This window comes from Argiope bruennichi, chromosome X1, assembly GCF_947563725.1.
Source record: "Argiope bruennichi chromosome X1, qqArgBrue1.1, whole genome shotgun sequence".
Taxonomy (NCBI): domain Eukaryota; kingdom Metazoa; phylum Arthropoda; class Arachnida; order Araneae; family Araneidae; genus Argiope; species Argiope bruennichi.
Genome location: NC_079162.1, coordinates 118,826,213 through 118,879,583, shown reverse-complemented (window position 1 = coordinate 118,879,583; position 53,371 = coordinate 118,826,213). Strand labels below are relative to the sequence as shown.

At 29.7% G+C, this 53,371-nt stretch overlaps 1 protein-coding gene across 1 annotated transcript; it reads left to right on the top strand.

Moving 5' to 3' along the window:
- Positions 1 to 579: 579 nt before the first annotated feature.
- On the top strand, positions 580 to 33,191 carry LOC129958601 (uncharacterized). The gene is made up of 2 exons (XM_056071189.1): positions 580 to 850; positions 31,977 to 33,191. The coding sequence occupies exons 1-2, from the start codon at positions 679 to 681 to the stop codon at positions 32,168 to 32,170; spliced, it is 366 nt and encodes a 121-aa protein (XP_055927164.1). The 5' UTR covers positions 580 to 678; the 3' UTR covers positions 32,171 to 33,191.
- Positions 33,192 to 53,371: the final 20,180 nt, after the last annotated feature.

The following is a 53,371-nucleotide window of genomic DNA, read 5'->3' as shown; positions in this document are numbered from 1 at the left end:
AATAAGATTGTGTAGTTTAAATTTTAAAACAAAATTTTAGCAAAACTACTAAATGCTTATATTTTGCAAATATTATATTGAGTTTATTTTTTCTTTCTGACAAGCATGCTGCTTTATAATTTAAAAACTTCCGATCCTATATTTAAAGAATATTTAAATTATGCTTAAAAAGTTTTATCTTTTTTTTGCTATTTTATTTATAATTATTTATAAATTTAAATTTTGATTTTTTTTTACTGGCGATGTACTGAAACTAATTTTTTGAAAATATTCCGAAATTATATATTTTGTTATTTCAGCTTTATATGGAGATTAAAATTTTAAAAAATATATTGATTTTGAAAGTTGGAAAGGTGAAGGGAGGGTGCCGAAACTTTAATTGCCTAAGGGTCCCTATATCTTTAATCCAACCGTGCTTTAAAGTACAATTTCACTTCATTTACATTTAAATCAATGAAGCCATAGTAAAGCACATGCTTCCTGTCAACTGCTTCGTTCTTGGGGAAGTTTTTAATCACACTCGATAGAGGGCAGTGCCGCAGCGCAGCAGTTGGGGCAAGGACATAGAGTTGTCCAAAGCGTTTTCTGCTAACATCTGTCTTTTAGTGTCAGACGGTAAGCCACACTGTTTGTGTGAGGCATTTGACGGTTTCATAACATTGGCTTTATAAAGTAGCCATGGTGAATCAAATGGAAGAATCTCCTGAAATGTCTGATTTACAGAGTACTGAAAGTATAGGGGAAGCTGCTATTATTTTGATTTCCATTGGATCTGTCTTAGTTATTCTGTGTGCTGCTTCCATCATCTATGGTCTTCGTCGGAGAAGACATATTTTAGCTTCGCTGGGAGGTAAGAAGAACCCTACATAATCTCTCACTTTTACTTAAACTGAAAATGAATTTCTTTTTCTTGTTTTTGTTATAAATGTGGTAAACGTATTATTGTTTTCTATAGGAACTGATTTTCTATAGGAACAGAAATGTAGCATACTGAACGATATGTGTGACAGTGTTGAACTGTTGTTTTAAATTTTTAAGTCCGGAAATATTTATAATACAAATAAAGTATTTAAATAGTTTGGGCGGATTTTTTTAGAGTAAATTTATCCGTTTTAACCTTATTTCTTGATTCATGTGTCTTTAATTGTTTTATTTGATAGATGTTTAATTATATAATTTATTTGTACCCTGTAAAGCATTTGATAAGTAGGTTTCAAGCCCTTTGATTCCATTTATATTTTGATCGTGGGCTTCGTTTTAAATTTCTGGCTGTTTGATCAACCAGTTATTCATTTCTAATCAAAACTAAGTACTTCAGCTTAGTGTTGTTGATTTGGAAGATTCCTGTTCCTTTCTTTTGATTTAAATTTTAAACATATTTTAAAAAAGCAAAGTAATAAATAAAACTTGGAGAAAGCTCAGTTTTCTGTAAGCTGAAAACTGATTGAATTGTGTATTTTCCATTGTAATAATTTTTCTATTCTCTGTTTTTATTTAAATCAATTTATTTTTATTCTAGTTAAAAAAACATACAAATCATACATTTATAATGGGAATTTCATATATGCTGTTTTAAAGAAATGATAGTTAAATATATAACTTTTAGCAAAAATCATAGCATAATATACAGCGGTTTACCTATTTTCCATGTTGTACCTGTCTCTTAAGAAACAATGTTTACTTTTAATATCTTTTTGATGTTTAATCTAAAATTCTACAGATTTTTAATATTTGTAATTATTACTTTTCATGTATAAACAGAATTAAGGTTTCACTTTTGTGCTATCAAAGATTTTTTTAAGGTTATTCCAATAATAAATAGCCATTATTCTAATTGATCTTTTTATCACTTCAACTTATTTTTCTTGTAAATTTTAGTTACATTTTTCTTATCCATGAAAAAGTTGTTTTTAAAGTTATTTGATTGCATATTGGAAGCTTTAATAGTAGAAAGTATTTTTTATAAAATCGAATAGAATTTTTAAGATTGAATTTTAGTCAATATTCTCTAATAAACTGCATGGTGATGCACTTTTTTAGCATGCTGTAGAATGTATATGAATGTGCTATAGCATGTTATAGAATGTATATGATTTTTTGTGACAAATTGCATATAAGCTTTTATCTGAAAATCATTAAACTTTAGTTTCTTTTAAGCTATCAAAATCTGCTTAAGAGTAATTTTAGGCAAAGTTTTTAGTACTGCTATAAATTTGTGTATATGACTTTTGATTAGCAGTACACTTTTAAATTATAAATTCCTTTTCAAAAATGTTCTATTTATCAAGAAACGATATATTTATAAATATAATTAATACTGTGCATACATGCTTTTTATAAGAAAAAAATTTGTGAAATCATAATGAATTAAAATTGAAAATAGCAAATAAAAGGAAATGTGTGAATTTCCTTTGAATTAATTTTTGAGATAGTCTAGGATTAAGATCATTATATGCATTTAAATCAGTAGTTTTGAAATAATAGCTGTTACATCAGATTACCATTTTCATTTTAAGTGCAAGAATTATCATTTTAATGTTATATTTAGTTAAAAATAAAGTCATAGTAATCCTATTAAATCTGTTTTATGCAAGTTTTGTTTTCAAAAAACATCATACATTTTCTAAAGGATTTTTCAGTTTTAAGTAGTATTTTCATGGATGATTAAATCTTTCCAAGCATCAAGTAACTTTTAAATTATTAAGTTAGTTCATTTCTTCCATCTATAAAATGAAGCAATTTGATTATCTGCTTTTTAATTCTTAGTTCATCTATAAGTTCATTTGTATGAAGATTTCTAATAGTTGAAGGTATAAAGATTAAGGAAAATTTAAAGAGATACTTAATTTTGAATGACTATTGATTATATAGTATTTATAATTATATAGTAGTTAATAAATCTTTTCTCATTTTTTCTACATTCATCTGGCAAATATACATATCCTTTTTTTAGTAAATAAAACTTGAGTCATCAATTTTGTTTCTGAAATGTTTCTTGCTAACATTTCTCTAAAAAGTGCAATTATTTATAGTATTTGTATTAACACTTTTAGTCATTCCATTTAATTGCACTATGTTGTAATATATTTTTCTACAGTTGTAGGCTTTTAAATCAAATAAAAAATGAAACAAAAAAAAATCTTTGATTTTAAACTTTTTATATAATTGTTTTATATAAACCTTTGGTACTTGTAAAGTACCTCTCAAACATAATTCTAGATGGTGTCTCATTTTGACATTACTTGATTTGATAGTCATAAAAAATCACAGAATTACAAGAAGCTACTTATTATTTTTTTGGAAAAATGCTTATTATTTTTTGGGATAATTCATCCCGGGTCATTTTATTTTTAAGACATAAAGTATTATAATGAGCACTTATATTTACATGAAAATTGTGCATATAATTCCAAGTTTTAATTCTTTTTCAGATTTAAAAAGGCATTTTTATTTTTTATTTTGACATCTTATTGTGAAAAATGTTTATGAACAAATTCAATTTGACTGGAACTTTCAAATAATAAAATTTAAAATTGGTATAGAATGCTAAACTATTGCTTCATATGAAACAACTCCTTCACTATTTAACACACATATTGAAATAAAATATCAGGAATATATTGGATGCAATTCCGTAATAAACCTATGATACACAATTTAAGTATAAGTTAAAAATTTTGCTGAAAATTATGTATGTGTAATATTTTCAATTTATTCTTGTGCTTAAAATAACTATTTTCTAATCAGGTGAATTCAAATTTTAACTTCTGAATAGCACATTTCATTTCTTATTATCTTCTGTCTGGGTGTGTACAAAATAAATGTATCGTCTAAATTAAAGGAAAACTCCATTCAGATGCTATGTAAATTCTGAATGCATTTCCTTACTTTCTTTTTCTTGCATTCTGCCGTGCTATTGAGAATATATCTTTGCTTAGGCATGAATTTAACATAGGAATTTTAATGTCTCTTTCTAAAAAAATCATAAAAACTGTAAAAAGCGCATTTAAAGAACTTATTGCCTGCTTCTTTTCTAGAAAATGTAGTTATATTCATTTCACTATGATTATGATCCCTCCGTAATCAATACATTTTCAATTAAAATTAAGTTTCCAATGCTTATTCTTTCTTAAAATGATCCAAAACCCTATTTAATTAATTCACAAGATGAAAATTTATTGTTCATTGGTATATCTTGTGAATTGAATTGTTATATAGATATACTAAATCTTACTTTCCTTTTGTTCTGCAGGGGTGTTTGTGCTCCGGGGAAACCCCGGAATTCCGGGGATTTTGAACTTCGATACCCGGAAATTCCGGGGATCGTCGTTCAAAAGGAAGTAGGAATAATAATGAATTATTTATTTTGATCTGGGTAATTTTGTTTGCTTTGAAAGCAGAAAACGCAAGGTCAGTGTGTGTGGTGAAAACTCTTCCTTTCTTTCTCCAAAGGCAGTGATAAATGCGTGAAAAGGGGGGGAAAACTTCTTTTTTGTTCTTTCCTTATTGCGAGTTATGACTCATTCCCCCGGTTCTCGGACATTCTCTTCTGGATTCTTTTCGGCAAGTAGGCGCGGCAGAAAAAAAAAGGGCGAGACTTCGTTCGACCAGATGTGCGATCACGTGACCTGGGTTCAAAGGTCTTAATTTTGCAAAACTAATGGTTATTAATTTTGCAAAAAAAGTATTTCATTGAACTTTTATAATTAGGTCATTCAATACTTCATAATTGTAATTTTTCATTTCTCCCCCCCCCCTTCTCGAAACTCCAAAATGTCGGTTGTAAGTCGTTGTAAAAGTTTCAGGGGATTTTTTGGAGTCCCACAAACACCCCTGGTTCTGATAAGGTTATTAATTCATAAACTTCATCTTTATTAGCACTTTCATTTTTAACGGTTAAGCCTTGAAAAAATACATAAACATTGTCAAGAATTTAAAAAAATTTTAGAAAAAGGGAAAACATTCTTCTTTTATCGCCATTTGCATCAACATCAACCTTGTTGCTCGAATGAAAAAACTAAATGTGCTGAATTACTGTGAATATTAATATGATTTCCCCCTGGAAATCCCCCTTTGCTTTCCGCCCAAGGAAGACATGATTTCGCCGCAGTTGTCAATGAATCCATAAAAGTTGTTTGTTTACATTTTGTTATTTTTGCAACTGTGTCAGTGATCGTTTTCAGCTAGCGTAACGAATATCCTCGTTATATGCAATACAGTTTGTCGCGATTGTAAACGAATCGAAGCGTGAAGTCAAGATACTTTCGATTGTTGGAAGAAAGAATTTTGCTCCCATTCGTGATATCTGGGTCAGCATTGCCTTGTGGCCATTGTGCGAGTGTGTACAAGAATAATTGCTCTGCCTTGGAGATTTCTCCATTCTATCTTCCGTAATAATTCCAGGAAGTTAACTTGTTGGCTTTATTATCTGGACGGACGATGGACTCGAATAAGGCGCATAGCAGTCGCCGTAGGGTGAAAGATGCCTATTTTTTGCCAGTCGCTGTTTCTTTTGACAAAAGGTTAGCCCAAGGATACCATCTGTGGGGAATTGTAAAAGAAATAAAGCGGGACAGTGCTTTAGAGTGGACTGACCCTGTTATTGAAAGCGATTTGGCTAAAAGTGTTTTTCTTTTCTTTTGTTAAAAAAAAGTTTATTATTATTTTTTTTATATTGGGATTTAAGTTTTCGCTTTTCTTTGTTAATCCTTCTTTTCTTAATTATTGAAATAATTTATATGATCGAGATTTTGTTTGTTTTGTTTCTACATTAAAATTTAATCCAAAATATATATACTGTCATCATATGCCGCGCCATAATAAGATCGTTTTTATTTAATCTGTAATGGAACTTATGAGGATGAGTTCTCGCTTAAAGTTCATAAACAAAATAATTTAAACAAAAAGAAAGTAGAAAGAGTTATAATTTTATCGTCGAACTTTTAAGAAAGCTAAAATTTATATTCCTAAACTCTCTGAAATATCGCTTTTATAGTTTTAAATTGTGGATAATATTTCTAATCTTAAAAAACCAGACTGTATTTATCAAAGGCAGTACTTGTATTGACATTTTAAGCAGTGTTTCTTAAAATACGCTTGGCAGAAAAAGTCTGTGTACAAACACTTAGTAAATATTCAAGAAGAAGAAAAAGCATATTGTAATGATAATGTTAATTTCATATTTATTCATTTATTCTTCACACATTTCATTATATTTTAATATCAATTTCAGAAATGTAACGCACATTTTTTTTTTAATTAATCAAACTTAAAATTTACAAGAACAGCTACCAGAAAAAGTTTCCGTTCACATAAACTGTAAATTAAACTTTAGTAGCCTGTTGAATAATTCTTACATCTTTACACGGCCATTCAGCTTAGGTGGATGTCTAGTACGTAATTTTAATATTTTGATTTTCATGAATTTTAATTGAGCTTTGTCGGAAGAACTCATTCCTTTATCCTATCTTGCCAATTTCCCGAAGAGTTTTTTGCTTTCATTCCTTAGTTTTAAGATAATCTTTCTTTCCTCCTTTCCTCGGGAATACCTTTTTTTTTTTATCTCAAATACATTTTAACTCAATTTGTCTTCCAACCCCCCCCCCAAAAAAAAACAGCATGTTAACTTACCTGCATTAGTGTTTGCAAAAAAAAAAAAAAAAAAATGCTAATATCCTTTTATAACATTTGTACGCAAATCGTTTCTGGTAGCAATTCTTGTAATTTTTAAGCATAATTAATTTAAAAAAAGCACTGAAATTGTTATGAAAACAGTGAATTAAACTCTTCACTGTATTAAAATATAGTGAATTGTGTGAAGAATATAATAAATAAAAATAAAATTGTTACCATTATAATATGCTTTTTTTTTTTTTTTTTTTTACTCTTGAATATTTGTTGTGTATTTGTAAGCCGACTTTTCTTGCAAGTGTATGTGTAGAGATCTAAATTTCGAAAAAATGTGGGTATCCCACAAAAAAAAAAAAGTTTTATGTCTGGTTTTTGGATTTTAGTAAGTAAATATATTTATGAAATGTATTAAATTTATTGTGTTTCTTTAAAATTTATCAGGGAAAATTCTTTTAAAATTTTGATAGTCATTTACCGTTCTCTTGGAATAATTAATTCCCGAGTTGAAAGAGCTGAAACTTTCTTAAACTTTTGACATTGGTCTTCATATACAGATATTCGAAGAGTAATAGCAGAGAATAAATAGCTTTTAATACTTTTGACACATAATAGTTTTTGCGGTCTTTTTATGTATTACGTGCAATGCAAGGGATAAGGACAGCTTTTGTTAAAATTTAGCGGTGATTTTAATTATATATATATATATATATATATATATATATATATATATATATATATATGATATTTTAAAATCTAATTTAAACAGTTAATCTCTTAATTTTTAGCTCAGTTTAGCCCATATTAACTTCATTCTAAAATATTCTCTTATTTCCTGATCCCATTCCACTTTTTCTATCTAATTAATTCAACGTTCCCATACTCCGAGTGAAGGGATAAAATAGTGCTGATATAAACAAATTCCACTAAAAGTTCCTTGTGTTTCCCTTGCTTATGATTGACAATTAGAAATCTCTATTAAAATCACACAGTATATATTCACAGGGATAAAATTTTCATGAGCTTTCCCTCATTTCGCTCTGTTTCTTTCTGTGTTGTGTGTGTGCTCGTCGCTTCTGCTTGTGCATAATGCGTGCCTCCCCGGGATGAAATAAAACGACGTCAACAAATGGAAAGTCTCTTCACTGTCTTCGAAACTACCTTCTGCTTTAAAAATCATGCTTACATACATAATATTATAATTGAGATGATGTTAGCATGATTTCTTCCTTAATCAGTTCCTCCGCTGTTACGAATTTGCAGCATACGTGATTCGAATAATTGTGGGGTTTTTTTATAAGCTAAAGTTAAATTGTTTGTAGACATTATAATTTGATGCGAAGGCTCTTAGTTGAATTAATACGACAAACCATTTTCAAAATTTTAATATCGTCTAATTAGATAACAGAAAAATATAGTTAAGCCAATAAAAATATGCTAAGCGTTTAACTTTACACTGTGGTACATCATTATACAATTCAGTTTGCAGTATCAATAAATTGATTTTCAAGTCTTTATTTCAATGATATATCGTCATTTTCTGTGAGAATTAGTCAGTAATCTTTTTTATTAATGATGAGTATAAAGAGTTAATTCTAAAAATTAAAGTAAGATTTTTAAATTCTATATTAATTTTGCCGAACTTTAAATGCAGCAAATAATTCATTTTATCCGAATTTGTATTGATATAAATTGCACATGCTTATGTTATTTTAATCGCAAGTCTTTCCTAGAAATGGATTTTCTTATCCTAAAAGATCCCTAAAGTTAATAATCTATACAAGAAATTTCATCAAACTGTTATAAATTGAAAAGGTTAATCGCATTCCTTTTCGCCGAATCTAAATGCAACTTTGAAATATTTTATAAATCGAAACAAGAAATCTGTTTATCGGAGTATTGCTAGTATTATCATTTTTTTTATCGATTATTCATTCTTGGATATCCAATCATTTTTAATCGGGTTCTTATCACTGTTAAATTATTTTCATTTTCTAAGAAATGTTACATGTAGCTGTTCTAAAAACGCATTATTTTTTCATAGCAGTGCAACATACTATTTCATTTTAAATCGTTTTAAAAAAATTGTTCTTCTTTTCTACACCGATTTTAGCATCTTTAAAACAGCAACGGAAGAACACAGCTTGAAAGGTGCTAGGTTTGGTTAACGAGCTGATTTAATAGCATAACTTTCGCTCACAAGCCAATTTGATGTGAGCGAAAATTTATTCGTATATAATTAGTATATACGGCATATTTTCAGGTAATTAACCTCCTTAAACTACCGCATCTCTATGCACGGTTGAAGTATCGAAAATCACATTTCAAACAACATGGCTTTGTGAAATACATTTTCACTCGAACACATTTTGAAAATTGGAAAAAATTCCTTAAAAATTCTGAGTAACTGGGGCATTTTAAGGTAGCTAAGAATTTCTAGTGAAATAAATATTAAAAAATAAAAACTTTTTTTTTTTTTGTAAGAATAATATTTAGCTTATGCCAGTACAATTCAAGAAACAATAAAAGTTTAATACTTTACTCTAAAAAAGCATAAAGAAAGCTACTGATTTAGACAATCAGTTGTAGTTATGCAAGGTATTCCGATGAATGCCGACAACTTTTAACCTTTTTCACTCGGCTGGTGACTCTCACTCACCATTCAAGAGACGGTGCATCAATTTAATGTTTTATTTGTTTATTTTTCAATTTTGATTTTTAAAAACGTCTGCAGAATGTTAAAAAGATGTAGATTAATTTTTCAAAGAAATTCGACTTAAAACAATTATGTATATTTATTTTTCAGAGCAATAAACAAATCTTTGTATTAGGTAAATAATTATGTATCGAATTACTTTACTGAATACAAAGGGTTAAATGGACGTCTGGCATACTAAAGCTAATCGCTTTAGTAAAGCAAATGTTGTGTGCGAAGGCGTCGGTTTATCGATAGTTATTAGATCAATCCAGGATTATTTCTGTCAAAGGCTTAACGAAGGTAAAGTAGAGTTGTACAGCTATCTTGATTTGACAAACATTGATTTAATATATAGCTAGCTAAGAGAAACAATACTTTAGTAGTTACTAACGAAATATCTATTTTCATATAACTTTGGATGCAAATAGTTCATGCTGGAACGCTCGACTCTTTAAAAACAATCTCAGTACAAAAGCAACTCTTCTCGCCCTGTTGTATTCTGTCGCATACATTTACTGTATTTCTGCCATCCTAGGATATATGTACAACTCTATCCTAGTTTCGTTCATTTCAGACCAAGTGGTGAACCTCCAGTATGTACATAGCATGTTTCGCCTATATGTTTCTACCCAAAAGTTATTTGTTTTGATATGTTAGCCGGACCCCTCTCAAACCACTATGTACTTTCTAAATGAGTTCATTTTATTTAGAGAAATATAAAGCTTAAGAGAGAAGAATATTTAATTCCCTTGTACAAGTAAGCTTCTGGCTTAAAAACAATCAATCTAAAATAACAGGATTTTTTTACAAAATTTTATAAAAAACAAAATGTCCCTGAAGAAAAAGAGATAGAATAAAGGTATCTTGTCAGATGAGAAAATATCCTTATATAACCGTTCTTAATAGTAATGACGGACAAAACATTATTTAATGCATATTAATGGTCCACATTTTTGGTGAAAATTACTTTAATTAAGGTAAAGTGAGATTCAAAAAAAGTGAATGTTTGTTTTATATAAAAAAAGTTTTATTTCAAATATATTATTTGACTTATAAAGTAAATAAACAGAATTAAGCACATAATCAACAATTTAAGAACACTTATTTAAAATGCAACAAAAAAAAATTCAACTTAAGTAGAAGTGCAGCCAGTTTACGTTAAATAAAAGTAAACAGGCAAACACTAAAAAAAAAAAAGTTGCAATTAATATTTCGTTTGCTTTTCTTTAAATTTTATTGCTGCCTTTAATAATATTCTAATGTACCTACCATTATTTTTAAAAAATTTCTAGTTCATATGTGTTCGAGTTTTCTTTTTATTATTATTGGTTTAAGGTAATTTTTAACTGTATCTAAAGGAACCGAAAGAAAGAACTGATATATTTTCAAACGATGGCAAATGATCAAAGCACGGGGGCAGTCAATCAAGGTGGTGTAAAAACTAAGTTTGTATAAATTATTATATTAAAAATTTTATGCATGAAAATATTCACATTTCGAGCAACGTCGGCTATATCAATTTATGTTTCATAAAGTTCTTACTTGCCTGTTGTGTATACCTTTGGCTACAAAATAAAACCATCTGATTGTATTAAAGCAGTGCATAAACAGATTAAGACAACGAAGAGTAATTTACCATTTGGTTCACCGACTTTGAGCTCAGAATTACAAGTTATGAACATTTTACATTTTTTTTTTTTCAAACCTATTTATTATCGAAATCTGTTTAAATTACAAGCTTCGAAACTTATTTTTCTTAATGCTGTCGCTTACTCTAAAAATTTTTTTTCAAAAACTAGGCTGTTGCAAATCTACGGAGCAATGTGAAACTTTAAAATTTTATGCCATGTCTTTTTTTTTCATTTATTTTTTATTATTATTTTTTTCCCCTTCCCTATAGACAAGCTTTCCCTAAAGAATAAAATTTAGCATTTCATTTGTCTTGTAATACTGAGATTCGTATTCGTGACTTGTGACAAAACCGGGTCTGCGTATTTGCAGTTGTTTCAGTTCGTGTTTTATTGTGTCTGGCATGGTGGTATGATAGCACTAGACTATCGAACTCGGCTCACACATTCTAAACGTGTTCTATTGTATTTCGATCTAGTGACCGATTTGATAAATGTCATTTGTGTTAGACACAACAAAGCAATCATGTTCGCACTAGTTCCGTTTCAGTTATATGGATCGCTATCAGTCTTACGAATTTAATAAGTGGTCAATTGAAACTCAAATTGTATATCAGCGTAATTTAATGCAAGTCATTCTTTTTCCTTTCAAATTATAGATCATTTTCAAGTTATTATTATTATTTTATTTATTTATTTATTTTAATTTTACTGAATTAGACTGGGAATATTTAATTTCTGCACGTGAATAGACATTTTTAAAAAAAAGTCATCAAAAGCGAAGGTGATGGCATAGATAAAAATAATAACAAAATCATATGTCCGTTTTTATGATCGGATAATCTTGATATAGCATTCATATCCTTTGCTAGACGGTTTGTGTGGGATTGGCGTATTGAAATCATTCATATCTAACATTTTCGAACCGAAGGTGTGTTGAATTTTTGAAGAATGACTGCAGTCCTTCACCTGATAACAAATCGTTAATCTGCTTCAGATCTCGATTTAATTAAATAAATAAAACAATTACCGAAGCAAAGCGACTTGAATATTCTTCCAAGAATTAAAGTTGTGTCCAGAAGAAACTGTATAACAGTTTATTATTCTCACTAGTAATTTTCATCTCAAATTATTAGAAAGTGCGATTTAGAATTCTATGTAATATATTTTTGTATTTTTTTCGTATATTATTAAATTGTTATGCAACCGGATAAAGCTTAAATTGTGGAAGAAATAAGCTTTATACTGTTCAAACCGAGTCAAAATATCTTCAAACCGAAATGCTTTTCTTAACAATTAAATAGTTTTAATTTTCAAAAAACTATTGATATCCATATAAATATCCAGTCTAACGAAATAATAATTAAATTTGCGAACAGTGGCACTTACTCGGTCAGTAGGAAAAGGGAAAAAATTCGAAAAGCGGCCTCTGCAAAACATCAAGGTCCTGATATCTCTTTAATCATAGCCGCTCTGACAGACATGTCTTTTTTTGTTTGTTTGTTTGTTTGTTTTTCTTTGCCTTAGGTCTTATTGTTGAATTAAGAGTAAAAGAAGTAGAATGATAATTTGAAGTCTGGTATAAGCACAAATTAAAAACTCGTTCGTCAAATATTATTTCATTCTTTCATACTTCTTGTTTTGTTTCAGTTTAAATATTTAGTCGTATATTCACTTCCCTTTTTTAATATTTTTGAATAAACAAACGCATAGTTTAAGAAACCGCTTCCTTTTTACATATTTTAAAAAGACCTGTTTAATATTTGCTTCCTTCATAAGTTATCAATTCTTATTTCTATTATTTACGTAATATAGGGAACTAACTACATAACATTTGATAACTTTTTTCACTTGATTTTTTGATTTATGCTAAATAAAAAAAAGCAATAGCATTATTAATGGTATTTTTTCAGTAACTTCTTTTTTCTTCAAAATATTGATATTAAGAGATTTAAATAACAAATGCAAACACGTGAAAGCTTAGTAGATTTCACTTCCTGAAAGATAGCCTTTGAAATTAACCATGCGTAAAATGTTCACGGTTCATTTATAGAAAGTAATTATTTATCTGATCCTGAATGAAATTCTTGACATATTTTCTCCGCATAATTATTAAAAATTATGCAATGAATTAATCCAAAATATTTTTCCTGTTTAAAATTTACATTATAAGCTAAGCTATAAATAATTAATTACAGCAACGAATATTCTTATTTTTGTTCCGACATATATAACCATAATTTTGTTACTTAAATAAAGTTGAAATTTTTGCTTATATTGCGATAATGTATCCATTTCAGTTTCGATTCTTAATATTTCCATTATCCAATTTCGCATAACATTTCGGATTACATTCTTAACTATTATCTTTGACTCAAATCTATTAAGGTTTAATTAAATAATTCTTTGGAATGCAAATATTAATGTTTTTAGCATAGCTTTATCAATTAAATTATCGCCGTTGCTTTAGATATCACTATACTCTCATGGTTTTGTACTTTTGACTGTGTAAACTCCCAATTATGTACAGTAGTGGCCAAAATTGTGGACACTATTAGGGAAAATTTATTTTTGAGATTTGATAACTCATAAAAGCAATTTGATGAAAAGAAATACCATAGACACTATATCACTTTCAATATAATTGAATTAGGAATTTAATGAAATAATTTTATGATAGATATTTGTATTGTAACAGGAGTTTTTAAGGAGCAATAGGAAATGTAAAAATAATGAAATATTCAAAAATTCTCATTTATGGTATTTTATACGTAGTTGGGTAACTTTTATCATTAAGGCCTTGCATTTCCTTCCCGTGAAATTCACCAGTTCTTTTGTGAAGTTCCAATGCAGTTCTTCAACTTTTATAATGCGATACCATGATTAAAATATTGCTTAATTTAATTGGATATTATTCTTGGATTGCTTTTGTGCGACAAGTTTCTTTAGTCCGATTCATAAATTTTCGAATGAGTGAAGGTTTGAACTATTCCCAGGCTATTCCAGTAATGAAATGCGATTGTTTTGAAGCCAGTTTTAACATACATTTGCAACATGGCAAAAAGCTGAATCCTGATGAAGTATAAATTTTCATTATGTGGGGAAAATTGGAATGTGGAAGGCGACAGTTTAAGAAGGAATATTCCATTTATGTATTTTGGTCCATGAATATTCTCATTAATCACACATTCTGACCATGGATTTTGCCGACATACAACCTCATATCTTAACACTAATTGGGTGTGTAATAATAGGTGTAATACAATCAGAATGGAAATATTCTCTTATTCTACTTATGTATTTTAGTAGAAGAATACCAAATAGTGAGATTTTATTCTCATCATTTCAAATCACAATATCTCATTGTTCTGTTATCCAGTTAATTTGGGTTTTTCCCCAATTTATCTTTTCACAATTCGTTTCGGATTTTAAAATGGTTTTTTTTTTTTTTTTTAATGTAGAATTCTTGCATTCAAACCAGATTCTTCGCATCTGAGTCAAACGGCCCTCACACGCAACCTCGCCTTGCCTAGCCCATTTCACTTTGTATACTCCCAAATGACTTTCTTCTTTTATCTAGGCTTAGTATTTTTTTAAAAAAATTATTCTATCATTATTTGGTGTGTTGTGCACCTTTTCTTGCCTTTTATCAATTTCGTTTTTTTTAATGACCGTATTTCCTTATACTTCAAAAATTTAGAAATACCGCCTTTAATTAATTTGATTTACACCAATTTTATTTTCTAATTTTATCATAACTAAAGCATGCAATTGTAAGACTTTATATCGCTTATTTGGAAGACTAGCCTACTCTTCGTGCTTTTTTACGTTTTGAAATTTTACAAAATGGAAGAATACAAAAAAAGAGTGATCAACTTGATAGCAAGCACCAAAAAACACCCTCCTCTCAGCTCCAAAACATGTCATCAATTGCTAACTTCTACTGATATCAAGATGCCAATTTATTGACTCTAAATATTCACCCTCATCGATTATGTTTTCGACTTATGTGGAAGTTGATAGTAAAAAGTTTTAAAAAAATTATGCAACGGGGTCCGTATAAAGATTTAACAGCTCTAATTAATAAAATGATTCTCTTTCATTCATCTATATACACATAAAGTTTCATGCTTCTGTCTTCAAAATATGCAGAGATATGCTTAATTTAAAATTTAGAGGGACTTTCATAAATTTAGATGGAACATATATTATCTTCAGATTTCGATATAAACATTATTACATTGAATATTATTAAATGTTTTAGATATCGCAGAAAAATAGTGGAATATCAAAAAAAAAAAATTCTTTTCTTGAAATTTAGTGTGTGATATTAAGCTTTTCAAAAGAATGACATATTTTGGTAACGGGAAACTTTTTGAAATGTTGATGATTTATATTGTACGTAATTGTAATGCTAGGCCTAGTTGCAGAATAATATTTATGTAATTTCTCGAATTTCCAACATCGTTCTAGAAAATGTATTTATAGAATGGTTTAGCAATTGCAAATTACGAATTCTTACTTTCCCTGGAAGGACAAGGACTTTTATATAAAATATACGAGTGATACAGAAACTGACATTTTAGCTTATTACTTTTTAAGTTCTTTTTTCCACTTCCCTCTTCATACACAAACCAGAGGCGGCAAATAGCAGGGGGGCAATTGCCCCCCTGTCGGCAGCGTCCTGCCCCCCCGTCGGCGAGAAATTCAGAGTTTCGTCAGTAAAAGTGTTTACCACTTCAGGATGGTTGTAGAGACATGCGTATTATCGAATATGATTATTTAAACAGCCTTGAAGTTAATATATTGTAAACAGTCGAAATATCCAAGTAACGGTTAAGGTATTTTGACTATATTTGGCAAAATAATCGATAGGGTGATATGTCGTTAATATGATGCATTTTCCAAATTATGTGGCTTCATTATAAATTACTGAAGTAAGTAAATTGTGCAATTGCAAACTAAGTTTATTTACTGTAAAATATCTGTTTTCTTTTACAATCTAATTTATCAAGCTAAAATTATTACACTAAAGAGGTATTATCGATTACATTACAACTGGCGAAAAAAAATTATTTGTTGTATGGTAGTTTTTTAGCTACACTAAAAGAGTTTAACCAAGTATGCACTAAATTTGTTAAATAAATTACTTCTTAAATTATTCAATATCTGCATTCAATAGTATGGCTATGTAATCGGGGAACGTATCTTTTTATTTATTTATTTTTTGTCTTTCAATTACTATTCGCAGCAAAAACTATATGATTTCAGATGTTTCTAAATTTTTAATAGACTTTATATAAAGATGTCTTGATAAAATGATGATTAAAATTGTTATTCATAGAATATTCATATATAACACATTAACCCCTTGACATACGAATTTAATTAACTTCCTAATTAGATGGCAGATCTTACTTGGGATAATTATTGTTATTTTAATCCCTAGAATAATATAAGGGCATTTGAGGTAATGATGCGTTTTCAAGTGATTTTTGCATTTAAAATTACTTAATACTTTTCCTTAATTGCAGATTTAAGGTTAAAAATTTAGTAATTCCGTTGCGAATCAGACTCGTCATTGTATGCGAAGGGGTTAAGAAAAACCAATGCATGCAATAGAGGGGATAAAACTCACTTTGGGGGAGGAAAATATTAGCTTGCAATAACTTTGAATTAAAAAAGTAAACCATAAGAACGCATGCCTAAAAATGATGATAGGGGAATTCATATTCAAGATCTAATTGTTTCTTAATAAAATTCACTGGTATTTTAAGCCTAAATATATATTGAAAAATAAATACATGGGGGATCTAATGTTTAAGTAGAACATTTTCGAAGAGAATATTTTTCATATCTTACATAAAATAGTAAGTTTGTACATATATTTAGAAAATGTTTTCCCCAGTATTCTTAAGAAAAGACATCATTGTATCTTTTTCGCATTCTATATTGAAATTTTTTGTTGTATTAAATGTAATTTGTTGTATTTTTGTTGTGCACTAAAATCCTCGGGTTCGAAACATATTTGAATTCCTGCTCATTGCTACAAATATTTTAGGTAGGGGGAACTACGCTGAAAAATCGAGTTTTGGTGAAAACATGGAATATTTTTTATTTATTATTTTAGATTTCTGAAAAAAGTTTCTTTTATAAAACTTTTTCTTTGAACATTTATTTTATATAGCTCCTGATATAAAATAAGAGCACTTGTTTATTTAGCATGACACTTCATTCTGGCGCAATCTGTGTTTCTATCTATATACTACAATCTAGAAAGGAATGTAATATATTTTTTCTAATTTTAGATCTGAGAGAAATTAAATCTCAACAGTCTCATAAACTAATGGCTCAAATATTGACAATATTTTTTTTATGGTCATTAAAAGAAACTGGGAACATTTTTTTTTTACAAATTCCTTTTTAAAGTTTTAACAATGAAAAAAAGGATCAGCATCTGAATAAAAAAAAAAGTTAAATTATACTTTATTTTCTTTAATTAAATGTAAAATTAATTATTATGAGTTATTTTGAAGCCAAATGAGAGATACTGTGCTTGCCCCCCCCCCCTGTCGGCTTTGTCTTACCTCCCCGTCGGCAAATCTCTGCCGCCGCCTCTGACAGAAACTCACTACATCTCATCCCGATGGATGTCGTTTTGTTGAATTTCAATCAAACATAATATTTTTAGAGTTTGACTGACTAATGCAACTGATAAGCTTTACGTCATTTGCAATTCGAGAACTTTCGATAACTGGCTGCGTTTGTATTATTTTGAACTGTGACACTTTGAATAATTATTTCATAAACAATAACATACATCAAAGTGTTTGTATATTTTTAAAAAGCGTATAAATCTTGAATGAATAATAGATCCCAAAATATATTTTGGGACATGTTATGTAGGGATAAATATTTACGGACGAAGGTGACTTCACAAAGTATTACTTATAACAATTTATTTTCAAATATTGATAAAAAAAGAAATTAAAGATATGTAAAAGCATTAAAACTTTTTATTTTAGTAAATAAATAATTTATGTGAATAAATATATCTAGAAAATATTGAACCGTGAGTATTGACGATTTTATTTTAACAAAATTCCTAATACGAAATTAATACTAAATAATAATGAAATAATTTAAAGACTCAAAATTTTGATAATAAAGGAATTCAAACTCATATAACAAATTCTATTTTATTTTATTTTATTTTATTTAAGCATGATAATATCAAACTTAAAAGAATAAATAAATAAATAAAAAATAAAAAAATTATGAATTATTATCTTATATGTTAACGGCAATCTATGAAGCTGAGGCATTCAACAGATACCTAGACATTTTCTGGTTAAGTATGAAATATGACAATGATTGTACACTTTCCCCTAGGCACTCTGAATTTATATGCATATCGTATACTGCACAAGATGGCAACATACACTTCATATTTATAGATTTAAAACGTTAGTTTCGTAATCCATTGAATAAAGGCTTTATCACAATGATGCTCTAGTTGAGAGAAATATGGCTTTATTATAAAATGCTTTTTTTAATCTCCTTTCAAGAATTTTAGTGATAATGTTTCTTCAAAATCCTGGTTATAGCGAAATTGTTTTATTCTTTAAAAATGCTGGAGCTGCGAAATCATATCGAATGAGGGTGGGGGGGGGATCTTTTGAAGTCTCTTCTATTGAAAATCCGATATTTACAATAAACGACTATGGCATCTGCTCTCTTCCCCCCAAGCGCGAGATTTCCCAAACAGCTGCCAGGATATGCTTTTTTCGTAACAGCTGCTTTAGGAGATACTCCTTGCAGTGTTAACTTGATTGAATTTAGCAGGAGCATTATTTTTACTGGATTGTAATGACATGTTTTTTTACTATTCCTAACAGTACATATGTTCGTGTGTATAATATTGCCATGTAGTGTAAAAAGCAAATATAATGTTTGTATTACATTTTAAAGCTTTAAATAGCCGATCATTTCCTTTTTTAAAATGTCTGGTTACTATTTTTTTATTGATTGTAGTTTTCCATCTTACTGCATTTATTTTTGTTATTTCAAAATATTTAAAATAAGTTTTGTAAGAACTTCTCCTTATTTGTACTACAGATTTGCTTTCCTATTTTCCTAAATTTGCTTTACTAATATTCCCCCAAGTCAACCTTCAATCATAACTCTGTGAAATTCGAGATATAACTTAATTTTCAAGGCCGTAATTATTGTCGGTGTAGTGCCCCAGAACCTCAACTTTAGAGAGCTCCTGAGTGCGGAGGAAAAATATCTTGATTTTTTATGTTAAAGATTTTATTGTTAATGACTGAAAGAGATAAACTTCGCTTTATTTATATTTCCTTTTTTCAAGACGAGCAAAAAAAAAAAAAAAAAAATGCATTCGAATTCATTTATGAATGGCTAATCAAATAAAACGACATTAAATAACTTCAAATATCATATTTCTTTTTAACTTCATAGAATTAAACAGGAATTAAATAGAAGCACACATCAATGAGATATTTATTGAAAAGTTATTCATTCGATTAAAAAGTATAAAGTTATTTCAGTTATTAAAAAAGTGATCAACCATAACTAGAAAAAAAGGATAAGTTTTTAAGAAATATAGTGTGGGTCATTATCATCTGTTGCCCCGAGGCCCCCAAGTTCCTAGTTACGGCCCTATTAATCATATATGAATAATACGATTCTTTGTACTTATAATAATCTTAGTCCCTTTTGGGAACTTTCTAATAATCTTTGATTTTTTTGGAATAATGATTCTTTCACATATTATTTGACATTCTGTGTTCTCGGGAAATGGAATATTACTGTAATAAAAATGAAAATTCAAATCTAATCTGTAATCTGTGCATCTTTTCTTTGTATACGTAACTGCAAATTTATAATAACCATATTGATTTATTTTTTTAAAGCTAGAATACAAAGATTCGTTTGACGAAAAACTGGCACCCTTTTTCTCATGAGTTATCATAATGTCGCACCTTATTGTTTTATTCAGACAATTTTTCTCTCTATAATGAAACTTTATTTTTTTATTGCTGTGACAATCTTTTATGAATTATTTAAGTTTGATAATTGCATACCATTTTCCCTGTTTCTTTAACAATATTTTTGTCGTTGTTGTTAATTATAAGTTTTTGTTTTGAAGCTAGGCACTGATAATTCCGCACTCGACTGTTCTTTCCTTTAAAAAAAGTTATATAAGTATCCCTGTATTCAGAATTTTATGAAATAAATGTCCGAATAGTTTCCTTCCACTTGAAAAATTTCCAATGAATAAATTCACGGTTGATGGTTAATTGTATTAGTTTCCCATTGGGATTTCATCGTGATACCTGAATTTTTGATTCTGTAAAAAAGGTAGTTTTATATTGTTTACAAAAATTTTGTTCGATTGTACATTTTACTATTTGAATTATTTTTTATTGTTTTGCAAAGATTCCCAATAGATTGGTTTATTCTCCTTTCTCGTGATATGCTTTTTCTTTTCTTCCTTTGAATATTTAATATTAATAAAAAAAGATTACTGTATAATATCTTTAAATAGCATTTTTAACTCACGAAATTCTCTTGCCAGTGAAATTAACGTATTTTCTTTGGATTTTTTTTTTTTTTTCAAACGCTTGCTACATTTTTTTAAATCAAAATTCTACAACAAAATGGATCAAAAGGGTGCCACTATCAATTTTAGATGAAATCAGAAATAAAAATGCGAAAGCTGCATTTCAAAAACTGAAATCAAAGATTTTATTTTTAATTTGCCTTATATTGATGAAACTTTTCGAATGAGTTTTTCATTTATTTAAGTGTGCTGTTCTATAAGTTGATGCACTTAACAGGTCTATTTTTAATTGAAGTGTCTTAAATTGTATTGGTTTAAATTTAACTGTGATTAATTTACATTTCACTTTGATATGTTATGTACCTCTAATAAGTGTTTACTCCAAAATAACAAGTTAAAAGAAAGATTAATGCTATTTTTTTGTAATGAGTAACGAGACAATAAAGAATTGAAAAGAGCAACGTAATTCATTTTAAGTTATCCATAGCTACATGCATCAACTTGCACCTCCGTTCCCCCACTCCCTCCCCGAAGCACATGTTCTATAAAACAATATAACGTCCGATAACTATTAAGCGTTTTTACAAAAATCCTCTGATAGTATTTATATTAGTTTCGATATCTTTAAGAATTTTAAAGGTATTTGGTTTCTCTTCTATCAGCTTTAATATATACCTTACTAAATTCGTTTGAAAATTTTAAATTTCTGTGACAAGTCGATTTCGAGAAACATTTTTCTAGGTTTTCTAAAATTGGGCTGTTGAACGTCCGAATCCGGTGTCAGTTCAAGTGGCTTAATAGCCGAGATCTTTTTCTCCCCCTGAAGTCTGTTTTATGTGATGCCATCGCACTTTTCTCCAAGAAAGTCATTAACCCAAACCTCGGTTTCTTCTAACAAGCCGTTTTAGAATGAAAGAAGTGGGAAAACATGAAAGGCCTCTTAAATAGGTTACCCAACCACCCCCCTTCCCTCTCTGATTTCTTTACTGACTTAGCGAAAAAAAAGTTGTGTCGTGCAGTATGAAAAACGGAATAATAAGTAAAGCTAGTTAGGACTCGTCTAGGTTGCGATTTTTAAATTTTAGTTCGACGTTCAAAAATTAAAATTCTTTCTAAAGATTAGAAAAGGTGGCGCTTTTTAAAATTCCTTTTTAAGAATATTAAAAATTTATCGTTAAAATATAAAATTGACCTATTTAGCTTATAGTAATCAACGTCATCTATGTTTAATTTAGAAAATTAGTTTAATTTTGTCAGTAAAATTTCTCTGTGAGTCTCAGCTAAAATTGTGCCTAAAAAACAAAAATGGGTGATATATTCTTAATGCAACACTTATTTCTGAAAATTTGCAAATAAAGTAAATCTACAAATTTTTATTTTAAAGATACTAATTTGTTTGGTTTTCCCTTACTGACTTTTAAAAGGTTTTAATAATTTCCTTAAACTGAGTCAAGTTTGAGTAGCTTGACTTTTTTTAAAATCCTGTTTAGTTTCTGGTACACTCTTTTCTTTTTTAGGTAGATTTTCTAGAGCAAGACTATCTATTGCAATTATTTTCATGATACGACGAAAATTTCTGTACAATTTTTCCCAATCATATTTCTTCAGACCCAAACTCACCCACTTCATTTAAATGTACATATGCATAAACGCTTTGTCCATATTACCTTGTTGAACTCGCCATCTGTAGTAAATTTGGTGGGATATGTTACAGGAAATGCCAAAAAAATCTGTTCCGAGTTCATAGTTTGACTATTTACTTACAAGGGATGGAAATTGTGAATTTCAATCCTTAGCTTCGGCTGACATTTAACCTTAGTATGTGATACCTAATTGTAAAGTATCATCGGTTGCATCATCTCCTGCATTGTTTCATTCTCTCAGCTCCAATGTTGAAAAAATGAGGTGAAAATGCAGGTGGAGGTGAAATTCTCTTTTCCTTTTATTTCCAGACAAAAAAAAAAAAAAAAAAATAGAGAGAGAAAGAAGAAATCTTACTTTTAGTTTATCGATAGGATTATTTATTTAACGCTTGAAAACATTATAAATTTATCCAATCATTAATCTTTTTTCCCCCTAAAGAATTTTACAGATAATTGCCGTTTTATTAGTTGTATCCATTGACTTTCAGATATTATTCTGTGAAACATTTGTAAATAGAATATTTTAATTACTTTAAAAAGTTGCAATCTTAATTTAAAATTTGATTCTGAATAAATCTGAGATAAATTAGCATTATGTTAGATAATAAATCTCAAAATATATTGAAAATAACTAAGTTCTTAAACAAATTATCTGCCGATGCAGAAATAAAATGCTGTTCAAAATTTTTCTTGTTTTGACCCTACTTTAATTCATGATTAATTTTATTCGAGCTTCAATTGGATAAATTGTTAATGTCTGTTTTGATGTCACAGATTTGGAGACATAGAGTGAAAATAGTTAAAACATGAAAATTTTCTTGAATTTTAAAATACTCAAGCTATGCTTGGTGCATTTTGAAATGACCAATAATGCTGTTGTGCATTTAGTTTTGTAAAGTAATCATTTACTGATGTCAGGATTATTTTTAGTTATAATTAATCAACGGTTTTCGTTCATTGATTGAGATTTTTCCACAAAAGGAGTATGAAAAGAAAAATAGCTAAGTTTAAACGTAAGAAGAAGGGAGGAAAAAACGTTTAAAAATAATTATCATTTATGAAATGCATCCTTTTTGCGAAATGGTTTATTTTAAAAGCTAGAGAAAGAATACATAGAATAATCGTAAATGTCGGAATTTGAAACAAATGAATATAGATAGCTTAATTTTGTTGAAGAAACCGCACGCATTGTTTTCGTGTTTCCTTTGTTTGATAATAACAATGACGAAGTGTAGGTAAAGTACTAAAAAAGTGCTTTTGTTTTTCCTAAAACCGATTTTTGCATCCTGAATTCCGCTTAATTTAAATAAAATTTTATTTAGAATATTTTAAGAAATTAAGAAGAATCTTGATTAATATCACAATTGTAACGAAATAAATTGTTTCGGGTTTTTTTTTTTGGTTTTTTTTTTGACAGAAAGAAAGAGATATTGAAATTTCAAACGGAATTTACATTTATTTTGAATCGTTATCATTCTTGGACATAATTGCTTATTTACCACTTAACATCGTGCCCATGCGTCATACGGGCATCATATTGTTTCTCAAACTTAAAAGCTTAAACTTAAAATCAATCATTCACGGATGCTATAATTCGATACAAAAATTGCACATAATTCACAAATAGGGTAACAGGTTTTCTAAGTATTCTAAAATGAATCGGCAAGATTGCACATTCCGGAAACAGAATATATTATCTTACTAGATAATAATTAAACGGCTTAGAGGTTAATTTGTTGTGTTAAAGTAGTTCGACTTCAGTCGGAGCCAGTGCAGTTGCTCAGAAGATGTATTATATTTTGAAGCAACTGTGATTTTTTGAGTTCTGATAAAATCATAAATATATACTAACGATATCATAGTAATTATACGTTTACCAGTTTTCTTTGTAATATCCTCAACAAAACATTTCGCCAATTAATTATTTTTTTTAATCATTTTGTCAAAGAGTAGTGAATCGTGAGTTCAAAATATTCACATCTTTCTCGATTCATAAAAGTTATACAAATGGACGTCCTGTTTCATGGGAGTTGCATACTATTTAGTATCTGCAACATTCTTTTATGAAAGTTCTTCTGTGGTAAGTGTGAGGCCTTCTGTCCATTTGCTAATGGTGAATATTTTAAATGTTTCATCAATTAAAATGAATCTGTTTTAGGATAAAAACGACTTCTCAGTTTTTATTTTATTTTGACTATAATTATTATTTTAAGTATTAATTAGAAATTCGTTGCCTGTCCGATTTAGAAATATTTTTCTACAGAATAAGGTTAAAAGAGTGAAAGTATGACTTTTATGTAATACGTTAAGAATTAAGAAATGATTTATTTTTTATTTAAATATGTATATCAAAACAAAATCATTAAATACTCTTTAATAAATAAGAATTTGAGTCACATTCAATATAAATTGTATTTTAATATTCATCGTGACTTAATTTCCTTATTACATTGTTTTCTATGCCTCGTTCTTTTACATTTTATTTCCATATTTTTAATAAAAACTATTTCCCGCTTTTTAATACACTAATGAAAGCATGTTTCTAAAAACTTTGTTTAATTTATTGTTTTATATTTTTTTAGTCTTTAATTATTTTATAATTGAATGTCATAAGTATTGTAGAATCGTTTAAATATTTTCACAAATTCACTACCAAATAGGGCCGCTCTCATAAAATCAATTTCTTAAGTTCTGAAACTTAACTTATTGCTATCTATATGAATTCAAGAAGTACATGAAACTAGTTAAATAAAAGCATGTTATCACTTACCAACATTGTGTAATCTCGTGTATCAGTTACTTGCTAATAATTTTTACTGTCTGGACCCTTGACCTCCGTCTTTTTCTCCTTCTGCAACTCTGTCTTGGTTACAGAAGATCTTAACAAGCAAAAAAAAAAAAAAAAAAAAATGCTTGAAAGCCCCAGCAAATTTTTTAATAGCTATAATTGTACATATTCCTGAAAACAAAATTTTAATATTTTGTCCATTTCTTCTGTATCATTTCCTTTGTGTTTTTCTTTCTTAAGCATCAGTTTTTAAAAGTTCGTTTCTGTATAAGTTATCCTATTTCTTGGAACGAGGCCAGTGAAATGATTTGTGCAAATTCAAGTCCTTGCCAAATTCTACTCTACGATGAGACGGCAAAACTAGATTTGGTAGTCCAGTTATATAACTTTCCCATTCATTGAAGCAAATTATTAGGAAAATATGTTTACAATTGTCAACATTGTAGGTCAAAATTGTTTTATAAATTGGGATGTGTGCACTTTTCTTTTACTAAATCACATCCAATGTTTTCAGTCTTCATCGCTGTCTACTCGTTAATCATTTCAATCCAAATGTGTTTCATTCCTATCACGTCACGACAAGAAAAAGTGAAATGAATATCTTCTTTAGTGCAACATCTTATGGAAAATGAAATTCCCACAGTCTCAGAATTTCCTGTAAATAAATGTGCTAATATAAAATGTGATTTTATAACCTTATTTACATGAGTCATGGTGATCTGAGATTATTAAAAAAATCATGATGCTTTTTTTAAAAATCATTATGCCACTGTACTATTCTGTAAAACAAAAGAAACGTCTTTCTACTAATGAGGATATAATTTTTAATCCATGTTAGTTACAAAGTATGCTTATTCCGCAGTTCTTTTAAGGTTTGAGACTTATCAGTTAATATGCACTACAATAATTTGCTTTAGATTTCTTATCAGTTAATTTACAATCAATGCAAGGTCATGTTATCGCTTTCAAATCAAATGGCCGACGATCAATACTTGAAATCTAAAATAACTGTGCATCGTTTAATCATTTATATATTGCATTTTAACTTTATAACTAGTTAACTTGGGATCTTGAATAGACCTAAGTTTTGAAAGTCAAGTCCGAAAATTTGTTTCTATTAAAAGATACAATGAATGTTGTTTCTTATGAAGGTTGGAAAAAATGTTTTGCAAATATATGAACGAAATAATTTATATAAAAAATGAAAAGGGTTCTTGTGAAAAATTGATTACTTAAACATTAGATTCTTCATCTATTTATTCTTCAGTGTATATTTAGGCTTAACAAACCAATGCATTTTATTAGGAAACAATTATATCTTGAATAAAACTCCCCTATCTTCATTTTTAGTCATGCGTTCTTATGGTTAAGTACTTTTTTTCCCCCGAAGCTTTACAAGTGAGCCCATATGCCCCTAAAAAAGTTAGTTTTATCCCCTCAGTTACATGTGTTGATTTTTCTTAATCCCTTCTTATACAATGACAAGTTTGACTCGCGCATAGAATTTCTAAATTTTTTATTTTAAATCAGCAATTAAACGAAAGTATTAAGTAATTTAAAATACACAAATCACTTGAAAATCCAACATTACCTGAAATAACTTTATATTATTTTAGGGATTAAAATAATAATTGTCCAAAAACGATGTGCCATTTACTTAAGAAGTTAAGTAAATTCGTATATCAGGGGGTTAATATGTTATATATAAATATTCTATGAATGACTATTTTAATCATCTTTTTATCAAGACATCCTTATCCAAAGTCTATTAAAAATTTATAAGAACCTGTAATTATATAATCTTTGCCACGAAGACAAAAAATTGGAAGAAAAAAAATTAAAAGATACGCTCCCCAATTACATAGTTATAATACTGAATGCAAAAGGTAGTAATTTATTAAACATATTTAATGCACAATTGAATAAATTTTTTTAGTGTAGCTAAAAATCTGTCATACCACATATATTTATTTTTGTCGTCAATTGCGGTCGGTTTTATTTTAGTGTAGTAATTGCAGCCTGATAAATTAGAGTGCATTAAACAGATATTTTACTGTTAAATTAACTTAATTTACACTTAAGCAATTTACTTATGTGAATTCAAAATAAATTCCTGGAATAATTTGGCTGCAGTTAAATAATTCTTCTTAACATGCATATGCACAAGAGTGTCGAAAGTAAAGAGTGCTTTATTAAATTTAATTTAACCATTAACTAGATTTTTGTCACACAATTCTCATAGTGAAATAGATAATAAAAAAAAATCACTAGTTCGTTACCGAGGAAGTAACAATTTGATGAAAAAGATGACGATTTATTTTAGAACTTGAATTTGAATGATGAGTCAGAAAAACCAACTCTATCGCCATATTCATGTGTAATATAAAAGCTTCAATTTCCCTTACAATTCCACTGGCAGGTAATCGGACTACTCGATGAAAACAATTTTTTTCTCCATAACCTATGATAACATCTTAGCCGAAAGAAAAAAATTAGTAGAAAAAAATTTGATAACTTATTCACTTGCCAGATTATTCTAATAAATATAGTACAAATTATAAATTGAATGAACGGCATTTAAATCAGATGACTGAAAATTTGCGGACTTAACATCGTCGACATCCCTCTCATTGAATTCTTAGTCGACCGATTAAAAATGTTTGGTAAAATGTGATATATTGTTCACATGTCACCTTGTCGGTTATATTGCCAAAAGTAGTGCAAATTAAAAGTTTGATAAACGACATTTGAATCAGGTGTCTTAAAATCTGTGGATATAGTGCTCAACATTCATTGCATTCAATTCATAGTCGACCGTCCAAAAATTGTCAGCGGAATGCAAATATCTTTTTCGCTTTGTCAGACAAATTATATGAGCGTTGAACGATATTTTAATTAAATATTTGATAGTCTGCAGACTTGAATCAACCATCACCGCATCGAGTTCATAATCGACCGACCAAAAATTGTCCGCAAAATGCGCCTATAACCTTGTCGATATCTTATTCACTTGTTACCTTGTCGGTTGTATTTCCAAAAGTAATATTATAAGCTAAGTTTAAATTATGAACGATATTTAAATCAGATGTCTGAAAATCTGCGAACTTAAGGTCTCAATTGCATTCAGTTCTTAGTCGGTTTATCAAAAATTGTTTGCAAAATACGTCCTCTTATTGACCTGGCACCCTGTCGATTATTTTGCCAAATATAGTCAAACCGCTTTAATCTTTACTTGGATATTTGGAAAGCTTATAATATATTAACTTTAAGATGGTTTATAAATAGTCATGTTGTGCAATTTCTACTGATGTGCAACTTTCTAGAATCGTCCTGAAGTGGTGAAGACTATTGCCGACAAAACTCGCAATCTCTCGTCGACGGGGGGCAAGAGGCTGCCGACAGGGGGGCAGTTGCCCCCTGCTACCTCCACCTCTGCTTTTGCGGCGTCCTTGAATAAGCGTAGAGGAATATTTCTTCTGGTGAAAAACTAAAATGACTTCTGTTTATCATGTCTTTACTAACAGCAGCAAGAAAATTCTGGAATACCATATAATTTAAGATCTACGTAAATAATTCATGAAAAAAATGTACCTATTTTAAATCTATTTTTTATTTTTTGTACTTATTTTATTTATTTATTTTGGTCTTGATTGTACATCTAACCATGGTGATATTTCTCTTAGGATGTCCCACATGTAATAAGCTTTATTTCTCAAGTTCGAAGCGGTTTTCAGAACTTTGGTTCATATGGGGTTTTGAATGAGGGCACTCCAAAATTGAGATAAATTCATTGCATCAAAGCATATAATAGATTAATTGTAAACAATATTTTTTTTATTGAAAACTTTGCAATAATTTAAAAATTTTGTTATTCGGTTATGTATGTACTTGTTCAGTACTTAGCATGAGATTCGAACTTCATAAGTTTAAAGATTAAATATTAAAACATTTTCACAGAAGCCTATTTTATTCAAAAATTTACAATATTCATTTTTCTGTAGCCAGGTGAGTAGTTCTGAATTTTTTTATAGAACAAAGGCAAAAAAATTTATGAACAATCGTGTATTACAAATAATCGGGTTCAAGTTGTGTTTATATCGATACGTGGTGTCTTGTCGGCTGTTAAAATTTCAGGGAAACGAAAATAACTTTTAACGGCTAAATAAGGTGTAAATAAATATATATATATATTATTATTTTATGAAATAGATATTCTTATGCATCTATTCAATTAAACAAATTTTTTGCAAATATTTGAAGGAACTATTTTTATTTAGTTCCAATAAATGTGATCAACAGATTCATCAAAGGTTATTCAACTACTGAATCATTGATTAAAATTTTCACAATAGCAAGAGGTATTCTAATACAAACAAATATTAAACACACTTGTTGCCATGGAAACGCTTCTTTTTAGTATTCGTGCTAATTTAACAATCATACATTCTACTCTTGTATCATATGTTTTTACAGAACATATAAAAGCTTAACCCATATGATAAATAAAACGATCGCTTAAAAAAGATGTAAAGTATTGATTATTTTGAAAGTTTTGACTCCATAATAATAATAATAATAATGATAAAAGTTTTGAAATTTCGTGCAAAAAAAATTTTGAAATTTGACTCGTTGACAAAGTTAGGAAAATTTATGTTTTGGACTAAATATACCCGAACAGCGATGGGATTTAAAATTCTAGAAGATCGAGATTAAATCAAATCAAATCAAATTGAGAACATAACACGACAGTACCGCAGAAAAATTTCAAAATAGCAAGAATTGAAAAACATTTTGTTACCGTTGTTTACTTGATATTTGCACTGGACAAGAAGCGCAAGAATATCACTATCTTAATATATGCTTTGAAACCGGACTAGTTGTGTGAAGGTCTTTCTGTTTTTCGTTATTTGTGACATAAATAGGATTGCTCAGAAGACCTTCGACGAAGCATTCTCTTTTTCTCGCTCTCTCCTTTTTAATACAACCCACTTACTGATAAGCGACCATCTTAATCTCTTGTTGCGACTTAACCCAACATTACACAGTGATTCATGATGTTTCCATCACTGTCATTTATGACTTTTTTTAAATTACTTTGGAATAAATAGTTAATAAACATCCTGCATTTTTAATTTCATGGAAAAGTTTTTGTAAAGAATTGTTTTTAGTCGCTTTTATGTCATCGTTTTGACTTCAAAATGCATGTTTTTTATAACTGTTGCCTTATTTTCACTCGTTTATTTAATTTCTCGCAATTTTTTCCCCAAAAAAATTTTAAAATCATACTGCGTGAGGTTAAAATTATGCCAGTTGGTCGAATTTAGCTCAAAACTGTCTTACGCAGGGTATATTATTCCTTTAACTATTGTGTAATTTTTTTAATTATCTAATTGGATGGCATTTTTCGCTTCGATAATATGCTGTCCTATCATCTAATTTAGAATTCATAAAATACTTGATGTTAGTGAATTAAGTGTAATTTGTATGTCGAATTATAGCATTTTTGAATTATTTTGATTTTAGCTTATAGGTTATCGAAGGGATAATTCGATGTCCGTATGATACGCAGGCACAGTTAGTTAAGGAGTTAAATCATATTTCAAGATTTGGAACTTTCATAATCTTTTGAAAGTCCTCTTATGTATACAGTATCCTGACTTTTTACACATTCTTTCGAATTTTTTCAGAAAGACTTGTCTAATTATCTTGAACTTTTATCACGTAAAGAATATGCTTCAATTTACATTATTTTATTGAAGATTCGGTTATGAAGACAACTAATTACCTGAAATCGATAAAGAAGAAAATGATTTCGGCTCACCCCGTTTCACAGAAAACTAATAATGACTCATTTTTATCAGTGGTTTTGTGTGCTGTGAGCATTACATATATGCATTTTCGTAAAAAATTATGTTAGCACAAAACTTATGGGGGAGAGGAAATTAGTTATTTTTGTACTTAAAAATGTCCGATTTTTCTGAATATAGTCGCTGTTTTTACAAAAATGCGTGTAAGTAATGCGCATAGCCGACAAAACCATTGATAAAAATTACAAGTCATTATTAGCTTTCTGTAAAACGTTTAGTGAGCCGAAATCATTTTCTTCACCGATTTCTCATTGATCCTGTAAATGACTTCGTGACTGAATATTCCCTGAAAAAAATACGAGTTGCAGTATGTTATTTGTATGGTTGAAATTCAATAACAGTTCGTCCATTTGAGTGTTTGGTCATTGAGTTCTTGAATTTGAAGTTCTTAACCTTCGCACATAACAGATACGAGTAGTGACATGACATTGAAATTACTTATCAAGTGGTTGTGCATTAAGAAAATGACTAGTAGTTACATTGAGCAGTAATATTAAAATATTGATAAAATTTCGAGAGAGAGAAAGGAAATAAAATAAAAGGCAAAATGTTACATATAATGTTTTTGGTGAAATCGGTTCAGTGTCATGTCGATGTGGTAAAGCTAAAATTAGACTTTATATATAGATGAGGCGATGAGATCTCTTTTCAATTTCCGGAGATGTTGGAGAAAAACGTAGATTCGAATATATTTAGTGGGCAAGTTTGACAAAACTCATACTGGCGTGTTTATCAAAATTTAAATCACGCTTCTGATTTTGATAAATATTTTTTTTTCTTTTCCATCTTTTAACCCTTCTTAACCTAACGGCACTTAAAAATCATACCTTCGTAATATGACTATTTTTTTTTCAAAAGAATAGGAAGAGTATAGATAGAGCAGGTAGAAAGTATCGGCAAAAGACAGAAATTCAGAATATTCAATTGTGAATTAAATTATTTTAATAATTTTTTTTCTCACTTCTGGGCTTATTCTTCACCAAAACTTATCTAATGAAATAAGTAATAGTAAAATTGAAATATTAGGGATATAATAATTCGGTAATTAACGGGTTAAAATACAAATATTTATTAATATCTTAAATCTCTTTTTTTTTAAAAAAAAATATCCTTTAAATGTTTTCAATTTTCTTTTGAAGGTGCACCACCAGCAGCAGATGAGAATATCCACAACCCAACCGACTTCATGAACAAGCTAGCTACTTGGGACCGCAGTCATTCGATTGACGAAATACTGGAAAAGCGCCGACGATCTGTTTGGACTTTGGAGATTTTTGAAAACTATGGCACCAGTGAAGAGAAAATGGAAAAGCAATTTAATTCGGACTCGTGAAATTCCACGATAGTGGTCAAGGAGCATTCCACGTTGATTTACAGCCAGAACAAAGCTCATTGATACTGCTGGATAATGATTCCCTCTGGAGATATGCATATTTTAAAGTTCTACTTAACATATTAGTGCAGCTGATGTGTTTCAAATCATTCACCAAGATCTTAGTCTCAGCAATGCAAGTTGAGATATTTCACATCTTATTCATGACTGTTGAACCACAAACGAATTTTAAAGTATTGTTTACATAACCTTATATAAGTAATATGTATATGAAACATACAGGAATTTGGAGAACTAAACTATTTGTGGAATGCCACTTATGTTTTAGTTCTCTTCCTTTATGTGCTTATTGAAACTGTTGACTTTTAACTTGCTTTTCGACATTTCCTTTGTGTAAATCTAATTTAAACCCCTTAATATTTCTAAAGAATGACAAATGCTTTCAATCTCAGTTTATTTGTATTCTCATTCAGGTTATGACATGGATGGACATTGCTGTACTTTCAAGCTGCACAAGTGCATACGGATTTCTTTTTCATTATTATTATTATAAATTGTGGACTTATGTTTGAGTCTCGACAACAGATGTTTTTTTAAAAAAAAATCTGTATTTAATTTAAATATTTGTAAATTGCTGAAATGTTTGTGTAATGTACTGTGCACTATAATGTACTTACAACTAAGGAATATTTGTCTCTAAAAAAATGAGCTGTTAAATTTTTAAATATGTATCTATGTACTACTTAAAATGAGTTGCCAAATGCAAATTGTGAGCACAATTATATGAACTTTCTACTCAGTCATTTCAACTACTCTAGCATTACAAGAGATTAAAAGTATTATGTGTAATTCATTTCAACGCTTTATACATTCGTCTTTTGTCTGTTATATATCTTTTTCTAAAAGAAAACATGAAATACTTAAATTTGTGAAATTGCCTACTATATAATGTATTTACATTAAGAATGATTAATTATGTATATAAGTGTTTTATGAAATAAATTTGAAATTCTTTATTGACTTTATTTCCTTTTCTATCTATCATCAAATAAATGACTCATATGAAGTAATAAATAGTTCTTCAAATTTGTTCATTAGATTTAATGATTTCACTAATGTGTTTAAGTAAATCTGTTATTCTAATTAATATTCTGTAGTAAGTTATTTCCCATTAAGTGTAACTATTAATGAAAATTATTTTTTTTTGCTACTTTATGAATAATATGCAATATTTTATATTTTCATTACATGGTTTTTGAGAGGTTAATTTAATCATTTGTAAATTTAGATGCTATCAACAGTGATTTCCAAATAAATGCACAGAACAAAATAGTAAAATGTCTTCTATGACGAATATTTGTCAGGTAAAGAGAAACTGTGTTTTTAAAAAGTTTGTAAAATTTTAGAAAGATACTCTTACATAACATCCCTCCTCTTATTTTTTAAATCCATGTAAAAACTAATTTGAGTTTCTGGATTTCAGATTATGAAAAGAGGTTTTCTAAATATGTATAAATTTCTGTATCTAAAATAATCCGTATTCTGTTGGAATTTATTTCATGTGTGATCAGTGGCTACTAAGTGAATATAAATGCCATCTGATAAAAAAAAAATGAATTCAGGTATGAGATTTAATTTTCAACTAATTACTTGGCCATATAATTTCTTCATTTTGATAATTCTAGAACTTAGTGATGCTTTTTAAAAATAAAAACAAAATGCGTTATGCGTTTTTGACCATCAATAAAAATATGGTTCTGACCCTATTTGGGGGAGGGGGGGATGAAAGAAAAGTAGATTTGTTTTCTGTAAAATTCAACTTTTTCTCTTTTTTGAGGCTCCATTTTTTTTTTTAATTTTATGGATTCGCTGGAATAGCTAAAATGTATCTATCCACCAATTATCCTTCAACCATTGCTGACGACCTGAATAAAAAAATCCAAGCTACTGAAATTTTATTTACATAATTCTAACCAAAATTCAAATTCAGAAGTACTCAACATAGCAGAATAAAATAGTAAAGTATTAAACATAACAGATACATACATATATAGGAGAAGCTGTTTTTATGCTCTTCTTTATAAAGAAGAGCAAAAACAAAATCTATGACTTACAATACAATTATATACAATCATAATACAAACACGGCTTCACAGTCATTCCCAAGAAACGGAAGAGGTTTGTTTTTAATATTTAAAATTTTGTAATATCTATCTATATATATATTTATATTTAGGGAATAAACAGTTCAAATGGTAAATAAATGATTCTGTACGTTTTACAATGGCAACGTCCTCGAATGAATTAAGGACCTAAAAATTATTCACTTACAATCACTAACATAACAAGTGTTTTGGGCTTCGAATTTACCAAAATAAATTCGAATTAAAGACGAAATTTTAACATTTTGTCAATAAGAAAATCTATCAGCCAAAGAATTATCAATAAGTTCTAAGTAAAAATAGTTCTAATTAATAAAGCTCAATATGATTTGTACTACGATATTTCGGTAATAATGGGCATGTATGAAAGCTCTATTAGTAAGAAGAAAGTTTCAATCGGAATGAAGGACGAGTTCTATCTACAATTGTATCATACAGTTTTATTAGTTAAGCAAGTTAACGCAAATCTTTAATTTTAACATTTCCAGAAACCAACTCGACCATATCTGAAAGCTTTTCTGTTTTATAAATAACTTGTAAGTATTTTATTTCAAATCACCTAATCTCAAGATGAACAAAATAGTCTTTCTTTGAGTTTCTCCGTAGTAATGCTTTGTAAAATTTAACAAAGCTGCTTAATTATGTACCAATCTTATAAATCTCCATAAATGTTAAATTAATTTGTTGGAGTAGAATATATTTATCTGGGGCGGTAAGAAGTCGAAGCTTTTTTTTGTGTGCGTGTGACGTATTTTAAATATTAAATTGTTAGAAAAGTAATTTCGGTTTTTTATGAAAATTAAAAGTTATTTTCTTATAGTGAATAAATATTTTATTGAATTATATATTGTTCATTCTGGTCCAAAACTCTGCCTTCTTTCTGACAGTAACATGATTCCAAGCTCAAAAAATTTTAGTTCTTTACTTGCCAAAACCTGGTGCAGGGGATTTTCGACCTCCCCATTTGAAGTAAAGGTTTTACCGTCTAAAACATTTTGTAGAGACCAGAACAAATAATAATCAGAAGGTGCCAGTTCTGGAGAATATGGTGGGTGTGGCAGTGTATCTCATCCAAGCTGTAAAAGCGTTTGGCGAGTTTCCAAACTTGTATGAGGTTTCACATTATCTTAGTGAAATACTACACCTTTTCTGTTGATAGATTCTAGCCTTTTCTGTTTAACTGAATCATTAAATTTGTTTAACTAATGACAGTACACTACAAAATTGATCGTTGTGTTTACCGGTGAAAGCTCAAAAAATAACTATTCCTTTGAAATTTCACCAAATAGATAGTATCGCATTTTTTTTTTTTTAATTTTTTTTATGAATATTGGCTTTCGAAGATCTTTGAGCAGGTTCATCTTTTTTAGTCCATGATCTCTTGCGTTATAATTGTTATAGACAACCCATTTATCGTCACCAGTGATGATGCACTTCAAAGATGGTTAATTTTCTTGACGTTTGAGAAGCAAATACAGACGTCTACGCGACGGCACAAATTTCTTTCCCTAAGAACATGAGAAACCCATATGTCGACCTTTGATATTAAACCGAAGCGTTTCGAATTATCATGAACGGCGAATTTGATAAATTTAATCTCTCAGTGATCTCACGAGTTGTTGTTCGCCGATTTGTATCTATTAATGTCTTTATTGTGTCTTCATCAGCTACAGTTGGCTTTCCAGAACATTGGTGCATCTGCAAAATCAAAATTGCCTAATAGAAATTTTGCAAACCAGTTTTGGCACTGGCATTCTGTCAATACATCATCTCCATACACATCGGATAATTTTTTTTCTTGCTTGAAAAGCATTTTTACCTTTTTGATAGTAAAATATGCCGAAAATGCTGCTTTTCACTTAGGTGCATCAACCAAAAACTATTGCGTAGAATCAATTGAACTTTTTCACAAGCAAGCCTTGTTATGTCAGCTTAATGTGAAGTTGATTGTGAAAGAATATCTCTATTGAAAAAAAAAAAATTAATTTCCTAACAATGTAATAAAAAATTAAAAACCGAGTTTTCCTTCTAATGACGCTTGGCCAAAGATTGCATTTGTGCCATAAAGCACAAAGAAACTCAAACTCCTTCTGATGACCATTCCACTATATGGAAACTAAGAGAATTTTATGTAATCCGCCTATAGTCCCAATAAAATAATCATAACACGAGAGAGAGATTATAATAGATTGATTCTTGTTCTTTCTTGATCTTGATTCTTTCCCAAGAAATGATGAATTTCCTTTGATGAACTTCTGTAATATTAAAAATTGAAAGTTCAAAAGCTGTTCCAAAATTTGTTCCTTAATTTTTAAATGAGCTTTGAATTTCCAACTGAGCTAATCATCTGTAATTTCAGTCTTCTACTAATGAAACTGCTGATAATGCCTATTTCTTCTGTATTGAATTGTATGCAATGTTGGAAGTAAATGCAACTTGCTTCTTTTATATAGATGCATTTATTTTGGACAGGCTTTTCCTCACTCATGACCAAACCAAGTCGAAATGATCCCTAAGTAATAGTCGACCGGAGATGGCGCCCTCCGGGCGCCGGCGATCCAAAGCTTTTTCCTTGTGTCCTTGTGTGGACAGGCTTTGGAATGATTCACGGATAAATATCTTTCATTTGAACTCTACATTGTACTTAAAAATGATGTATAAATAGTGACTGCTTAAATAATTAACATCACTTCAAAATGGAATCATTAAAAGTGTTATTAACCTAAGAAAATAAGTAACTTGAAATTTTCTGGAAGCCTAATTCAAGACTGTTACTTTTCTATTCGTAAGCACTTCTAAATCTTTTGGAAGATAATTAATTTTTCATACGTTTTGTATTCTCATATTATAATTATAATTTTCCTGAAACTTTGGACCTGAATTTAAAATGTTTGATTCTGATGTATAAGTTCTATTATTTCTGGCATCGTCCTTCACTTTGTATTATAAAGGGTGTTGTTTTTTTAAATTGCCGGTACTCAGAGACATCTGTAGCTTGAATTATCAGCCGCAAAGCCACCAAATTTTGTACGGGGACAATTGAAGTCATGGGAAAAAGGAATCCATGAGAAAAAAAAATTAGTTCCAAAAGTTGCCGATTGGGGAAAATGTGGTGCTTTACACTTTAAGACAGCTAAAATTTTGCATAAAACACGGGGGGGAAATTGCAAAATGCAAAATCCCGATTACGTAGTCGACACCAGCGTCAGTATTTTGAGTTATAAAAAAGAAGTGGGACATTGAAAATCATTTCAAGCATTAGTTAATTAGTAAAATGCGTCTCACTTTAACACAACGTGCATTACTTGTGAAGCTCTTTTATCTTAATCAATCCAATGCAGCGGCCGCTCTTCGCGAATATAGAAGAAACAATTTACGTAAAGGATCTCTATCAATTAATGCAGTGAAAGCAATGATTAAAAAATTTGAAAAAACAGGTTCTCTCGCAACTCGGCCTGGTAGAGGACGGAAAGCGGTATCGGAGGATACGATCACTGATGTTGCGACTGCAATCGTTGAAAGAAATCAGACGGCTGGTAATAGCAGCACACGTGGAGTTGCCCCAAAACTGGATGTTAGTGCTTCAATAGTATGGAAAGTTTTAAGAAAAATTCTTCAATTTTATCCATATAAAATTAACTTTTTGTATGAATTAAACCCTACAGATTATGATCTTCAATTAACCTTTGCTTTGGGATTTCTTGCCAGGATGGAGGTCGACGTGGCTTGGCTTTGGACAGTTCTCTGGAATGATGAGACCCATTTTTATTTGAATGGGAATGTTTACAGAATTTGGGCATCTGAACAACCCCATGCATTTCAAGAAATCCAGCTCCATTCTCAAAAAGTAACTGTTTGGTGTGGTTTTACAGCAGATTTTATCATTAGACCATACTTTTTTGAGACTATTACCCAAGCAGGACCGCAGACCTGTTCCGTAAATGCACAAAGATATGATATGCTGAGTAGTTTCGTTATCCCACAGCTTCAGCAAAGGCAATGCTTAGATAAAATTGTCCTTATGCAGGATGGAACACCACCACATATTGGTACATCCGTACAGCAACTGTTGGGCCATCACTTTACAGAAGAAAGTGTCATTAGTCGCTGTTTTCGTGTTGCATGGCCACCTCTCTCCCCGAATCTAATCCCATGTGACTTTTTTCTGTGGGGTTATTTAAAATCGAAAGTTTATCTTGGTGGAGTCTCGAACTTATTAGTTTTAAATGAAAACATAATACGGACTGCTATGAACATACCTTCTGAAATGTTGCATTCAGCTGTAGTGTGCACGGTATACAGAATGCAATTCTAGTCCAAGAAAATGGAGGTCATATTGAAATTAGCCGATATCTTTACTAGGATGTACTACAAGTGACATGCTCTTCGAAAATTATTTCAAATTTTCTCAAATAGGTGGCGCTGCACCAATATCTAGGAGGATTTTTGCAGATTTTTTGAAAAAAAAAATAAAGAGAAAAAAATTCACAGTTGGTAACAGTAAATTTTTGCAGATTCTTTCGGTCAATCCAAACCTTGAGAAAACTTGAAAAAGATCATTTTTTATTTAAATCTTCGACGAACTATGTAGAAATGGCAGTGATGTCACAACTTCGAAACCCTGAAATATGCTTCAAATCAACTGACGATTTAAAACAAGTAACAAAGTTGTCTATTGTTTTTGAAAAGCATTAGATTCTATGTTTTGTGTAAAATGGTAAGTTTGGAAAAAAAAAAAAAAGGTTCTTCTCATAAAGTTATTTTATCAAAATAATAACAACGTAGCTGCAGCTCTTTGAGAATTCCAGAAACAGAAGAATGTTAGACGTGAACCTATGTCAGATTGTGGCTTTCACAAAATGATTAAAAAATTTGAAGCAACAGGAAGAAGCGACATTTTTTCCTGGTAAAAAACAAAAACAAGAGGATGTTTCCAGTGTTGAAGATACTACTACTACTGCCGAAGATTTAGCAAACCATTCATGATTTGTTAATGCAAGTGTGCCAGACAACTATTGCAAATAAAGTCGATATGTCAATTTTCATGGTGAGAAAAATGATGCATCAAATTTTTCGCTACTATCTATACAAAATTCAGAGGGCTCAACGGTTAATACAGAGGTGATCCGTAAAGAAAATCGGCCAACATTTGCACTACATTTTCTTGCACGAATGAATATAGGTGGCTCTTGGACATGAAATATTCTGTGGAGCAATGAAACGCACTTTTTATTTAAACGGACAAGTGAACATACATAATGCCGGATTTCGGTGAAAAAGAATCCTAATATTGTTCAAGAAGTTCCATTGCATGGAGCTGAAGTGACTGTGTGCTGAAGTTTTACAGTTACGTTTATAATAAGACCACATTTTTGTGAGGAATCAACACCCACATGACCTATTACATATTCCGTAAATGGAAGAAGATATCTCAATATGTCATCAAGTTTTGTGAACAGCGAGCCTGCCTTCAAAATACCGTTTTTATGCAAGACGGTGCATCAACTGACATTACTCGAACAGTTAGGGTTTTCTTACAATGCCATTTTACACAAGACCGTATGATAAGTCATTATTTTCAAACAATTTGGCCACCACGATCGTCTGACTTCACACATGCAACTTTTCATTTTGGGAATTTTCGAAAGAATATGTCTAAAGACAGATGTTAGACGATCTTGAACTTGAACTTGAAGAAGAAAGTACTAGGCTTCATAAACGCTCAGTCCCACATGGTATTTTACAGCACGCAATAGAAAACACAATTCTGAGAATGGAATGGGTGATTTCAAATAATGAAGGGTTCAGTAAGCATGCGTAATACTATTTTGCTTTATTTCGCCGCTGCCGAACGGCATTTTCATAACTGTATCACATGAAATTATCTCCTTTTTTCTGTATTCTTTGGAGCCATAGACCCGTCTCTAGAGCTTTCTGAATTAGAGAAATTTAATTTTACCATGAAATAAATCTTCCTTTATTTAATTTTTTTTTTATGAAAATCTGCAAAAATCCCCTTAAATATTGCCACAGACCACATATTGACAAAAATTCGAACTTTTTTTCGTTAGATTTTCGCAGTACGCATCGCTTGTAGTACATATTAATGAAATTTTATTTCATTTGGAGCCATAGAACCGGCTCTAGAATAGGCGAACTTTAATTATAACAAGCCTATATATTCATTTATTTTTTAATATGCATACCATGGAAAAAATACATAAAGTTATTAAATTCCTGAAAGAATTCATTATTAATTAATGATTTCTTTACAAATAAAAGCATAATTATTATGATGTATATTACTAAGAAGTAATCAACTTCAAGCTAATATAACCCCAAAAATTATTATTTACATAACCGATCAAGTGAAATATGATATAACCAGTTAAATGAATAATTAAAATTCCACTACAAATAAGTAAATAATTATACTTTATTTAATAATGATTTTATTAATTCAATATAAACACACATGAACGACCTAATATTTTATAATTCATAGAATTTGCAACTTTTTTTAATTTTTTTATTTAACAACAAGACTAATTATATTTTTTAATGGATTTGCTTGCGACTCCCCTCAGCCCAACGGCCCTGGGCAATTACCTAGCCGGAAGTCCACCTCTTTGTGTGAATAATTGGAATATTTTTCTTGGATATGGGTCCATACCCAGATATAAACAATATCCAGCCATTTAAAGCCTACTATTTTTCTCGGCTCCTTTTGTAAAAATTATTCTTAATTACAAAAACAAAAAACAATCAGCGAAACAGCAAATCTAAAACTGAAAGTAATTTCAAAATCAAAATTGTCATCATTACAAATCTTCAAAGAAATTTTTGCATTTTATACTCCACTGATTCAAATATAAGACTAAATCTTATTTTTGATGCCACTTATGCGTTTAGTGCTCTAAATATTTACAAAATTAAAAGCTCTCTTGTCAGTAGCGTAGAGATGATGGACCAATGGATTTGTTGGTTCTCTCTGGCACCAGTTTTTGAATGATGCCAAAGACAAAGTATTTATGCTCTTATTTCAAAGTGGACTGGTTAAATAAAGGAATACTTTCCTCGTATTAAATTTGTTATGTCACTGCTGTTAACTTTTTCAAAAATCTTCTCCGTTCTTAAGAACAGTGGATTCAGTAACGTACAAGATTTTTAATGTGTATTAACATTCTTTTTGTGTTCTCAATTTCCTTTTTTAATTACTTATGCTTTGGATATGTTGAAGAACTTACAGTTGAAAAATGAATTCCTACCCCAAAAAATAATCAAGTTTCATTAATGCGAATCAAATAAAAATAAATCAATGGATTGTGGCGACTGTAATGCGCGAGGATAGAACCTGGAACCTTGTGGTTCGCAGTCCAGTAACATGACCACGATACAAAATTAATTGCTCGGGTAGCGTGGCTGTTAACTGGCTTATAAGCTTTCATTACAGGATTTCAATATTTATAAACTAATTTTATGTGTAGAAAATATATCAACCACTAAAAAATACAATGTGGTTGCAAAAATTATAAAATTGTTATTCTGGTTCTTTTTTCTTTTTTTTAATTTAAAATGCCTAGATGTAACATTTGTTAAAAAATTCTCTATTTCCTATAAACCTTCTTGACAATAAGTCATATTTAAAGTTTTATTACAAATCATTTGTTACAGTTGTTATACCTATTGTTATTAATAATTCAAATTAATAGAACAAATTACAGGGTGGTTATAAATAAACTTCCCCTATAAACAGCCTCCTACAATGCAAACGAATGAACGGATTGCAACGAAATGTGGTATATAGACTATGCACGATATGCGCTCACGGAATTTCGAAAGAAAAATTTTAGTTCCAAAATGTCCAACAGAGGGCGCTTTTTCCGAAAAAAATTAAATTCTAATAATAAATTAAATTATTCGGAAAAGACGCCCTCTGGTGGATTTTTTTTTTTAAAAAAATTCCGTGTGCGCTTTGCGTGTATAGTCTATATACTAAATTTCGTTGCGATCCGTTCATCCGTTTACATTGTAGGATGCTGTTTATAGGAGAAGTTTAATTATAACCACCCTGTAAATATGGATCAGAATGATTTTTAATGATTGCACATTTTTCGAACAGCAAATATTATGATTAAAATTATTTCAACTTTATACATGATAATATGCTAAGGCAATAAAAGCAAAAGTACACAAAAAGAACACGTTTCCGTAATGAAACCGACATTGTTTGGCACTTACTAAGCAGTGATGTAGAAACGGAGATGTTAGGAAAGGGAAAATACGTGCCTTGGACGTCAGTGTTACAAATTAAATGATAGTAGTACATTTATATCTATTTTTACAACCAAATAATAACCTTTCTTACATAATTCTTCTTGCGTTACTGTTTAATTTCTTTCATTTCTTTTTGTAACACTAGAAACAATGCCAATCTTGTACTTATTACAAAAGTTACAACTCTGAACAGTAAATTTAAAACAAATATGGCGAGGGAGAAAAGAAAATGCTATGGTACAAGGCGTAACTTAGCCTTGCTAGGTTGCTAAGAAAGCGCAGTTTATTAAAATTCAGTTTTCTCGAAGATATTACAAAAACATATAAGAAATATAACAAAAACATATAAGAAATGCACTCTAGATAAATAAATTAGGTATACAACAACATGAAAAACACAGCGAGCATCAGCCAATTATGAAATGTTTGAAAAATATGATAACAGATTAGAACGTTTCACGAAAAAAAAAATTTTAATTCAAAATTTGAATTTGATAAAAAAGTTGCCACCAAAAAATTTTAATCAAATTAAAAAATATTTGTGTGTCACGAAATAGACCTAAAATTTAAATATTTTCGTTAAAAACACAAATTTTCAATTTAAAAAAAACAGAAATGGAAAGCAAATTCTTGCTTTCAAATACAAAAATGTAAAATTTAGAATATTATTTAATAGAAAAAACTATATCTCTGTTGAAAAAAATTTAAATGTATCTAGTCTACTCACATGTAGGGATTGCAATACCGGTATACCGGGATACCGAATACCGGTATTTTGAGCCATTTGTACAATTTTGTAATACCGGTATTCACAAGTTTAAATACCGGTTTTTCGGTATTTACTAGAAATTTTTAAAATTTTCTCCATTATATGTTCAGGTATCGCGAACGTAGCAATATAGTATACGTTTTTGTTTTTATATCTCCCTAACGGGCGAAATTAATTAGCTAATTAATGGCTTAATTAATTGCTTAAATCTAAATTAGCGAAACGTGGATTATCCCTGAAAGAAAATATTTTATCCATAACGACTGATGGAGCAACAATTATGAAAAAAGTTGGAAAGTTGATTGGTGCAAATCAGCAGTTGTGCTATGCACATGAAATTCATTTAGGAGTAATAGATGTATTATAGCAAAAATATAAAGAACAGAAGAATCTAAATACTGTGGATATAGAAACTTCGGATTCCAACTTTGAAAAGAGTAAGACTGAGAGTGATATTGACAATGAAGATAATGACAATGTAATTGTTGAAGAAGATATTGCTAATGAGGATGAAATATTAACCTATCAAGAATTGCTTCCTATGATTTATAAAGTTCGAAAAATTGTTAAAATATTTAAACGTTCAGCTATAAAAAGGATATATTACCAAAATATATACTAACTGAAAATAAAACAGAATATATGTTAGCATTAGATTCTAAAACACGTTGGAACAGTTTACTCTTGATGATGGAACGATTTTTGAAACTAAGAAATCCAATCCAAAAAGCAATAATCGACTTAAACTTGTAAATTAATTTTTCAGATAGTGAATTCGACTTAATATCCAGAACTATATCAGCTCTACTTCCAATAAAACTGACTATTGAGGCATTATGTCGGAGAGATTCTAATTTATTAACAGCTAATGCAACAATAAATTTCATGTTGCAGTCACTGAAAGAACAGCACACATCACTATCTGAAGAATTATATGTTACATTGAAAAATCGCACAGAAGAAAGACATACCGAAATAGAAAATGTCTTATGGTATTTACATAATTCTAATGATTTTAAAAATGAAAATGAAAAGAAGAAAAGAAAATAACCAATTCAAATCTGATTAAGTTAGAGTAAAGTTTCTTAAAATTTTTTTCCCACAAACCTATTCACATTCAGAATTCGGTTCAATTATTATGATTATGATGTCACTACTGTTGATAGTGAAAAGGAATTCTCTCTTGAACAAAAATTAGAATTAGCGATAAATAAAAAAATTTCAACGAACCAAAATACAATACAGAAATCAACTATATCCAAAATCATCCGACGAGAAATCGATTTATTTGAAGATGAGGGATTTAGAGGTAAATACTTGGGAAAAGTATATCGCGCATTGCTAACAGTACAACCTACTAGCGTAAATGCCGAAAGAGCGTTTTCGACAGCTGGTAATTTTTACAGAAAATTACTTTTCAGGCTTAATGACAGTACAATTGATGCATTATGTTTTTTAAAATCACATTTCAAAAATTTGTAATAGTACCACAAACTGAATAGTGATATTTACACATTTTTTGTGATTTAAATAAATAAGATGTTTCTTTACTTTTTTGTGATTATATATTGTTATAATTTATAAGTTACAAATTATTTTTTATGATATTCACACTCTCTAACAAAACTGGCAAATAAAAAAAAGAAACACCTGTGTTTTCTTTCTTTTTCCAAAATTTCTAATACCGGTATTAAAACCGGTATCCCGGTATTAAGATTTAAAAAATACCGAATACCGGTATTGAAAGTTTGGTCCGGTATTGCAATCCCTACTCACATGTTAACAAATTTTTTGTAACCATACGCGTAAAAACTTTTTTTTAAAACTGGAATGTATTATCTAGACTCATCTTATTTTTTTAAACGAAATTACGCTTATTTTTGGAGTAAAAGAAATAAAACAAAATAAAATTTTAAATTACAATATTTAAATTAAATATTTTTTAGAAAAAAGATTACGAATAGAATTTATATATCCTTATTTTATATTTAAACTTTTAAAAAGTTGTGTTTTTTCGTGTTAGTTCCTAAGTTATTCTAACCACAGATATAGAATGATGTTTCATTTTAAGCTTTAGAAGTTTGTTTTTTTTTATCCAAGAACCCATCTCGTTGTTTGAAATCTCATTGCTTAGAGGTTTAGATTTAGAGATGTGCTTAGAGGCTTCTGTAATTTAATAAGCAATTCTTCCTGCTACTTACGAGTATTCTTTCTGCTGCTTGCGAGTGAGGAGAAATTTTTAAAACCTTTTTATTGCTGCTCCATTTCAATGGTCAGTTCTAGCTCCTAATCACTTAAATTAATTATGAGAGATAGCTTCCGGAATTCTTTATTTGGCTCTGACTTTGATTTCCGTCCCATTAAATGAATTTTTTTCTTTTCACTTTTTTTCACTTGTTGCTTTAGATTGTTCAGTTTTGTGCATTTATTGATCATATTGTTAGTTCATGTGCCATTAAAACTTTTAAGAAATGTACTATGAATACTTTATATAATATTATTAAATATTGGGACTAGGAAGATTAATTATTACGGTCACACAACTTACGAAACACACCACTCAAATTGCCAGCGGTTTTATTAACGCCATGAAAAAGATTTGCCGAAATGCAGGAAATGAATTCAAATTTTGCTCCACTTAAAAAAGTTTCAAAGGATATTTTTGAAAAAAAATCTAAATGAATTCAATTGCAACATTATCAGAGGAACTAAGTATGATGTTTATTAAGGGGGGAAACACTTTTTTGATTAAACTGTTTGCTGTTGTTGTTATTTTTAAACTGTAAAACGTTTTAATAATAATAATTTTAAAAACTCCTTTTTTTTTTAAATGAACTAATTTTTGAGTTTAGAAATCTACTATTTATTAAGTCATAATTCTATACTTTGGCCGCTTATTGTAAATAAAAATTGTCCTAAACTATTTTTGCATAAATTTCCATCTTTTTCTGGCAATTTTGCAGGTTATCTGCGGTTACTAAGGCTTCCTAATTCCGAGAATTTATATAAATTCACCTTATTGTTAAACGTAAATATCTACTTCTCCATCTTTCATCTCACCCCTTTTTGGCGAAATCAAAGTTTTCTGACTCATGCGCAAAAGCTCGGAGGGTTTTCTTATCTGAGAACTGACAGCAATTCTCTATCTCAAAATCAACATATCATGGTTTGAAGACCCCATTGCTCTGAAGTTTGTTTGTCTAGCTTCCCTCCCACCCTCCTTCCCATCATTTGCTTGACAGACATCCAATAGTTTTTCGCGAGTCAAACAACGTGCACAAAAGAAAATTTTCTAAAATATTTCTAAAAAACAGAAAATATATATTTTTACCAGAAAAAAACCCCCAAAATTTATGCTCATTCCGAGATACTTAAATATCTTTCTTTCATTTTGATTAAAAAATTTTCATTAAATATGTAACAATAGAGACAACATTTTACCGAGTTCAAATTTTTAGTTTCAAAAAACGAAATGTCAGTTATACAAACGTCAAATGATACGTCATATTACAGATGCCTATAAGCTCAAATATATTTTTTTTTTCCAGCTATAACCATTCTTTTAATTTTCCTAGAACTTTAATTGTGTAGCATTATACAGCTTCGCATCCTTTCACGTGGAATGGAGAATTTAGTAGAAGTAGTCTGTTGTAGTTAAGTAAAATAGAAGAAAAAATGTATAAAGTTTTTAAATTTTGATTAAGTACTTTTTGAGCTCCAGAAACTGAGAATCAAATTATTCCCACCTTTGAAAATGGAACTTCGTTCCTAACCCCACCCTCCTCTCGAAACTTCGAATAGGTCAAATGGTCAGGCGGTTGTATTTTGTTTATAGAATAATTTAAATCTTTGTTTTTTCGTAAACATGGGTAATTAGTTTTTCTATAAACTATTATATTATAATGAATCTTGTATATCTAGAGTAGTTCTCCTGTAATAATTATTTTTATAGAAAATAATATATTGTTTTGTATAAAAATAAAAATAAAATGTGATATTTTTTCTATGAATTTTTTTATTCACGTGAACCAAATATTTATTGAATTTTGAAATTTGAAAGGTAAAGAAATAAATATTTGTTCAAAGATTAGAAATGACGCACTGTTATATATTTTGTTTTACCAGCCCTGCTCTTAAAACTATATGCGACCGTTTATATTTTCTTATTTTAATATCTGTGCTTTTTATTTTGGAAGAGAAAGCATATAACCCAATTTAAAATTCAAATTTTCGAAACTCAATTTTTTGTAAAAATAAAATTTGAAACATACTCAAAAATTAAGAATTTGTAAGTATCGTATGAAAAAAAAAATAATTTTTCTGTTATAAAATATTGTGATAGCTAATTTTTTTTTTGTTTATTTTTATATAATGTATAATAATGTAGTTATTCTAGTTTTTCTGTATTATATCAATATCTTTCTCTACAATGCCTGTTATTCGATATTAATATAGTTTTTTTTTTTTTTTTTTTTTTACCTTTCTGTTTCTGGTCAATTCTCACACATACTAATGCTACACAGATAATCTTTCACAATGATGCATTTTGATCATCCACCATAATGGGGACATCGGGTAAGGAGAAGAGAATTTCAACATCGCATTGTACACCACCGACAGGAAAGAAAAAACCCTTAAATGACTATTTTAGTAAAAAGCTGGGATATGATTGTAAATAGTAAATTAGTTGACCAAAAGAGTGCTGCTGTTGTTTCCTCCAAATTTCTTCCAACCCCAGATGTTGTTCATCGACACTTCTGTTACAAAATCTGTCAAGTGCAAATATGGCAAAGATATGGTTTGAACCCATTGGCCTGGAACAAATCGTTAGAATGTATATCGCATTTATATATACTCTAAAGAGTAAACACCAGCTAAAATTTAGTCACTAATTACTTATAAATCCAATAAATGTTGGGGAACAAAACGCATGCATATGAAAACTAACATGTGTTTAGTGCCAAATGTAGACTTGATAAGTCCCTAAGATATTTAAGATATGTGCATCTTTATAAGTCCATTTAAGTAGAATAGTTAGCAAATGTGACACAAGCTAACATGGATAATTTTAGAGCCTTCAATCCCCTCAAGAAAGTAGGAACCTTAAACTATAATTTGTGTAATTTACGCGTAAACCCGTACTTTATTTTTGCATTTTCAATACTTGTACATTCTGAACTATGTTCCAAATTTTAAGTTGATAGAAGGCTATCTATGGCGTATTGTTTAGAAAATTTTTGATTTTATACTGTGTTACAATCATTAGAACTGGCATACAACTGTTTTCACTTCCTCTTGCAAGATTAAATACTTAGAAAACAGAAAAAAATCATAGGCTAGGTCACATAGGAATTTAAGAGCAGCATTGGTAAAACAAAACATAAAACCGTACGATATTTCAAATGCTTGACTAAACAGTATATTTGTTTATTTAAATTTCACAGTTCGATAAAATCTTTATTTGGCTAAAAATCACTATCGAAAGAATTTCATGTTTTACTCTAGTATTCTTAAATAAAATGTATTATTACATGAAAACTATAGCAGATACAATTTTTAATCTCATATAATATTTTATCGAAAAATTAATTACCAACACTTACAAAATATCATGCTTTAGAAGACAGATACATCTTTTTCACGGCCTGATTCTTTCGAAGTTTCAGTTTCTCAGTTTCTGCAAGTCAAAAGATTATTTTTTTTCCAAAGTTTAAACATTTATAAATTTTCCTCCCATTTTCCACTTTTTGATCTAATTCAATGGTCTGACATGAAACTCGTATTTCGTTTCTCTCTCAGAATGATTTCTTTTTCTTTCAGATTGACTCGTCTTTCGATTTTCTCTCAGAGTGACTTATCTTTCGTTTTTCTCTCAGTGACTTGTCTTTAGTTTTTGTCTCAGAAAGTTGAGCACTCCCCCCACACTCCCGATTTGTCGAAGGGTAAGTCGAGTGCTCGAATACAATTTTCTTATTCTCCGGACATCACGCTGCATGTAGAAAAGGTTTGGCAATAATAGTACTTACTAAAATTATTGTGCCTGATAAGTTCAGATCTTCTTAATAAATAGTGAGGTCGATTAGTAAAGGAGAAAAAAATGAGAAAAGAAAGAAAAGAGTGGCTTTTACATAAAAAAATTAATCGGCAAAAATCAGCTCAAAGTCAAATTGGTGTGGTAAAACTATAGGAAATAATTTAATCGCAGATGAATTGGGGTGGTTCTTGATGTTCTTAGGAAACCTGAGATCATAGTCCTCAATTTCCTTTATTGTGACGTTGTCGCTCATATCAAGTTTTCAGAAAACTCTGGTGGCCTGTTTCTTATGGAAATCAATGGTGGAAAGTGACGTTTTTTTTGTAATGCAGTTATTTCGAATAAACTACGACATTATGCTAATTTACCTCGCCATCACGTTTCGAAGTCTTTCTAGTTCTCTTATGTGTGTTTCGGCTACAGTTGTCCAAATGGGGAATGCATAGGATATTAATGACCATAATATCGTCTTGCACATTATTTAATTTCCTTGATACTTTAGATTTGGGATTAAAGATGTAATATAATATCACTTTTACTCCATTATAGTTGTGTTTGATATTTTCAGTAAGTTTTTTAAAGGCAAGCTGTTTATCCAGAATGACGCCAAGATGTGTAGTTTCATTGCTCCAAGGTATGTTCGTCCTGAATTGTTTAGATAGAAGAGGTGAGTTTCTTTTCTATGAGAAGAGGACCGCTTGGCATTTAATGATGTTTATTTTTCTCTTAAATGGAATGAACTATTTTTTTATTTATTTTAGGTGTTCAGAAAGCTTCTTAGTAATGAAGTTTGGTTCTTTATCTGTGCAGAAGAGAGCTGTGTCATCAGCAAAAATACTCATTTTGGTTACTTGCATTCTTGGGATATAGTTAATATAGATGTATAAGTAAGTAGGACCAAGTTTAGAATTCTGAACAACTCCTACTTAGTTTTTTCTGGTGTAGATATCGAGTTTTTGACACTCACCGTGAAATGCCTGTTAAGCAGTTAAGAGAACAGACTTTAATAATTCCATCAAGGATTTTCACTTGAATCATTTTTTAGGTAAGGCTACCGATCCAAACTCAGTCAAATACGATGATGCTATCCAGGAAACAGCACTGGTGTCTTGTCAGTTTCTGAATCCTTGCGAATGCCTTCCGTCATCCTTAGAATTTCCCTAACTGTCGATAGATTGTTTTCTAAAACCAAATTGAGAAGGTGAGATGAGTTCTTCAGCATGGCTGTTTAATCTATGTAGAATTATTTGTTCAGAAATTTTGCTGAACAAGATATCCCCCCCCCCATTTAAAAAACGTTCAACAACAAATCAAATTGATTCATTCAAAAATATTTCTATTTATTTATTATGAAAAAACTCAAAAAAAAAAAAACACAACAATATGAAGCACATGATTGCTATTGTACTTAGATCCATGGCTCTAGGTCAGGGGTGGCGAACCTTTATGGATCAAATTGCCATTTTTTTCTAAAGAAATGTTTAATGAGGTATAGATGTGCCGTCAAATAATTTTGACTGTGATTATTGGGAAAATAATAAAATTAAATACTAACAACTCAAAACTCTTTCTTTACTACAAAAAAATACATTTTGCACTGTATAATAGTAAATGTTTTAGTTATGTGTAATGCAAATTAAAGTAACATTAATGTGACTTCTGTTGTTGCAGATTAGATGACAAATATCTTATATTAGGATTGTAAGATGTTACTTTTAGCAGAATGCATGCTGAATTGGAAATTATCTGCCAAACGGTTTCTAAGCGAGTATTTAAGGTTATTCATCTCTGTAAATAAGGACTCGCAGGCATAAGTAGATGAAAATAGGGTTTAAAAAGCATGGGCCAGCTTCTTCAAACAGTTAAATGTGTCTGGAATCGAATTCCATGTTTCCAAAATTTCATTACTGTCATTTTTACTTACATTGCTTGCTAATCTTTCTGTTTCAATCTATTCCAACTTTTCTCCTCTTTCAATACATTTTTAAATCCATGTTAAACTAGACTGGGAATCAATCAGTTGCATTTCAAATTCTTCAATTTCCAACCAATCGAATTGGGACAAATTCAATTTATCAAATAAAATCACATCGAGGTACATAATATACTTCCGAAAATTCTTTGAACTGAGAAAATCTCGCTGAAAATTCTTTGATTGATGAATCAATTACGGAAATAAATTCTTCAATAACTTTTTCTTCGTCTGGTTTCTCATATATATATCTAAATTTGATACATAATATTGATTTTTTTTCAAGTTTGGGAAGTGATATTTTTTATATTTTTTTCAAGTTTGTAGTTTCTTGTAATAATATCGTTTCTGAAAACACGCAGTTTAGCGACAAAAGTGCGAATGAGATCCATCATTTTTATTTGTGCCTTGAAGCTTTACGTTCAATTCATAGAAATGTTGGCATGTGTCTGTAAAAAACATCCATTTTGAAAGCCACATAATATCCAACAACTGTAGGTATTGTTCAATTCCCCCCTCATTTTGCAGAAACAGTCTGATTTCTTTCAAGCAGTCAACAAACCTTTGAAGTATGTTCCCATGACTCAACCAGCTAACATTATTACATTAGTAAGCGATTATACACCAAGTTGATTTCATCCAACATTGCGTCAAACTTTCGCTTATTTAAAGATTGCGACGATATGAGATTGGCTATTTTTGTGACTAACGCCATTACAATATCAAAAGATGTTAACCCACTCTTAGCACCCAAAGCTTGTTAGCGAATAATGCAGTGGAATTCCAAAATTGAATGTCCTACGTCTATTTGAAATAAACTAATGAAACCATTTTTTTTCCCACCATATTTGGAGCGCCGTCAGTTGTTACTGAAACAATTCTTTTCAAATCAATTTCTTTCTCAGCACGAGATTTTTTTAACATCCTTACAAATATCTGTGCCCTCTGTAGTTGTTAGCAACGATTGTTATTGCAATTAATTCTTCCTTAATGACGTGTCCTACAAAATATCGAGCAAAAATAGCTAAACGTGCAGATTTAGTGACGTCACTACTTTCGTTAAGACATAGCGATATAAAAGAAGCGAAGTTAATGTCATCTGTTACATTTCCGGCCAGTTTTAAGATTCTTTCTTTTATTGTGTTTCTTGATAGAGGAATAGCTTTGATGAGCCGAATTATCTTATCTTTATTATCAAAATCCTCAAAAAGTGAGGACGCGCATGCTAAGCAGACTTCCTTCAAAAACTTGACCTCTTGAAAAGGCTTACTATGCCGATCAATGACATTTGCAGCCAAGTAACTTGCCGCACTCACATGACATTTTTTTATAATATATTAATCATAGACATAGATTGTCTATTTCTGTCTTTTATTGCACTTACAGGGAATGGGAATATGCACCCAGCGCACCGCGACCAATCAATCGCGTTTGTTCGAATTACTTCATAGTTAACTTTGCTATTTTGAACTAAACGGCAAACCGTTGTAATCGGTGACGTTCCCAAAATATTGTGTCGTGTGCCATCAATGGCACGCGTGCCACTGGTTCTCCATTCCTGCTCTTGATAAAAAAAATTATATTATTTCATACAAATTGTCTTCTACTGAAAGACCCTCTTCAAAAGGGACTTATTTAATATGTCAATCAATATCAGTATCCCCCTGTATTATCTGTTGCATCCTCTTAACACAAAATTTGACTCATCATTTTTCTCACCGTGAAAATCGACATGTTGACTTCATTTGCAATAGTTGGCTGACATACTTGCATTAACAAATGGCAAATTGTTTGCTAAATCTTCGGCAGCAGTAGAAATATCTTCAACACTGGAAATATCCATTTGTTTTCATCATCTGCCAGGCAGAATTTAGTCTACCTGTTGCCTCAAATTTTCTAATCATTTTGTGAACGCCACGATCCGACATTGGTCTACGTCTAACATTTTTCTGTTTCCGGAATTCTCGAAGAACTGCATCTGTGTTGC

Excerpts from the sequence above, each read along its gene's own strand:
- LOC129958601 (XM_056071189.1), top strand. The coding sequence starts at position 679 with ATGGTGAATCAAATGGAAGAATCTCCTGAAATGTCTGATTTACAGAGT. Across the intron at positions 851-31,976 it reads TATTTTAGCTTCGCTGGGAG|GTGCACCACCAGCAGCAGAT; the intron begins GTAAGAAGAACC and ends TTTCTTTTGAAG.